The 65,747-nt window shown below is 40.9% G+C and overlaps 1 protein-coding gene across 1 annotated transcript; it reads right to left on the bottom strand.

The window, feature by feature from the left end:
- Window positions 1-16,771: 16,771 nt before the first annotated feature.
- LGALSL (galectin like) lies at window positions 16,772-34,622 on the bottom strand. Its single transcript, XM_075203902.1, has 5 exons — window positions 34,336-34,622; window positions 30,661-30,732; window positions 27,464-27,552; window positions 25,382-25,559; window positions 16,772-19,344 (listed from the first exon to the last, which is right to left on the bottom strand). Exons 1-5 carry the CDS (start codon window positions 34,366-34,368, stop codon window positions 19,201-19,203), a joined length of 516 nt encoding a protein of 171 aa, XP_075060003.1. The 5' UTR covers window positions 34,369-34,622; the 3' UTR covers window positions 16,772-19,200.
- Window positions 34,623-65,747: the final 31,125 nt, after the last annotated feature.

Here is a 65,747-nt window from a genome sequence, read left to right as displayed (position 1 = left end):
GGATAAGGCATTTGGTGGCATCTTGGGAGAGGAAGGGCCGGATGCGAGCGATGTTGCGCAGCTGGAAGCGGCAGGATTTAGCAAGAGAGAGTATGTGGGGGCCAAAGGAGAGAGAGGAGTCGAGGATGACACCAAGGCAGCGAAGTTGGGGGACAGGGGAGATAGAGGTGTTGTCGACAGTGATGGAGAGGTCAGAAGGGGATGGGGTATGAGAGGGAGGAAAAACTATGAGCTCAGTTTTGGCAAGGTTAAGTTTGAGGAATCGAGAGGACATCCAGGAGGAGATGGCAGAGAGGCAGGCGGACACCCTAGAGAGGAGGGAGGGAGAGAGATCAGGAGAGGAGAGGTATAGTTGAGTGTCGTCAGCGTAAAGGTGGTAGCTGAAGCCGAAGGAGCTGATGAGTTCACCCAGGGAGGAGGTGTATAGAGAGAAGAGTAAGGGTCCCAGAACAGAGCCCTGAGGGACCCCGACTGGAAGGGTGGATGGGGGGGAGAGAGACCCAGAGGTGGTGACAGAGAAGGAACGGTGAGTAAGGTAAGAGGTGAACCAGGACAGGACTGGGCCGGAGAGGCCGAAAGACTGGAGGGTGTGAAGGAGGAGGAGGTGGTCAACGGTGTCAAAGGCTGCAGAGAGGTCAAGGAGGATGAGAAGGGAGAAGTGGCCCCTGGCTTTTGCAGAGAGGAGGTCATTGGTGACTTTAGCCAGGGCAGTTTCAGTGGAGTGGAGGGGGCGGAAACCAGACTGGAGAGGATCAAGGAGGGAATATTCAGAAAGGTAGGAGGTGAGACGGCTGCAGACGAGCCTCTCAAGAATTTTGGAGGCAAAAGGGAGAAGAGATATGGGGCGATAGTTCGAGAGAGAAGTGGGGTCGAGATTAGGTTTCTTAAGAATGGGGGATACGAGAGCATGTTTGAAGGAGGAGGGGAAGATGCCAGTGGAGAGGGAGAGATTAAAGAGGTGAGCGAGGTGGGAGCAGGTGGTGGGGGAAAGGGAGCGAAGAAGGTGGGAGGGGATAGGATCCAGGGGGCAGGTAGTGGGGGGGGAGGATAAAATGAGAGAGTGGACTTCCTCGCCGGTGGTGGGACGGAAGGAGTGGAGGGGAAGGTGGTTGGGGGGGGAGGACAGAAGAGTGGGAGGGGTGGAAGAGAGAGTGGAGGAGGAGATTTCAAGTCGGATGGCCTCGATTTTAGAGGAGAAGAAGGAGGCGAAATCAGAGGCAGTCAGGGAGGAGGGGGTGGGGGGAGGGGAGGGGAGGGGGCCAGGAGAGTGCTGAAGGTGGCAAAGAGGCGGCGGGGGTTAGAGGACTGGGAAGAGATGAGGGATTTAAAGAAAGATTGTTTAGCGAGTGAGAGGGCAGAGCTGTAGGATGAAAGGATGAATTTAAAGTGGAGGAAGTCAGCCAGGGAGCGGGATTTTCTCCAGTGACGTTCGGCGGAACGGGAGCATTTTTGGAGGAAGCGGGTAAATTTGGAGTGCCAGGGTTGGGGTTTGGAGCAGCGGGGGTGGACGGAGTGGGCAGGGGCGACCGCGTCCAGAGCGGAGGTGAGGGTGTGATTGTAGAGGGAGACCGCCTGGTTGGGGCAGGCCTGGGAGGAAAGGGGAGAAAGGAGGGTATCGAGAGAGGAGGACAGAGAGGCAGGGTCAAGAGCATCGAGGTTGCGTATGGACAGAGTAGGTTTGGGCAGGGGGAGGGGAGCAGGAGAAGAGGAGAGAGAGAAGGAGAGGAGATGGTCGGATAGAGGAAAGGGAGAGATGGAGAAGTCGGAGAGATTACATAGGTAGGAGAAGACAAGATCAAGGGAGTGACCAAGGCAGTGGGTAGAGGAGGAGGTCCATTGGGTGAGACCAAGGGAGGAAGAGAGGGTGAGCAGTTTGCTGGAAGCAGGGTAGGTGGGGTTGTCGATGGGGATATTAAAGTCACCGAGAATGATCGAGGGGAGATCGGAGGAGAGATAGTGAGGAAGCCAGCTAGCAAAGTTGTCAAGGAAGAGGGAGGTGGGGCCAGGGGGGCGGTAGATGACAGTGACACGGAGATGGATGGGGTAGAAGAGGCGGATGGAGTGAGCTTCAAAAGAGGAGAAGGAGAGGGAGGGTTCAGGGGGAATGACACGAAAAGTACAGGTGGAGGAGAGGAGGAGGCCAACTCCACCGCCAGGGCGGGCACCAGGCCTGGCGGAGTGGGTGAAGGAGAGGCCACCATAGGAGAGGGCAGCGGGGGAAGTAGTATCAGAATCGGAGAGCCAGGTTTCAGTAACGGCAAGAAGGTTAAAGGAGTTGGATAGAAAGAGGTCGTGGATAGCAGTCAGCTTGTTGCGGACGGATCTGGCATTCCAGAGGGCACAGAAGAAAGGGGGAGAGGAGAGGGGGGAAATGGGGATGAGGTTAGCAAGATGAGCAGCGCGCGGGGGATGGCGGGGAGGAACGGGAGAGGTAGGGCGGGGGAGAATATGGGTATGGAGTGAGAGCGGGGAGGCATAGTAGGGAGAGAGAGTAACAGAACAGTGAGATAGTGGGGACAGTGAAAAACAGGTAAGAACAAAGGCAGGAAGACAATGAAAAGGTGGAAGATAATAACGAATTAGGGCGTGGAGGGCATGGAACAACAGTACAGTGAGATAAGGACAATGAAGACAGGTAAGAATGATAGCAGAACAGTAAGATAATAAGGACAGCGGATAACAGGTAAGAATAAGCAGGGAGACAATAGCAAGATGGAGGACAATAACCAATTAGGGCGTGGAAGGCAAAGAATAATAGAAGGAGAGGTAATAAGGACAATGGAAATAGGCAAGAATAATAACAGGTAAAACTAGTTGCTGGTAAATATAAAATCAGGAAAAACAAGATAAAGGCATATAAATAGTAGAATAATAACAGGTAAAAAGTAGAAACTTGTAAATGTACAATCAGGAAAAACAAAATAATGGCATACAAAATAATGTTTCATATGCAGTTGATGCAGTTAAGCCAGGGACTCAGCAGGAGAAGGGCCAACCGACAAGCCGGGCCGGCACACAGCAGACCAGCTGCTGCAGATAAGCCAGGGATTCAGCAGGAGAAGGGCCAATTGACAAGCCGGGTCGGCACACAGCAGATCAGCTGGTCTAGACAAGCCAGGGACCCAGCAGGAGAAGGGCCAACTGACAAGCCGGGCCGGCACACAGCAGACCAGTCGATGTAGACAAGCCAGGGACCCAGCAGGAGAAGGGCCAACCGACAAGCCGGGCCGGCACACAGCAGATCAGTTGATACAGATAAGCCAGGGACTCGGCAGAAGATTTATGTGTATTTTTGCATACAGCCAAATAAGTATTTCTGTCCTGACCTAAATACTCATTACGTTTTTTAACCCAGCTACTTGGTAATTACTTTGAAAGGATGCCTTGAAAAAATTATGGAGACTCTGAGGGTGCCGCGGACTGCAAAGGTTTGGGAACCAGTGACGTACAGTAATTGTCAGATGGGTTAAGCCATACTTCACTTTGATTCACCTATACAAACGGAATGCTTTAATGACGTGTGGCTTTTGTTAAGTAAACGCAGGCTCTGGCATGACTCACACATTACCAGACAACACTATGATTCTGATCTTTCTAGAAATAAAAGGTGTTTTGATGAGTTAATCTTAAGAATGTCACACATTCTTCTGTACATACTGCGATTGTGCTAATATACTGATCAATGCTGTTGCTATGTGTGTGAATACTCATTACTGAGTCATAGTTACATTTTCAAAGAAGTATTCCACCCCCTAGGCGTGCTGTTCTCCAGATAATAGAAAAGTCGAAGTCTCTCCCCTGGTATCCTTAAGCTGCGCACACACTACAGAAAATTACTGCAGAAGTGATTTCTGTAATAACTATACCAACGACTGAAAGTCCCGCTGAGCATGCATATTTATGTACACACCTACACGACTTATCTGTGCTCTTCATCATTCATAACCATCTGCTGAAAAGATCATGACTCTGCACACTCTATAGAGATCTGCCTATACTGCTGGTCTTGAGTGTATTTGCCCATCAACGTTCCATTATTAAAAGTGATTTTTAGTCAGTTTATAAAATCAAATCAAACAACATGATGTGCTTTGGTATGATAAAACATGATCTTGGGAGCGTACACACTAATACAATAACTGACCTATCAGTTGTTTATCGTGTGATTGGCATGATAATTGGTTGAAAAACCTGTGGTGTGTACCCAGCTTTACAGCTACCTCTATACAAACAATAAAAACAACAAGATTAATAATATAAAGACATGATTAAGATAAGCACAAAATAAAGACAAAAAGATAAAACAATGTTTATAATAAAAGTTATGGGAAAGTATGTACAAGCCAATAAAATCAAATCATCTAAAGTTGGAGAATTGCTGCAAATAACAGTAGTGAGTTCTGTTTCACCATTAGGGATTCTGTTAAGCGTTTGAATATGGTTGGTAGACAATTTAATCAATTTCAAATTAACTGATGACAGGGTCTGGAAATTTTATATATATATATATATATATATATTCATACATATATTCATACAGGTATATAGTGCAGAGGTTTCAATTCACCAGTCATACCTGCTAAATAAAAGCAATAAAAAATTATTATTAGATCAGTCTCCTACAAAAAACAATGTCTAACAACATTAAAGAGACTGGCATCATAAGTCAATGCCGAATAATGAATAATCACTTAACATTTAAATTATATAGTTATTGTAGTTAAACAAATCTAGCATGATCAATTTCCTTTTTGTTATATACTCTTATCCATGAAGCCATCTCTCATTTCTTTCAACGCAATTGGCAATAAATTTTCCTCAGATGTAATTCATGGAACATGTTACAATTGAGACAAAAGTAGACCTTTTAAGTGGTCTTGGATAAAAACGGTCCACTAATCTTTTCTATAAAGGCCTGAGTCTGACTTAACAATGTTTACATCTACAAAATGAATTATAGTGCAACTGATAAAGTAAGTCGAATGGTAGTTTCCAAAAATTATCAATGAATGCTTTGAGCTGCTGTTTATCTCCAGTCCATATCATGAGATGAAGAATACAGATCTGAGCAGAAAAACTAGGACAAAGTCCTTTGGTAGTAGGTCCTATCATTGGGGATATGTGTCATAAACTCTGCATTTTTGCTGATGATGTCTTACTGTTTGTGTCCCACCCCGAGACCTCATTACCAGTTATCCACCATATTCTTTAACAGTATTTTGAGGCATCTCTTTACAAACTCAATGTATCCAAAACTAAAGTTCTAGCCATCACCACTCCTGCTCATCAGGAAATTCTTAGGACAAAATTTAATTACAATTGGCAAACTTCTTCACTGAAGTACTTGGGTATACAAATTTGTCCACTTCCCTCTAACTCCCTGATAACTAGCTACTCTTTCCTTTTGGGCCACTTTATTCCACTGCCAAAAATGTGGGCTAACTATGAGGTTTAGTGGTTGGGCAGAGCTTCTTCCAAAACTTCTATACCTCTTTAGGTCTATCTCATACCGTTACTTTCACCAGCTACTGGCATAATTTTACAAAGTGTCCTTGGAGTTTATTTGGCGAGGTAAACCACCTTGAACATTGAATGGTAAAATGATGAGATCTATACTAAAAGGATGCTTGGCCTCTCCTAACCTGGAGTTATATCAATTGGCAAGCTTCTTAGACCAGCCCAGAGATTGGTTGGCCCCCACGCCAGCCTAGCCCTGGGTCTCAATTGAGAAACACTTCTCGTCTGATACCGCTGAAAGACCTTTTGTGGCTAGATGCTAAAACAAGGCCTTTAAAGGCCTCTACTCTGACAAGCATCCGTGATTCAATTAAGGCATGGGACACACTGGTAAAGTTATCCCTCCTCTAACCTGTTAATTAGGATTAATGAGATTCAACAATAACAATATAGATTAATTTAATAAGTAAGCCAATTAATTAGAATATAAACTGTTGAGTAGAGGTTATGTTATTAATTAATAAATACTAGTCTACATTTATGGACCTTTCTGGTTAAATATTTAAAATAGACACAATGGGAGTCCTCTGGAGGATGCATTTTGTATCCTATGTATTCGTAATAATTCTGTCACAAAAATTGTGTACTCCAGTGTATGTTCAATTACACATATCTCAAAACACATCCAGCTTTCCTTATGATTGCATAGAGATGCGGCTTGATAGTGTCATGTAACAAATGCAAAAGTCCCATTACCAAATATGTACACAATATAGCGTAATGAAGTATCATATACATCTTATATTGTATCCTAACATTGTGTTTTCTTTCCTCCACTGGGACAGCTTGTAAATTGTAAACACACGGAAATTTTGTGCTAGTTTATACGTAATTTCTGACTGACAAGTCAAAATAATTGTTCACGGGTGGAATGTTACCTCAGTACTGAGAACCCTGCTTAACAATTGGTTGAGCTTCAACCAATATGACCTTATCCCTGCAGAGTACCACCGAATATGTAAGAAAGTGTCTCTGCCCACAATCTCTGATGCAGGCTGGTTTCCATCTAGATACATGCACGAGAGTTTCATGGTGTGAAATGAAGCTAGGATGCATAGTAAAGAACAGTTTATTGGAGGCTGTTTTAGTCTTGTTTTTACATAGCTTTTGCCACACTACCTTCAAACAGTCTAATGCGACAGACTGTGGTAGGTGTTGCAGACCTTCTGCAGTGATTAACAATGGCTTACCTGAGGTGCAGAGTATAATGGGCGACTGATCTTCACCAGGTGAAACCACAATAGGTGATCGTACTGAGTCCCTCATCGGTCTGGCCCCCAAGCTCACCCTGATAGGCAGCAGCTGACTGGTAGGTGTATAATGAGACACAGATATGGTCAGGGACAGGCTTAAGGTCATGTTTACAAGTGCACAAAGGCAAGGTTTGACAAGCCAAGGTCAGTAACTGAGATTCAGAAGGCAAGAAGACAGCAGGCACAAGAATGGTCAGGTACATGCAGGTCAGAAAATAGTAATAACAATACTAAAAACAAAGTAAAGCACCAAAGCTCTACATGTTGTTAAGGCATTAAAGTGTGCACTGAGCTGGCCCTTTAAATCCTGGACCTGTTGACGTCAGTAGGTGCAGCGCTCCCATACAGGAAGAGGGGAGAGAGAAACAGTTGCTGAGTGTCTTGTGAGAGCAGGGTTCTCGGTATTAATGGCCAAAAAGTTTCATAGGCTGGACACTGATACGAGAAGGCAAGTTTATCTTCTGCTTTAAGTCCACCAGATCACTTGGGCCATGTTAATCAAGTCTCCATATCTATACACTGTTTCAGTTCAGGGATGACCATAATATAGATTCGTAAGACAGTAGGAACGCTCCAGTTGTCTCTCTCCTTCTCTCTCATCCCAGTGTCCGCTCACATATATAACTGAAGCTTAAAAGAGCAGCATTTTAGGAGAAAACATTGAAAAGTTTAAATGAATTAATGTGGTGGTCCTAAAGTGGTGGTAGGCTGGATTTTTGAAGTGACATTTTCACTAATTTCACAATGTGCAAATTCTTTAGATACAGCCATCCCACAAAAGTAGGTGTAGATTGATTTTCGAGGGGCAGTTCCAATAATCGGAATGTGGGACAAGTATGTGTCAGGTGATAATTGGGTGCATTTGTGTCCAGTTGAAAAGCAATGTAAATTTGCACATTCAAACAAGACCTTAAAATAATAGTCAATCTGGAATAATTTTGCTGGTACAATGCTTAATTTAAATGCTTGGCCATTAACTTGCCCTTAACAGGAAAATGTGTATTATTATTATTATAATACCAGCAAAAAAAGTCACCTGAAATAGTTCAGATTAGCAAACAAAACACGATTATGTAAAGCAGTGAGAATTTGAATATAATTTGACATGTGTAGTTCTTTCCAAGAACTGCAGAGGGAAGTGTTCTACCATATAGCCATATGAACTATATAGAACATTCAATAATACATATATGTCAGGGAATGCTTAAAACGCAATAGAAATTTGCTAGGCTTGTGTCAAGTGATTGTGTTGAGCAAAGGGGGGATAAAGTTCCTATGTCTGTTTGCACAGTGGCGTTATCTGGGGTGTTACATAAGCTACACACTGAGCTAGGGTTGTGACTTTGGAAGTTGCATTAAAATGACGAGAATACCAGGTTAATCTCTTAAATGATAAAAAATGGGAGTATATCAGTTTCTCCTGCTGTAAAAATTCTGTACATGTTCTGTAATGATTTATATGAATTATTAAACTTTGTGTCTGAAAATCACTTTTAAAACTCCAAATTAATATTAATGTAATATAATATTTCACTTCCAGAAAGGTCTGCTATAAAAATACTAAAATAAAATGCAGGTTTTTGGCAATGAAGGGTCTATGTTTCTCCTATACACACTTGTGCCTGCACTGAGAGGTACATTAACAGTTTAAAGGTCTATTATAATTATTATTATTATTATTATTATTATTATTAATAATAATAATAATAATAATAGTAATAATAATAAATCCCTCATCTATGACAAGATTTCGTCTCTGCGCATGTTGGTTCATATTTATTGCATACTTGCCTACTCTCCTGGAATTCTTGGGAGGCTCCCGAATTTCGGGGAGTCCTCCGGAAGAGTAGACAAGCCTCTTGGATTCACCGAAGTTCGCAGCATTGAATAGTGGGGGCAGGGCTTAATCATGTCATTAAGCCCCGCCCACGCTATTCAATTCCGTAAATTTATTGCATTTTATAGTGGGGGCGGGGCTATGGTGACGCAACAACATCACCACGCCTCACTCCTACCCCGTCACATGACCTCTCCCCCAATCTCCCGGGGGAGAAGTTTTGTAAAGTTGGCATGTATCATAGGCAAACTGAGGGGGGTTTCCTAGTGCCTGGAGACCGCCCTCCAAGCCTGGGGCACTGTATAATTGAGGTGGTTGGACCCTGCCCCTGCTTCACACGGCTCTGCTTAAAAAGAGAGAGCTGCATGCACCTAACAGTAGTGCATGCAGCATTGCCCATGTATATTATGGGGATAGGGAGAGTTGGAGAGCAGCCAAGTACTGTCTAAAATTATAGCCACGCCCCCATGCATGCTGGTCACGCCCACTGGTGGCGTGATGTGGAAACCCCCCCTCTGCAAATCCTGCGTTTGCCCCTGTGTATGATTTGTTTATTTTCATACATCTTTCTCATATGTTATTATTCAAAAGCAAAGAATACCGACTACAATCAATGAGAGGCACTCCAGAGGTTTTGTATAATATAAGCTCCTTTAGCCAATGGCTTTTTTCCTGCTGTATACTAATATTTAAACTTCTTTCCTCCTCTATACTAATGTTTAAACTTCTTTCCTGTTGTATACCAATATTTATCTACTTTCCTGTTGTATACCAATATTTATCTTCTTTCCTGTTGTATACCAATATTTATCTACTTTCCTGTTGTATACCAATATTTATCTACTTTCCTGTTGTATACCAATATTTATCTACTTTCCTCCTGTATACTAAAGTTTAAACTTGCTGTTATTCCCAGTTTGTGTGTCATTCACACTGTAAAGGGCAATATGAATAAACATATAGTTACATACACCAATGCTAAGGTAAATGCTAGCAATGCAAAACGTAGACAGCATCTGGAAAAGCTGTAGCCTTTCAACCCAAAACACGAATCCTTCCTATTCCTGTGCCTTTCGTCTAATGACCACATTTTGCCCACTTCCTCATGCTTCTTACTGATGTTCATACAGCGAAAAAAAACACATTTATTGTGATATTGTTTGCTTAAGCAATGTCTGTATTGTGTTAAGTGTTACGATCTGCTTGTCTGTGATGTCCACAGTTTTAAAGTAGGTGGCAATAGACCAACCTGTAGCAAATTAAATTGTGGGACTGTTCATGGCAGCAGGAGATAGGATGCTGATCTCGTGACTATGATCAGACTAGTGAGGACAGGTCTGCATGTTACAGGGGTAGTGCCAGGTGCGGGCTGGCACAGTTCAGCCCGAGGGGTGCACAGGCGGCCGCATCACATGACAGGCGATGCGGCCGCGTCATTGATGACGCGGCCGCATCGCCTGTCATGTGATGAGGCCATCTGTGCACTGATGCAGCCGCATCGCTTGCTTTGTGATGCGGCCGCAGGGAATATGAAAAAAAAAACATGCATCAACGGTGGGGGCGGCCCGAACAGGGGTCAGACTGAGCAGCCCGGGGGACCGATGCCCCCCTGCCCCCCGGGCCAGCCCGCCCCTGGGTAGTGCTATGATGTGAGAAGGTGAATGGAGGCAAGCAGGATGCCACAGACTGAGAGTTAGATAGTGGAAGGAGAAGTGTTCTCCAACAGCACAGAATAGTTGTGTGAGGTCCCTGTTACACTAATGCAAGACGATTGTGGGACACGCCTCAATATGAAATACAATTCACACATCCAACTTTTTACTTTTTTCTTTTTTTTTATAATTTAATAAAGTGTTAATAAATAAGGATTTTAATATGGTTTTCATCTTCTGATTCTCTTACGAGTCCGGTTGCTGTTTCTATAACCTGCGGATGTCATCCAGTCTTGAAAAAATCATCAGAGTGCTTAATTTTTTTCATTTGTCCACATTATTAGCCAGGCAAGTTATTTATACCTTGTGCAATAATAAAATTAGTTTGCAGTATTATACTACTGCTTTCCATATATATTCTACACTGATCTGCATTATTGCTGTTATACAACCATCACTAGGAGCAACGTGTCTTATATGATTTCCAGCCTATTCATTTGTAAAATGAATACGTGGCCACTGACTTTTTGTGTGTTGAGCACATCTATATTTACGTACTTCCCATATTGGCACCATCTATTTCAGTTTTTACACAGCAGATGAGTATAAACAGGATAACAAAGATCCGCCCTGATGATAAAGGAGTGACTTTAATTCTCCTCCCTCTGTGAAGACCTAATGGAGTTTAATTATCACTAATAATACATTTGATTAAATAACTGGGAGTTATCAATATCACCCACGGCTGCTATAATTGGCACTTTTCAGCCCTAATTTCTTTTCTCCTATTTGCGACATCTTTTCTCTGAGTCTAGCATCATATATTTTTCCCAATTTCCAGACATTGGGCCTGATTCATTAAGGATCTTAAATGAAGAGGATTCTTATTTCAGTCTCCTGGACAAAACCATGTTACAATGCAAGGGGTACAAATTAGTTTTCTGTTTTGCACATAAGTTAAATACTGTCTGTTTTTTCATGTAGCACACAAATATCAACTTTAAATTTCAGTGTACAAATAAGTTATTAAGTATTTGTGTGCTACATGAAAAAACAGTCAGTATTTAACTTATGTGCAAAACAGAACACTCATTTGCACCTCTTGCAATGTAACATGGTTTTGTCCAGGAGACTGAAATAAGAATCCTCTTCATTTAAGATCCTTAATGAATCAGGCCCATTGTTACTATTACTCACAACATGTAATCTGCAGCATTGACATGTTTCATCCTAGATTTGTACATGTAACATTGCTGCAATCCAGCCAAGAACAGATGCTGTAGGCTGAGCCACTGCAAATGGCCAAATCTTCCATTTAAATTTGCTTCCTTTTTTCTCTATTTTCTCATGAACAGCGTCTGTCTGTGAAATCTCAGAGAAACATTGCAGATCTTACAGAAGAGGATTGGGAGTTAAATGCTGTAGGTTATATGATGTATTACTCTCTGCACCAGTTCCCTTGTTGGTCATTTATAAACTTGTTTTACAAGTGTCTGACTGTAAACAGAACCCTTATCACAATGTGGTGCATACTAAATTCTTATTACCTATGATTTTAACCATCAGGTTTGTTTTATTAGCTATAATTGATGGCCTGGTTGAGAGGCAACACCCAACATACCTGTTCCAGTTTCTTTCTATCTATACCAGGATCTTCTATTAACTAGAAAAGCCCCTCCCAGCATTCAGTTGGAGAATGTCAAGCACATAGAAATGTGCTACAACATTGTAACACTACCTGCAGTTAACCAGGTAAAGCCGAACAGATTTGCCAAACCTGGCTCTGGTGCCTGGAGACTTGTGCTCATTCTACACCCTCTTAGTAGCACCTTGGGGTCATCTCTCTCCAGTGTTCCAGTACTTCTTCGGGCATCCCTCTAGTGGTGTAAGTGCTACACATGTCAAATAAGACAATGGAGGTGTTGCCCTTAGCAATCAATCAGATTCTAGATATAGTAACATAGTAACATAGTCCATCAAGTTCAACCTATTTTGGATCTCCTGCGATCCTGCACTTATATTTGAAATTGATCCAGAGTAAGCAAGCGCCAATCTCTATCAATTGTGAAAATCCCCCCAGACTCAATATTGCAGTCCTATTTTTAACCCTGTATCCACTACTATTCTTCATTTAATTTGTAATTAACGGTCGTATCCCCGGATACACTTTTCCGCTAAAAATTTGTCTAACCCTTTCTTAAACATATCTATTGACTCTGCCATCACAACCTTCCCTGGCAATGAATTCCATATCTTGACTGCCCTTACTGTAAAGAACCCCTTCCTTTGCTGGTTGTGAAATTTCCTCTCCTCTAACCTTAGGGGGTGACCTGTGTATAGTCCTTGGGGTAAAAAGTTCCCATGAAAGTTCTCTGTATTGACCCCTAATGTATTTGTACATAGTAATCATATCTCCCCTTAGACGCCTCTTTTCTAAAGTAAACATGCCTAAACTGGCTAACTTTTCCTCATAACCTAATGACTCCGTACCCTTTATCAATTTTGTCGCCCTTCTCTTAACCCTTTCTAGTTCCAAATTATCTTTTTTTATAGAGTGGTGCACAGAACTTTACTGCATATTCAAGATGAGTTCTTACCAACAATTTATACAGTGGCAAAATTACACTGTCTTCCCTTGCATCCATACCCCTTTTTATGCATGCCAATACTTTGTTTGCCCTTGCAGCTGCTGCTTGACATTAAGCACTATTGCTAAGTCTACTGTCTACGAGCACTCCCAAATCCTTTTCCATTATAGATTCTCCTAAATTAATTCCATTTAATTTATAGAGTGCCTCTGCAGAGAAGCTACATCTTGCTCTGATTTTATTACCTTACAGAGTTTATGTCATCTGCAAAAATAGAAACTTTACTCTCTAAACCATCACCCAGGTCATTAATAAATATATTACAAAGGAGTGGCCCCAGCACGGAACCTTGAGGTACTTCACTTAAGACTCTTGACCAATTAGAAAATGTTCCATTTATCACAACTCTCTGTTCCCTATTCTCTAACCAGTTTTCGAACCAAGTACAAATGTTGATTCGTAGACCCAGTTCCCTTGTTTTATATCATTTTTTAGAATGTAGTAGATAAAATAAATGTTGGTATGGCAACACCTCCACTTTTCCTTTCCAGAAGATTTAATAAATATACCCACATATGTCAATATTTTAGAAATGTTGGTGTGAACGGTTGCTACATTCTTACTATTAATAGTTTTGTATGTTTTAGGTGTCAAAATGTTACTTAAAAGCTACAAAAATAAAAAACTTAAAACTATTTAAATCAATGCAAAGCATATTAATAGCAGAAAAAATAAAAGTCTGGTTAAGGGTTAACATGTATAATATGGTTGTGACAGTGCATATGATTGAATTGAATATATCCTATCTACTAAATTATTGAATACTGACTTCTAACAAACCTTCTCTCTACATTGTGTAAAGAATCAATAAACTATTGTCTTTTGGACTGCATGATATGTGTGATCATGAGTAATTGGGGGAGTGTGATGGCCAGGGGTGTGTCCTGGCGGGATTGGGGGTGTGGCTTATTTTTTAAAGTTGGAATGTTGAGGTCTATATTTGTGTGATAGATTTTTCACAAAGAGCTGACATGTTGATTGCGGGAGTGATGCAGAGTGAGCACTATGCCAGTTTGCTTAGCGTATCTTGTGTGAAATCACTCTGCACATGCCCAGAAAAGAGGGCACATGCACATACGTCTATGAAGATTTGTGGCACTTATGCTGGGAGACGCAAATAGGCATTCTAATGTAGGCTGAGCACAGTAAAGGCCTGCTTGCGCAAACGCTTACAGATAGAGATGGGGTCACAGATGCATATTCGCCTTTCTAAGCCGTATTATTTGTGGGTGGTCAAGAGTAGGTGCACAAAGCGGATGATGATGATAACAGCAGCCAGCAATAGAGAACCGCGTGTGATTGGCACTGCTTTCCTCATTGCATGTCCATATATTATGTTTTTGTCTGTTTAAGCAATTTTATTTTGTCATGTGTATGAAACGGGGAGTTGTTTCTCCTGTATTAAAAGGCTTTTGAAGTTTTATTTATGACTTATAGCGAATAAGTGTATATGACCTATGCCAGGTGCATATGTTACTGATGACCTGCACTTATCTAGTGATACTTGCGGCTTTGTATGTGCCCGCAACTGGCGCTTTTTAATGGACCCAATTTGTGCCTGCTATTTGGGCGCAACTGTGGCCAACTCTGCATCATCGGTATTCACAGGTCTAATGAAATCAAAACATACAACAAAATATTATAGGAAGCCTGTACTGAAGGCCGTGTGAAAATGTCACCAACCACCGTTCCTTGGAATAATAAAAGATAGTATGAAAATAAACCATTGCTATTGCATTACACTTTATTAATTGCTCTATTACCTAATTTTCTGTTAGCCTTGAGCCCATTTTTCTCAGTTTCTGAATAGAAATGCACAGAATAAAAACCCATCTGCGACTATATTTTAAGTAAAAAAGATATATTAAAAGTACTAATAAAAATGTGTCCCTTTTTATTATCATTGTATTCAAATACAACGTTCTTTAGATATACAATTGTAATTATCAAGACGGGTACACTACATTATTCTTATAATTGGCCTGTAGTAGTAAATCTGTTATACTGTTGAAGAGGTAAGACCTAATCTGGCCATATGTACGATACAATCCAGTTGCTCGGTCTGAGCACCAAGCGACAGGATCAGAGTCCAGTTTGGAAACAACTGTAAGTTAGTGCGGTTGGAAAATGACTGCTCACACACAGGCCAATAGCATTTCTGATCACAGCCAGCAATACATATGTACTTGTGATAAAACATCATCTGTAAATATTGCACAATGTGACTTATGATAATTTTCAGCGCTTGTGTTGTTTGGGAGTTTCGTCTTGTTTACTTGACGTAGAAATGTGTAAAAAAACAACCAAAAGCTTTTTGCTAATTCTTTAATTGAGCATTAGGCACTTAATCTGAGATCCACCCTTTATAATTACCTACTAAGTGTTATTACATACTTGCAATGGTTATAGTAAACTTTCAGGAAGTGAACATATGAGCCGCTGCCTCAGAGTCGGCTCTTTATTATTTCCCACCTGAACTAATTTTTCGCAACTTAGGCCCATCATTTGAAGGCATTTCTTATGACTCTCAGGGAATCACCTACAAAAACAAAAAATGAGCAGCTCTCAGATCCGCAAAGGGCATTTATATCAATGAACTGATAAATACATAAAGTTAATAATACGTTCCTAAGACATATTCAAAGATTGGGCTTGATCCACTACCTATACTAATAACAGCTCAGTGATATTGTGAGCAATGCACATAAGCAGAATTAATAAAGCTTCCTATTTCAAATCAGCACTGAGCCGTGTGCTGCCAGTATTTTATGGTAAATCTCCCCCAAAGTGTTTGTGCCGATGAACATAAAAGTGGGATGGGCAGAGGCGGGACTAGCGAGCTGCGGGCCCTGATGCAGGTAGGTGGGGAGGAGGGAACCGGGGCCCCTGCATCTGCCATGCAGTGGGCCCCATTATCTCCATGGGCCCCGGGGCACTGCACCAATGGTAGTTCTGCCATTGGATGGGGGCATGCATGGGGCTGAAATAGGCACATTTGTGTAAAAAAACAAGACTTTCTTTCCAGTTACTTTTTGAAGGTATTCATATTATGCAACATCTGTCTGCCACCTTTTTCTGACTGGTGTGTGTCTGCCTATTATGTTCCTTAAAAAAATAGATTGTTATTCTGTGCATCAGTTAATGTGAGTTGAGCAAAGCAAAGCAAAATGGGCAGTGTCATACCTCCGGCGAGTACAGACCCTTTCTGACACCTGGAATTGCCATTTACATTGACATAAAAAAAGACTAATAGGGGCATATTCAATTGTCTGGATTCCCCACCGCGTTAAAACTACCACCGTTATTACGGTAATAGTTAGCTGGATTTCAGCTCGCCGCTCAGGGAGCTGCGAGCTGAAATCCAGCGAGAAAACTACCGCAATAACGTATTTTACGCGCACTATTACCGTAATAACGGTAATAGTGCGCAGAGCGCAAGATTTTCGGCGATTCCGCCGACAATTGAATATGCCCCATGAAATGCCTATTTCCAATGTACTCTGATTAAAATAGGCAAAATTAGTAATGGATAACAGGTTCTAAAATACGTCAATATGTTAAATAACAATAATAACAATATAAATTTGATTAGGTAAAATATTTAAGAAAACAGTGAATATTAAACAATAATTATGTAATGTAATAAAAGTAATCATTTGTATACTACAAGCAATTATATAACAATTGATAAGTATTTCTGCAGCAATATCACCACTACTATGAACTGGTATCATCTGAGAAAAGTATATACGAGAAAACACAATATTATTGCTATTAAAATATATAAAACTTTTATCACAGGTCCAGTTTGTTTTCTTGTCTTTTACAATATAAACGTATTAAATGTTCCACATGTTATCAGCCTCATTTTAAATTTTTTATTTTTTTAGAATAGATTTTAATCCCTGCGGACTCACGGTCTGAAGACATAACAAATTACAAAATGGCAACATTGTCCTAATACCTGTGCGTCAATACAAAATGTAAAAAGCATGAAACTCACATTCCATACCCAGAAATAACCTATCTAGCTAAGTATATCCAAAATATCTAAAATATTTTAAGTACATGAGATGTTTGATGAGCGATTCTATACTCAAAAGCACATTAGTACATTCAATGTGTTTAGCGTTTTATAAAAAAAAAAAAAGAAGAAAAAAATATTGCTTTTTGTTCTACTGCTACGTACAATCGATAAATAAGCAACAATGTAAGTTTCATAAAAGTGTGACAATATACTGTGCAAACAATCTACATTCTATGCAAATACCCTGACTATATATAAATATATTATTGTGCTATGCTAATTTACTTCAGTGCAGAAACAAAGTTTTCACACAATCCATTATCTTTATTTGAGTGGACGCTGATTTTTAGCACTTTCAAAAGTGTATATAAATTAATGTACTGATGTACCACTAACCAGAAATTGGTGAGATTTATGCCACTGAAAATAATGCATGGTAGCCAGAAATAATCCTTAGCTAATGTTAGCTCAGAAAACAATGGTGACACATGGAAGAAGGATGAATAAAATGAAGGCGGACAGTAGCTTTACTAGCCAATCAATAAAGGGGTTATGGCTTGCTTTTTAAAATAAAATGTACCCCAATTATTATTACGATTTATGCAAATGATCAGTGAAATACATGGTTATTAAAGTATTTTGCAGCATTAAGACTACATATTTAAATTTATTAAAATAGGTCTGAGTTGAAATTCTACAGGTTCTCTTTAAGAGAAAAGCAATATTATACAGACTTTAATGGGACATTACACCTAATTACCAAGTGGTTAAACTGTCTGTCAGCTACACACAGAGGAAGGACATTACTATTATTAATACTGGACCAGATTGCAATATGTCTGACTCCATTGTGCATAAGCAGCAGGTGCACGACAAAGGCTTGCTTGGCTTTACGAACAAAACTTTTTTTTTAGAAGTATAGTTTACTGCATGTTTAGATATTCTCTGTATAATTTAAATAATACCGGAGTTAGCAGCAAATACTAACACTCCTTAGAAGCTGCTTCTAGTCTGGCTGACTTCCCTTGGCCTAGGTGCGAGAATCATTGGTTCAGTACAATAAAAGTCCAGAGTATCCGGCAGTTTATCAAGGAAATGCACTGGACAGAGACAAAGGCTTCTCTGTTGTCTGCATATGACCAGATAACAGACTAGAGTTAAGAACTCTACAGATAGTAGGTGCTCTTTTAAGTATTGTTATTGCCAGTGGAGGCAGCCATTTGTTCGACTGAAACAATAATTATGACAATGCAGACAATCCACTTGGCGCCAATAAAAACACTTTGTGCCTTAATAGTTCATAGAGAACTGATAAGATGCAGTTTTATGACTGTTGGGTCTGACAACAGCTGATTTAAACCCTGTTATATCCCTATGACAGGGATTTCTGCACTTACTATGAAGTCGGCCTAACAAATGATTAAGCAATTCACAAAATGATGTCCTGACCCCTCAGCATGCCACATTAGGCAGAAGTGCTATGCAGCCATGAAAGAGAGTCCTGAATGCTTCCAAGCTCTTCCTCCAGTTCAATAAACTGAGAAGAGTGCAGTGATTGGTATCTGCAGCACCAATGCATCATGGGACTTAGACCTCTGCTTTGGTGATTACCCATTAGATAGCAGGAGTTCACATTCATGACTATGGGAAAAATATAGAGAGGCCAGTCATGGAAACCATGATAACAGCAATATGAAAGGACACATTTATCTCTGGGTGGAGAACACTGTTAAGAATGACATGTCAAAACACTGTCCCCATCTTCCAAACATTCAAATTTGCACTGCTGCACATTTTGAATAATATACTATATCTTCCTGCTAAGTAAGTACCTTCAGTTTGCTCTGCAAGAAAAACCCTACAAAACAATCCAAATATTACTGATATGTTCATTCTAGATTTTCTATGAACAGTGTTCCCTTTATTGATTGGCTTTTCGTTGGCATCCAGAATTGGTTACTGTGGCAATGATGTACAGATGATAAAATACCTGCCAATACCCTTTATTCAAGTAAAATTAAAAATGGCTAAAATAATGATAAAATGACTTTCTGCATTATGAAAGGGATAATCCAAGTCATTAGAAATTGATTTACAACCAGCCACTTCAAATATACCAAAAACAAAATGGCTGATGGCAATTCTACTGTCCAGCAATCCTGCAGAGATGATGCAAGGTCACTGCAGAGGGAGTAAGCGCTGTCTCCTCGCATGTCCTGAAGTGTGTCCACTAAGTCCACTGGTGACACTAAATTCTTTTTAGACATCAACCAAGTTTAGTAAGTTGGAGATCACCATTGATCTTAACAGTGTCAATAGCAGATAGTTGATCAAGACGATGGTAAAAGTCAAAAAGCTGGTGCCCATCGACAAATAGCCTGAAACGTGGATGCTCACAAAGTATCTCTACCTACAATAAAAATTAATACATAAATTAATACAACAAGGTGCTCTCTACTCAAAAACATATTTATTACTGTTTAATCACAACAAAGCTGTACAAAGCAGAGAATAACTTTCATGACAATATCAATTCGGGCCATATGCTAGAGTGGTTACTGCTTGTGCAATCACCACAGAAGTAAATGAGAATATATATATAACACAGTGTAGTTAGTAAGAACATTGCTTGTTCTGGGCCAGTGATTTGTGTTTTGTTAAGGTGGAGATGGAAAGAAATCAAGGAAATGTATAAAGTTCAAAGTCTTATTTAATGTTCAACAATCAGGTATGTTTTTCTTGCTTATAAAAGGAGGCATATGGATCCCAGACATGTGAAACTACTAATTTCCACAGACAGTCCAAGGTTTTAAAGATGTGTCCTTGGAAATGCATGTCCCTGATAATGTCCCAATTTTTCAGTATGGACAAACTGCAGGTTAGTAATTTTTGGCATGTTAGATACAGTGCCTACCATCTGTTCTTATTATCTATGCTTTATAAAATAAGACTTATTGTAGAACAGTATATTATAATCTTCATGATGTGTAAACATGACCATATGGGATTTTTAGTGCTCCAAGGTCCATGAAAACGTATATGATGTGTGTGATGTGGTTAGATGCAGTATTGTGTAAGCAATATAAACATTCTTTTTATAGTCTGTAAACTGACTGTATATAACATCCCTCCCAGCTGGGCAAGGTTAATCTTAAAGAGGGTAAAGTGAAAAAATAGAAATACATATTATTTGAAATATTTACTGCCAATTTTCCTTTGCGAAAAGACAATAACGGAATTCTGTTCTTGTTAAGCAAAAAATGGCTTACTATTTTTCTTAATTAACAGATTAAATAATGTATCTCAGCAAATGTTTTCCACTTAAAGACACTCATCACCTATACGCAGCCATTTTGTGGCTTGCACCAGTATTATTGAGAATGAGGCATATTGTGCTCCTGCGATATCACTATCTTATAGTGAACCGATAGGCTGTATTTCCGTGCTTCTCTTCTTCTGTGATGTCACTGATTCCTTTAGGAGTAGAATGTGTGGGTGACACTTTAATTAACAGTATTCTGAGAAAGGAGGCTAAAAGATAATGACAGCAGTGTCCTTCCATGGGATTACTGGGCTGCACGGTGGCTCAGTGGTTAGCACTTCTGCCTCTCAGCACTGGGGTCTTGAGTTCAATTCCGGACCATGGCCTTATCTGTGAGGAGTTTGTATGTTCTCCCTGTGTTTGCGTGGGTTTCCTCCGGGTGCTCCGGTTTCCTCCCAAACTCCAAAAACATACTGGTAGGTTAATTGGCTGCTCACAAATTGACCCTAGTCTGTGTGTGTGTGTGTGTGTGTGTGTGTGTGTGTGTGTGTGTGTGTTAGGGAATTTAGACTGTAAGCCCCAATGGGGCAGGGACTGATGTGAGTGAGTTCTCTGTACAGCGCTGCGGAATTAGTGGCGCTATATAAATAAATGGTGATGATGATGATTACTGACAGTCTGCTGTGTATAGAAATATATCTTCCTTCACAAGCGCAAAATTATATCAAATATTTGATAAGCTCCTAAAATAAATATGTCTGTGAATCTTATGTGTGTCTCTTTCATGTAAGTCCTTCCACGGTGAAGCGTCCTTCTTGTCAATGACTAAATAACAGGTGGGCGGAGTCCATGTTGCGCCCATATTATTAACAAGTACAAAGACAAAGGATTATATACATCATTGCTGGCTGCCTGGATAACTGACATTTGACATTGACACTGGATTCAAATTAATCAACCTTGTTTTAAAACAAACTTTATATTGTTGGCATTGGGGCACTAAATTTGAGTGCAGTTTGTATGTTCTCCCTGTGTTTGTGTGGATCTTCTTACAGTCCAAAGACATACTAATCAGTTAGTTGGCTACTAAATTGGCCCTAATGTGTTTGATTGTGGGCATATGACTGGTAAATTACAATATAAGCTTTTACAGGGCAGGTATTGCTCTGATTGAACATACATTTTCTATTGGATGTTATATGTGCATGCTATATAACTCATGTATGGATAATAAGGATAATGTGGATTGTTGTACACAGTTATAAAAACATCTTTAATGTTAGTAAGTACAAACTGAGTGAGCATTTCCTTTAAGGTGCAGGATGGGTTATCAGGTGGTAATAAGTGCAAACAGGGCCGAATAGGCAAACCTTTATCTGTAGCACCTTGGCACTGCCAATGTGAGATGTATTCACTGCAGAAAAAAAGGCCGTTAAAGCAATTTTATTTGGGTGCAATGTTACTACTACCATAATCGTTTCCACATGACTAGTGGAGTCTTGTTAACACATCCACAAAGCTTCAACCTGGCACTGAAAACAGATGCTGTTAAACTATTGATTACAAGACCAGTGTCCAAATAAGGATTATGAAAGTACAGTTATGCGAATAATTCAATTTTATTTGTATTTTTAGCAGTAACTGTGGTGTGTGGTTCATTCTATATGCAAGTGCTGTCATTTTATCTGGGCAATGTGCTATAAATATAACCGTTTATTACACAGGCATGATATAATTTGATGCGTGTGTGTGTGCCCTTAGACTTGCCTGATAGTATCCATCTACAATCAAATTTCTATAGACTACTCCCACTATTCACATCCCCAATTTGACTCCCTTCTCTCCACTGTGTATTGACAGTCACACAAATAAGTAGAGATGTGGACCATCTGTGGAGGATAGAAGGGGAGAGGTGAATAAATGACCGAATACTTTTCCAAACCTAAAACTGTTTCAGGTGTCACTATGGGCCTTATTCATCTAGGAACATAAATGCCGATACGTGACGTATTTTGCGTTAAATCCCTCTGCGTATGCTCAGAACCAGGATATACGCCATTGAATGCAGCCACAGCCAATTCATCTTCGAGAGCAAAGGACACTACAGCCTACGATTTAATGGGTGGATCGGGGAGTGGAAAGGGCGTATACGTGTAGTCAATGTACAGTAAGGGCGTAATAAGCTGGAGCGCATGCACCAGTGTCCGATTCAAGCTTTGGGCATCTCTAAGGTACGTGCTTTTCTGAAAGAATGCAGAGAAAAAGTATTCAATTAATGTCACCTGTTAATTATATAATCATTAATGAAAAAAACATTAAAAAAAGGTATTTTTTTTCCTCCCTTCCCCATGAAATACATTTATCAGGATGTTATAAATGTATTTCATGGGGAAGGGAGGAAAAAAAAATATTTTTTTAATGTTTTTTTTTCATTAATGATTATATTATTAACAGGTGACATTAATTGAATACTTTTTCTCTGCATTCTTTTGGTACTTTATATTCAATATATGTATTGGACGTATCCTGCAGTGTATTGTGTCTGTCAAAGCAGAGAGCACGTAGATCCGTATGCAACAAAAGACGTTTCTTCAGATCCACTTGTAGTTGAATATGAGTATTCCTGAATTCCGTGTGTTCTAACAAACAACACACAATAAGTTTGTTTTGTTTTGCGTGCCTTAATGAATCAGGCCCTGTATGTTTATCAACATACCAGATATTGTTTGTGATGCTGGTACAAAAATCTGAAAATGTAATTTCCTGAATTTTTGGCCTTATTGGAACCAGTTTGCACATGTGCGAATCAACTCCCAACATGTTCGGGATTAAATTGATAAATGTTAGTGTTTTTTCATTGCCATGTGTGAACCACAAACTTCAGACAGTATTGTTCGTAGTTCGATTTAATTTATTTTAAATTCTTTATTATTTAAATAGTGCTTAAAAAGAAAAAAAATTAAAAACACTAATTTAACCTGAACTACCCGAACCTTGAATGAAATCAAACACAAGCTCCCAGCGCAGAACTCAAGCCCCCAATTTCAAACCGCAAATTTGAATTGGGGTTTATTAGCGAATGTATCATGTTTGTGGCCATGGAACCGGTAAAATTCAATTTTCAATCAGATTTGACATCTCTAATGTACATAAAAATGCTAGAAAAAAGTCTAAAAGTAATGTCTCTTTCACTGGTCTCTATGATGCAAGACTGATCCTTATGTAAGTTTGTGAATACATTTCTAGATTTAAAGTAAAACAATTTATCAGGCATAATAATCTGACTGGTATATATCTGGTAATATACAAGTATTCATCATCATCATCATTTATTTATATAGCGCCACTAATTCTGCAGCGCTGTACAGAGAACTCATTCACATCAGTCCCTGCCCCATTGGAGCTTACAGTACTAAATTCCCTAATATAGACACACACTCACACACAGACAGACAGAGAGGGAGAGACTAGGGTCAATTTTGATAGCAGCCAATTAACCTACCAGTATGTTTTTGGAGTGTGGGAGGAAACCGAAGCACCCGGAGGAAACCCACGCAAACACAGGGAGAACATACAAACTCCACACAGATAAGGCCATGGTCGGGAATCGAACTCATGAACGCAGTGCTGCTAGGCAGAAGTGCTAACCACTAGGCCACTGTGCTGCCCTATTCCTAGTTAGGCCCATCAAAGGTCCATTCCATTCAAGTGTAACCACTTGTCCTTTGTTACAATCAGCTGTGTACCTTTAGAACTAAGAAAAATATGAACTATAAATAGGTATTATTATCATCATCATCAACATTTATTTATTGAGCGCCAGCAAATTCCGTAGCGCTTTACAATTGGGTTATTGTTAATGTTCAAACTACACAAGCAGGTTATGTGTTTTATTGGTCTGCCTTTTCCCCAACCTCTAAATTTCTTCTGTTTATATTTATCCCCTTATTCTGTCCTGTACTAGCAGTAACAGCATTGTACAGAATTCAGGCAATAATCTTATAATACTTGCATATCAAAAGAGCTTACTTCATTTATAAATAATATATTGCATAAAAATTAAACAATATACCATACAAAATATTCAGAAGTCAAAACAATTACCAATTTAAGTCCTATAATACACAATTAGGGTATAGAAGCCTGAATAAAGATTATCCTATGTGATCTGTTACAATGGCGGTAATCTACGATTAAATATAAGGACCAACCGCGTACTTCAATATCTGCATGAACCTCTGTTGTCACACTAGCGCCTACTTATTTCTGCATTCTTTAATTATTTTACTGTTGTCCAAAAAATCCCATATTTTTACATTTTTATTTTGTTTCCTCACCGTATCTACTTGTTGCCCAATAGGACATTTTTATGACTGTTTGAAAAATTGGGGGAAAAAAAAACTTCACTGAAGCTCTAGGGCCTGATTCATTAAGGATCTTAACTTGAGAAACTTCTTATTTCAGTCTCCTGGACAAAACCATGTTACAATGCAAGGGGTGCAAATTAGTATTCTGTTTTGCACATAAGTTAAATACTGCCTGTTTTTTCATGTAGCACACAAATACTTGATAGCTTATTTGTACACTGAAATTTAAAGTTGATATTTGTGTGCTACATGAAAAAACAGTCAGTATTTAACTTATGTGCAAAACAGAATACTAATTTGCACTCCTTGCATTATAACATGGTTTTGTCCAGGAGACTGAAATAAGAAGTTTCTCAAGTTAAGATCCTTAACGAATCAGGCCCATAGTACTCAACTGGGAAAATACAGCACTTAGGTTATAATGTGAAAATCAATGTATAAGTTTCTGCATCTATGGATGGCAAGTCCCCTCTTTATGTCACTTTGTGTCATGCAGCAGCCTCTAAAGCATCATTGTAAAGCTGTGATTACAACTCAGCTCTTTCAGCCTTATTAGATCAGTTCATGATTGATTCTTGCTGCTTAGAGATAAGCCTTGGGGAGTGTTTAGATTTAAATAGGTTGTTCTTGGCAAAATGTCTAAACTACTTAGGTGGTTTGTCTAAACAGTCTCCAAGCCTTATCACTGGGCCGACAGAATCCATATCTCATACTGAAGAGACGACTACTAGAATATACAGGTATTTCTGGAAAGCACAATGTATATTAAAACAAATAATAATATAACAAAACCATGCCATTCATATATATTTACTTACCCTGAATGGCTGATCGGCAATAAATGGAAAATAAGGAATTGCTGATTCCTCTTCTCCCCACTCGCCGGACACACAGGCGTTCCTGAGTAGCTGCTTATCAGCAAATTCCGCTTTAATCTCAATGCCCACATCGGCTGGTGGATGTTCTGACTCCCCGCATGTCAGTCTTATGTCAAAACTGAAAATATGAAAGACTTTCAGGTGCTGTACCACACGTAATACACAAACAGGGTTTTTATATAACTACAATTATCGTAGCTATAAAGAATTCAGACATTATTTCTTGCTACATCATGGAATTCAAATGGATTTAAATCTGCGCTTTATAGGAGCGTGGCATAAATAAAGCCAATGTTGAACTCATATAACATCTCAGCTACAGGTTAGCAAAAACCTACCACTGTGCGTCATTATCTCAAGAACACTATACCTACCATGAAACCTGTGGGAGCATAATACAAAGGGAATACTTCCCTGTTTAAGGAACTGAAAGGTTGATAAATGAGATGGCAAAACATATGGTGCAAAATATAATCAAATCTTGGAGGAAATCCTGTTGCAGTCTGCAAGGAACCTAGGGCCTGATTCATTAAGGATCTTAACTTAAGAAACTTCTTATTTAAGTCTCCTGGACAAAACCATGTTACAATGCAAGGGGTGCAAATTAGTATTCTGTTTTGCACATAAGTTAAATACTGCCTGTTTTTTCATGCAGCACACAAATACTTGATAGCTTATTTGTACACTGAAATTTAAAGTTGATATTTGTGTGCTACATGAAAAAACAGTCAGTATTTAACTTATGTGCAAAACAGAAAACTAATTTGCACCCCTTGCATTGTAACATGGTTTTGTCCAGGAGATTTAAATAAGAAGTTTCTTAAGTTAAGATCCTTAATGAATCAGACCCCTGTGCTTGGGAGAAGATTTATATTCCAGAAGGACAATGACCAAAAGCTACATTGCAGAGGTTTAAGTACAAAAAAATAGTCCTCAGGTGTCCCAGACAAAGCCCAGACCGCAGACGACATGATTTGGAAATCACTGTTCATCAGCATCCCCCATCTCTGATGAAACACAATTAATATTGCAAGAAAGAATGAACACAAATTGCAGTGTCGAAGCTAGTAAAGAGACATTGGGTTAGATTCACTAAACTGCAGGTGGAGATGTTGCCTATAGCAACCAATCAGATTCTAGTTATCATTTATTTAGTACATTCTACAAAATGACAGCTAGAATCTGATTGGTTGCTATAGGCAACATCTCCACTTTTTCAAACCCGCAGTTTAGTAAATATACCGCCTTATTTTTATACTTGGTAGAAGCTCTTTTAGCTCCTATTATAACTATGAGTATTTGGGTAAATTCATAAATAAATCCATTTTTATTGCATGATGTAAGAAAACAATATGCGAAAAATGGGGCTGAATATTTTTTCATTTTTACTGTATACCCAGCAAGCAAAGGATGAGATGTTTTACTGTAATATTAGTCCTGTTCCTTTTAGCAGGGGGGGAAGTCATGGAACAACATTTAAGGACAAGTGTGGTAGAGTTATGAAGGAAATTTAAGGGATGAGAGAAGAAATCCTGCAACCCTACAGGAGAATGAACCTGGAGTACCACATATTTTGGGAACTCCTCTACCAATACTGTTGAGTGCAGGGTAATCTAGATCTGCATGTGGTGATGGTGAAGGTCTGGACTAAGTCAAGGTTCCAAGTGCTGCAGCATCAACAATACAATCGTTGTAGTAAAGGAGAATAGGGATATCTTGTGGGAGACAAACTACGCACTGTAGCCTATGGTTCCTGCGCTGTCTTATCAACTACTATGCTGACACTGTAGTCCAGACTACTGCATCTACACTGCAGACAATGAATTCAACCAGGTCCTAGAGGTCAATGTGTTGCATACTGATTTAAACCTGAATGGTTGCCAAAGTTCCTGAACAACCTTATATTTATTATTCTCAACCTATCAGCAATATTAAGATGCTAGCTCTGCGCAGCAACGCTGGAAGTCACAAATCACAGACACAGCAGGGACAGAACAAATCAATAAGACATGGAGTCCATACCTTTCTGGGTTCATGCCAACGATTCCCATTATGAGGATCTTCTTTCCTGGTCTCATTCCACCTTTTATATGACCACAGAAAGGAACTGTCTGAAAGAATAATGGGTTCAGTTACATGAGGATGTAAAAACAAACAGACACCACATTATTAACAGGTTAGAAACCACACTGGTTAGTGCCCGAGGATATAAGCGATACTGTTGCAAAACTTTTACAAGCAAAGACTATTATGTAATGATTAGGGCAGTACGGTGGCTTTGTGGTTAGCACTTCTGCCTCACAGCACTGGGGTCAGGAGTTCGATTCCCGACCATGGCCTTATCTGTATGGAGTTTGTATGTTCTCCCTGTGTTTGCGTGGGTTTCCTCCAGGTGCTCTGGTTTTTTCCCACACTCCAAAAACATACTGGTAGGTTAATTGGTTGCTATCAAATTGACCCTAGTCTGTGTTTCTGTCTCTTTGTGTATGTTAGGGAATTTAGACTGTAAGCTCCAATGGGGCAGGGACTGATGTGAGTGCGTTCTCTGTACAGCGCTGCGGAATTAGTGGCGCTATATAAATAGATGATGATGATGATAACATGGAGGAGATCCCATGCACATCTCAATGGTGTTCTTTACATACTTTAGTGTATAGAACCAGTGAGGATACTAATACCAACGCTGAAAATATGTTTGTGTGGTATGGCTACAATGTATAGAAGGCAAGGACTTTACAGCATATCTGTATATGGCAGATGTTCTTACTTAATTGAAGACTGTATCGTTCTAAGAAAAAACGCTCATATAGTACAAAAATAACAGCTGCCAGCAAGCCAAATTTATTACATGTAGGTTTTTCTAGGTTTGGATACACTAGAAAGCTTGTTTGTTTGGTTCTGATGTAATAATAAATATCATAATAATAATAATACTACAGAGTGCTGTTAGTTTCACGAATAATTAACAATAACAGCACTTTAACTATAAACTTTTACCACCTACAACCGTCTACTCAATTTTACCAACCATCTCCCTAGCTGGAGCCCTGGGGGCTCGTGACTGCGGCTTGTGATGGGTCCTCTCGCTCACACACTCCTCTGGCATCATTTTAATTTATGCCCCAGGAAAACGGCTGTTTGGAACAGCCCCCAGGACTCCAGCAAAATAGAGAGTTACAATTGCCTCGTTAATGGTAGTGCAAGTTTAAAGTAATTTTTAAGTACGCCACAGTAAAAATAAAAACATGACGTTAACTCCGAAGGTAATTCTAATACTTGTGAATGTGGCAGTAAAGAGGTCAGTCTTTGGAATGCTCAGTAACCTATAATTATGAACCCATTCCATTACACAGGGATGCAAGGCTGGTGGAACACATTAAGAGAAGGGTGCCGCGCTTCCTGGGACCACCCGCGGGTGACGTTTCCCTTATTCCGAGTCCCTACTCTAAATCAAGCGGGTATCGGAAGTAGTATACTATCTGTACATGTGCAGTGAAGAGTAGGGGGCGCTACAGAGTCCAGCACTAACCCTGCTAGGTTCAGAGTAGCTGCCACTTCAACACTGAGTCTCTGGGGGAAAGGTAGGGGGTGACATGTCCCCCGACCTCCTCTAGGATGGCTGACCTGGGGCTGTTTTCTTTATAGCAGGGAGATCTCACACTTGTGGTCTTCCTGCTTTATTGGAAACCAGCCTTGGCTATCTAGCACTGGTACTAATTGAGAATTTGGGGAGGAGGCACGCTGTCTGTGTTTTATTTATGTGCATGATAATGCTTTTGTCTCATTAAAAGTATAGGACCTGACCCGATCTCTGAAAACTCTGAGGTGGTTCAGAATTAAAGTCTTTTGTGGAGGAGAACAGGAAGCCCTGAAAATTAACTCTTTCCACCCATTTATCCCATTACAATAACCCCAGGCCATGAAAATAAAATCTTGTTTCTGTACTGCTCTGCAAAACAAGGCGCACCCCTCTGCCCAAATCCTCCCCTTTGCATATGCAAACTTCTACTCCTACGCAAATGCTGCCATGTGGTTGTGAAAACCTATTTGCCGCAGCGATAATCTAAGTGCGATTGCTGAAACTGAGGTGCACGGCAGGTCCAAAGCTGCATTTGCACTGCAGTGCTGCCATGTTATACTTCATAGATGACTTCTAGTATCTTTCAGAAGAAAAAGCAGAACAACTTGAAAAGAGAGGCTTATATTCTCACTCAAATCACTGATACTGCATAACATAACCACAGTGACTCACTACCCCAGACACACAGAGACCTTCATCCTAGAACACAGATGCTAAATACGTATAACACATTATAAACTGCAATATCATTACTCTCTATCGGAAGATAAATATTTATATAGGAGAAGGGAACACAGTGGATTTAGATGGTCTCTTCCTTGAAATGTGATCTCAATAATATAGATAATAGCTTAACTTTTTTTATATACACTTGTATGGCTGCAGGACTTTGGTCATCTGTTTTCTCGCAGCATGAGCTGAATTGGAAAACACAGGCAGCCGTGTGACGGTCACAAAAGCCACGTCTTGCAAAATGCTAGAAAACGGTCATAGTAGTTCTGTTCCAGTGAAATTACTAGACACGTAGATAAAGCTGTATGTGGAAATTAATCCTCCTATAACAATATATACAGAAATCATGCCGCCAAAGACATCTCACAATCCTTGGGCAGCATGGTGGCTCAGTGGTTAGCACTTCTGCCTTAAAGCACTGGGGTCATGAGTTCAATTCCCAACCATGGCCTTATTTGTGAGGAGTTTGTATGTTCTCTCCGTGTTTGCGTGGGTTTCCTCCGGGTGCTCCGGTTTCCTCCCACACTCCAAAGATCATACTGATAGGTTAATTGACTGCTAACAAATTGACCCTAGTCTGCCTGTTTGTATGTGTGTAGGGAATTTAGACTGTAAGCCCCAATGGGGCAGGGACTGATGTGAGTAAGTTCTCTGTACAGCGCTGCGGAATTAGTGGCGCTATATAAATAAATGGTGATGATGATGAATCCTTTTTGCTTGTCTCTCTGTGGCAACTGACTGTAACACGGCACAGCTTCCACTAATCCTAAAGACACAGGAAAGATAGTGTTCGATATCCCAGTACACCTTACCATGAATATACCAGTCTTCTGCTGTGCTGCCTATCAGTAATAAAATAAACTGTTTGACTTTAGGAAATGACTGATAAATGAAATGATTATTTTACCAGTCGTGGAAAGTAGACTTCAGCTTGCACAGGTGATCCTAATGGACTGCTCAGACGCCTGTTGGCCAGCTGCTGTAAAGACAAAACATGACTCATGTCATTTAAGGTGATAGACATGTCCAAGCAGTGAAAGTTTATGTAGCAAGTGGCACTTTGGTGCTCACACCAACATAAGAGTACACCAGTTATTTTATCATGCTTTAGAGATTGTGAATAATTCCCCTTCCATATACAGCAAACCAAACAGACAACCTTCTGGAAAGATAACATTTCCACCTTTGCACCTGTTCTACGAGATCAGGGCACCTGTAATATGATCCCTGGTGAATTAGTGACATTGTACAAAACACTTATATAAAGGGCTTTATGTGACTTGCTAATCCTGAAATGAAGACTAACAGAAGCCACATAAAACGTCACTCGGACATCCATAGCAATTAACTCTTATAACGAGCAAGAATGTCCAGCAGTTGATGTTAAGCTGGGTACACACTACAGGTTTGTCATCCGATTATTGGGCCAATCACACGAAAGGAAATAAATAAAATGCATATTTTGCTCTACCTGCAAGTAAACTAAGAGCACTACAATGAAAGTTTCTTTTTGCCTTAAGCTAATGCTAGTTAATGCAAAGCAAACATTCTATTACTTTTCTTGAATATAAATCATAATTACTTTTCATTTGGTAAAAAAACCAATAATTCTCTTACCTTAAATTAACTTTACAAAATTGGTTGTAGTTTACATTTTAATGGTTTTACTCTGTACTGGTTTCTATGGATATTAATTGCTTTTTAATTTCTTATACCATTCAAGCTTATATGTTATATAGTTTTTCCCCAAGACATAAAATGTATAAGTCTAGTTCTCCAGAATATAAGGATACAACATATATGTACTTGTAATCAAGATCTTAGGGAGTTATATAGGGGCAGAAACAGGAATATATGTAAAACATATTTTTCACTTTTTTTTTGTTTGTTTTCTTTTTTTTAAAAAAAACAAAAAAAACTCTGGCAGACCTTTAAAAGTCATCAGACACTCAAATAAGTCAGCTTGGATCTAATAGTAATGTTGTGCAAAAGACAGCTGATTCAGGTATCCCATGCATGGTAGCTGGGATTTCCTTTGACCTGGTGACATCATTGGAATTCCTTTGACGATCCAGAAGCACTCCGGAGTGGTAGAAATAGCATTCAGTTATGAACACTCTCTATACACATTGCTGAACCATGAAACGCTTCCTGGTCCAGTTCCTGTACGTGAGCACTATTACAACTCAATCCCCCTATCAGCTTTATGACATTTAAAAGAAGAAACATCAACTGTGAATTTGGCCACGTTTCTATATGTCCTTTTACATGCAAGTTTTGCTGAATAAAAATGAGAAAAATAAATTTCTCTGTGTAACGTAGATCTGTAACCTACACACAGCTACAAATTGAACAGATATTTGAACAGGCAAAATATAAATAAACATGTTACATTTACAGTGTGATACAGTTAAGTTTTTATAGTAAATTTTGTCTCTGAAATACACATGGGTTTAGTTATTATTATTATTATTATTATCGTTTATTTGTTAGTTTTGATAACAAACCTTACTGAACTTACTGTGTAACAGTCTCTTAATATGAAGAACTAGCTATATGATGACCATCATTATATATCTAGCACTGCTCCCTCTCCCCATGTTGTGCAGGGCTTTAGTAAGAAGCCCTGCTGAGATATTACGTTAATACAGCAAAAGGGGCCTGTCTTCACCTGGACAATCGAGCATGCACGTTCAGCCTCAGTTGATCCGGCTGTAATGTCTCTATCTTCATGTTTATACATCAAAATTAGAGTGGTGGGAGAACACCCTCTATGACACAGGACTTCATCGATGGAGTTCTGCAGTGTATACTGGCAGCTACATGTTAATATATTCATTCATATTTAGTGTGTGGTTGTCATTACAAGGTAAATGACTCCATAACAGGTGCACTGCAGTGTAGCATTCGCCCTCCTCTCTGCTCCCTCTTTCATATATAAAAACAGAAGAGGGTCAGGCATTCCAACCTGGTCAAGTACATGCTCTGCTCTCCAATGGTAAATTGGTCACCTGTTGTTATGAGGTAACAAAGTTACACCATCATGGCAGTAGCCAGCTTTTACACCCAAAACAAAGTTATCAAAATGCACCGACCACAGTTATATTACATTACTAATGACACTTTCCGACCATCTGTGCCAACATGTACAAATTCCAGAAGTGACCCCGTATATTATGCCAAAAATAACCCCAATACAATATACCAATGAGAGTGTCCTGCCCCACACAATATACCATCACAGAGAACCTTTCCTGGGACCATTGTAGAATGGAAAGCCCATTCTCTGCGCCTAGTGTAAAGTAAAGGACTCATTTTCTGCTGGCTAGTGTACAACACAGACCCCTTTCTCTGGTGGCTAGTATACAATATAGCTTATTCCCTGGTGTCCAAGTGTACAATATTCCCTTGTAGCACTTGTACAATATATTGCCAAGTCCCTGGTGGCCAAATGTGCCCCACATAGCCTATTCCCCGGTAGCCCCTGTATAATATATAGTCTAGTCCACTATTTTGAGTCCTTAAAATAGTATATCAAATTTGTACTGGGGGTGAAATTTTATGTATTTTATCTATATTATGTTCAAACGTTTCTTTGATGTCTTTCACATTACTGCCATAAATATGACACAAATACATTCCCACTTGTACTAATCAGAGTAACTTAATTATTTATGTATTTCAGTTAGCTCAGCCCTGGGAAATAGATTGATTTAATCATTGCAGACGAATCAAGCAAGATAATATGAAACAAGTAACAAATACAGAACAAATACTGCTTAAAGTCAAAAACATGGACTTGTAAAATCAGTTCAATACAACATATAACTTTGCAGTAAATGTCTGGACTTGCTGGGAGAAAAGGCTTAGCTTCTTCGCTGTCATATAAATTTACAGAGATGACTTTTGTTCTGGTTAATAGCCTGTATTTAAGTATAGCATATAATTCTTTATTCTTTCTTGAGTATTTGATGAAAAATACATTCCCCTGAAACTAAAATGAATGTTTCTCTGATATGCCTTATTTTAGTATAGTATTTCATTTCTACATGTAAATAAAGTAAATTATGTAACCACCAATAAAACATGGGACTTGTCAGCAAAGCACAATTCCTGGGCACAGGATAGTAACACCCAAAGACCGCCGGTATTCTGTTATTTAATAGCATCTTGGCAGGTGGGCTCGATATGGAGATCGAGTAATGCCCAGGAGAACGCACAGATTCTCATTGTACATGTCTAGGATACATTCAGCTATTAACCTTCCTGGGGAGTTATTAAAACGAAACAAAATGTCTTGTGCATATTTCATTTCAGACAATATCATGGAGCTTCTGTAGAAACAAGTGTCAGCTGTCAGATTGCGACTGGCTGTCATGTATGTTAGACTGGGGAATGCTCACAGTGCTAACAGGTATTTGTGTAGACGTGGTGAAGGCTGGCAGTAACATGGGAGAAGATCAAAGGGGTCACAAGCACTGTGGAGCTGGCACGTAGGGTCCCTCCCCCTGCATCTTATTGCCGTGCCAGCCAGATCCTATCCCCATGTATCCATAAACATGTTGGGCATGAAATAACTTACCATCGTTTCCCATTCAACGAGGGACCCCGCCATCTTGCAGTGAAGTGTAGAGTTGTGCAGGCTGCAGGGGGTACTGGATCAGCTGGAGGAGGGAGGGTGGATGCGGCTGGGTATGGGAGGGCAGGTCTGAGCCTTGCTTAGCTAGGGATCAGACCACAAGGAAGCCGAGGCTGACCTGGCAGACTGGAAAATCTTCCCACCAGCCAAGGAGAGGGGGGCGGTGATGGCGGAGGAGGAGCTGTGCGGTGCAGAAGTGACTGGTGCTGGCGAGAGCTACAGTACAGGATAATGCGCGATGCAGGTTCGGGATGCGTGTGTGTGAACCTCTCTTTCTTACACATTTCCAGCCCTGCCCCGAGACGAAGGTGCTGCACCCACATCAGCCTGAAACAGGGTGGGTGTTCAGGTTGATTTAGGGCTGCTTGACTCAGACTGGGTGTCTAAACGATATGTGACATCTGTCAAAAATGGGATTTTCACTATGGAAAACATTGCATCATTGGTCAATACTAGTTACATCCAAAATTAATTATATGTCACATCATCCCTGCATCAATGCTAATATTACAATGTACACTATGTTGTTTGTGACCTGTTGCACCTATTTAGTATGTTATATTGTTATATAACCATGTCTATGTTATGGTTACCATATGTCCCAGTTTTGGAGGTTTTTGCATAATTATGTCCATTGTAAAATCTCCATCTGATCATATGCCATTGTGTCTGAAGTTATAGGGGCCTATTTTCTAAGGTCCCCTTAGCCTTAGGGTTTTAAAGTATGTTAGTTATTAATACTATATGACCACAGCAGAATCGGAGATATCTGCTGTGGTCCCACTGTTATCGTAGGCAAAAGCAGTCATCATCACCATTTATTTATATAGCGCCACTGATTCCGCAGCGCTGTACAGAGAACTCACTCACATCAGTCCCTGCCCCATTGGGGCTTACAGTCTAAATTCCCTAACACACAGACAGACAGAGAGACTAAGGTCAATTTGTTACCAGCCAATTAATCTACCAGTATGTTTTTGGAATGTGGGAGGAAACCGTAGCACCCGGAGGAAACCCAAGCAAACACGGGGAGAACATACAAACTCCACACAGATAAGGCCATGGTCAAACTCATGACCCCAGTGCTATAAGGCAGAAGTGCTAACCACTTAGCCACCGTGCTGCTCATAGGTTTCTAAGAGGACTGCAATTTTGCATGATTTAACAAGTTCTGAAAATCAAAAAATTTCAGAAATTGTCCAGTATAGCCATTGAAGCCTATAGGGAGAGCATTGCAGTACAAGGATCTTAGGTGATGCATGTGCAAAGCAACGTTGTCATAGTGACTGAAGAGGAGAGTCAGACAATGGGACTTTTAAGGTAAGTGAAATCACTGACGGGACAGCCTCCTATCGGAAGCACTCTCCCGGGATGATTTTTTAATAAATGGGGCCGAAAAATCATCTGTCATCGTAGCACTGACAGATGATAGTAAACAGGGCAAAACCCCGTTAATTAATAAATATGTCCAACAATGTACTTGTGACTCTTGTGCTTTATAAAGAAATGTGACAGAAATCGTTTATCTGTCTTTTTGCTAAGTTCAAACGCAATGAAACCGTTTAATCTTAGACCGGCTACATTACCACGCCATTTACCCTCCCTATGTCTTTTTCTTCTCTTTCTCTTTTCCTTCGTCCAATCCTCCTTCTCCTTAACTTTCCTTTACTTTTTTTTTTACTCCTTTGTCCTTTATCCCATTTTCTCATCTCTCTTAACTCAACCATACAACCTACCACACTCCTACTCCACTTCCCTGTCTCCCAGTAATACACTTAGGGCCTCATTTAGAGTCGGACGCAAAGTCCATTTGAGGCGCATCCTGCACATTTCCACTGACGGGGCATGCGCAGTAAGCAACAGTTCCCTGCAGTTCCGTCTGCTTTTCAGACGCAAGTGTACACTGCGACAGTATGAGGGAAAGGGCGGAACACGGAGTTATGTAGGCGTGACCGTGAATAATTCAGATACTATGGACGTCTACCCGCAAAACTACCCTAGTCGGATCAAGACGCAGGCGGAACACACGTCAAAAAAGACTGAAAAAGTGCGTCAGGAATTGGGTGGCGCAAGTAGCTAGCTGCAGGAACTGGTTGCAGCTTGGTAGGGTATTACGAGTGGGACGCAACTGGGGTTGCATGCCACTCGTAATACCCTACCAAGCTGCGGCACACTCCCACTCCTGCTCTTTCATGTAAGTGTTCGACGCACATTGCGTCCGACTCTAAATGAAGCCCTTAATTGTTAATTAAAGCAGCAATCCCAGGACAAAAAGGTGTGTTTTGTAACATAAATCCCTGTGGCAGTGTAGGTGATAAACATTTTTTTCCTTGGTTTGTTTCTTCAGGCTGCTATAAAGTTTTGTAGTTTACATGGTTTGCACAGTCGTGACTACCATGGCAACCATGACATATTATGTAGTGAGTCTGTATAGTACCACACAATATATTTTTTTATTTTATAATGCGCTAGTCCACTCCAGATAATCAGATACAGAACATTCTTGTAGCTGTCCCAGTGCTGGTTGCTCCCAACTGAGAACCGCATGGCTGGGGTAGCTAGCAGAGACACAGCATTACAGACAAGCCGATTGAACCTGCAAAGACAGAACATGATACATGAAGGACAAAGCTGAAGTTGATGGGTTGGAGAAAGTAGAATTGAGAGGGATGAAGCCGAAGCAAATAGGTTGCAGAATGTAGAATTTTGAGGGATGAAGCTGAAGTTCATAAACAGACAAGCAAAATAAGAGTCTTTGAAGCACCATCAAAGAAATTCAAACTTTGTTCTTATGCCTTACAAAGCTGGGAATACAGGTAAGGTCTCCCAGTCCTAATTGATGACCTTTAGCAAAGTGTTGATTGCAGTAAGTGAAAAAGAATGTGCATTTGTCCGTGTTGTCACTGCACTGTGCCATGTCGACTGTAGATTGTATTAGGATGGACCCAGGGCTGTAACTAGGGTGCAATGCTGAAGGCGGGAGCAGTTTATGAATATTTTAGATTAATTTGGTCAAAATTGATGGCTTAGGTGGCAGCATTTTTGGCTCTCGCCCCAGGTTCTAAAATTTGAAGTTACGGCTCTGGGAGGACCCACACATAAGCAGTTGTTAGTGTTGATGGTGCACTGCCACCAGTCCTCTCTATTTGGTATGGCAGTGGATACTTATAATACCCCCCTTATTGAGTAGGCTCCAGCTGCGACCCTCTAGGCTTGGCAGGATTTATCCTGAAGAAGTTAGCGAGCAGAATAGCTATGTGAACATCAGTCGACTCAATCCAAGAGCGGTTCCCAGGACCAAAGACCTTCCAGTGCACCAGGTATTGCACATCTCTTCTGGATCTATGGGAATCAATGATGTATTTCTGGTGGCCTTCAACTTACACTGTGGGAGGAACCATTTTTCATCCTTGAATGGGTCCATAACCAACGGTTTCAAAAGGGAGAAACGAAACACTTGAAGCTGTATGCTACCAGATTTATCTTCCTGCTGATTGAGTATGGATCAATGTATTTATACCCCAGTTTGACTGAGGGCATCCTCAGGGCAGTGTTGTATGTGGAGAGCCATTTACTGGCCACTTTGAATATTGGCCTCCTCTGGTCCACTAACATTTTTTGGTTAGCTACCACCATCTTCAGCCACTATAACAACCTCTTCTAAGTCCCTTGTCTGCAGAAGGAACCCCAGAAGAGACATGAGAAGTTTGGATGACGACTGGATGTAAACCATGGTTAATGTAGAAAGGGGCTACCCTTTTGGAGTCCTGCACCAGTTGTTCTTTGAGAACTCTGCCCACGCAAGCAACTGGGATCAGTCTTCCTAGGCATCCGTGATAAAGTACAGTAGAAACTGCTTGAGGGATTAGTTAGTATTCACTCCACTTCTCGTCGACCCAGATGGTAAGCGGAGTGAAAGTCCCAGCCCTTTGCAGAAGGCCCTCCAAATCTTAGCATAAACTGGACCTCTTAGAGACCACCTCCAAGTCTGTGCAGCTGTCTTTGGTGAAAATCTGGGAAAATCAGAGAGCCTATGGCAGTTTTTTCAAGGCTGTGAAGTGGACTTGCCCGGAGAAGTGATCCACTACCATCACTATGGTTATGCTACTATGGTGGGCGGGAAAGTCACTCGGATTCAATGGCATATAGGGCAACTGAGTGACCATGTTGCTGAATCCAGGCCTGTGTTGCAGAGGCATTGGCAGTGTGAGTCAAACATCAGCTTCAACATGGCCAAAAACTCCTTGCTGTTACCCATAAATGGATCATTCTTCTCATGGAGTGGTGTGGCCCAGGCTATAGCTTGGCCAGTCAGCTGAGAGATGACATGTGCCACTTGTCACTTTTTGTAGGGAACGGTGCTGTTTGTAGTCTGAACTATAGGCTAATGTGAGTCAAGAATTCCTTGCACCCTTCGGGGTTGCAATCTAAATGCAAGGGTGCAGCAATTTTAGGCTCCCAGAGAAAAACATGGACCACCTCAGCTTGGTCCAAGTTGAGGCACAAGTAAAATGACACAGTGCTGGTTGCTCCCAGGAGAGAACCACTTGGCTGGGGTAGCTGGCAGAAACACATAATGTCTGGCTCAGTGTTGTGTGTAACAAATCTTAAGTCCATGGATTGGAGAAGGCAGAATTGTGAGGGACCATGCCGAAGTCGATGGCTTATAGAGGATATAGATTTGTGAGGGCCGAAAACTGAAGCCAATATACATGCAAACAAAACAAAACATTTTGAAACAGCACCAGAGAAATGAAATCCCAGCTTTGCTCGTGCAAAGATTGGTAGGAATGAGGGCCTTATAAATGCTGCATAAATGTGAGGTCTCTTAATTCTAAAGGACTTGACCTTTAGCAAAGTGCTGATTGCAGGAGGTTAAAAAGATTGTCACTGCCACCTGTCGTCTGTAGCTGATGTTGCAGTGGATCCTCACAGCAGCACTTCACAGCTATGTACAGCTAAGCAATTAACTTTTCTGTCTGCACTTTTAGAAAATAACTTTTCTCCTTACATGGCAACCTGCTGCAGATAGTGAAAGTCAACACGATAGACAAATTTAGTATATATTTATTCCATACTTGCCAACTCTCCCGGAATGTCCGGGACACCCCTCCATTTTGCGAGAGTCTCCCGGATTCCCGGGCGAGTGTGGCAATCTCCCGAATTCTGCCCACTTCACTAGGAAGTGCCCCACTTCCTAGTAAAGTGGGCAGAATTAGATCCCAAACGCTGCGATTCCCGGTGAAGCGCAGCGTTTGGCTCCGCCCCCGCTGTCAAATGTTTGCGTCATGACGTAGCATTGGGCGGGGCCAAAATTACGCGATTTTGGCCGCCCCGCCCCCCTCACTCCCCCCTCCACTGGCTGGTTCCCGGGAGGGAGCTGAAGAAAGTCGGCAAGTATGATTTATTCTTCAGTTCAGTAATACACAGCATCCGTTTTTACTCTGTTCTAGCTCAGTTTAACTGATCTCCTGCTGCTCCAGCATGTTCTAGCTCCACCTCTGGCTTCCTATATAAGCATTGCCTGTTCCTGTCTTCCTTGCCTGATTACTGTGCTCCTGACAGTCATCTAGTTACTGCTGCTGTTGCTGCATCCCACTTCCAGTTATCCATTATTTGTCTAACGACCTTGGCTTGACCTCAACTACACATGAACCCTTTACGTTATTTGCTTCTCTGTGTACCGAACCTGGCTGGCTTTTACCATTGTTATATAAACTAACTTTTAGTGGCCTGCTTTCCTTCTTGCCACTGGACTCCAATCTAGTCTCCAGACCATGAAAATCCCCTTTTCTAGAAAAGTAGTTGTCAAGGCCAGGTTATAGTCATCCTCCCCAAATTTCAAAGCACACTTTCCCCCTATTGCCAGGGACCACAGATAAGCCCCCTTCACTAACACAAGCTGTGACATGAAACCTTTTTGACAACCAAACCTTAAGCCTAACTTCTGCAATATTTTTTTAACAGTATTCTTCTTATACCTTTGTCTCTCATTATGTTTTTCTTTTATTAAAAAATTATGTTATTATAGCCTTCAATTTTGTTAATTTATTAATTACCAATTATACAACTACAAACATAAATTGAAGCCTTTAAACACAACAGCCTATATCCATACCTGCCTAATAAACTCGGTGGGACATATCTGCCAGGAAAGTGTGGGGATGAACGCCTGCTGGCTATATCCCACCTATCACTGCACTGAACATGAAACCACTCACCCGCTTCCTCCACCCCCCACACACACATTCTTGTTAGCTGGGATTTCTCGAGTACCACAAGATTTCTCTTGCCAATTACAAGAGAAGTCTTGTGGGTTAGTCTCCTACACCAGTAAGACTTCTCCTGCATCAGTAAGGCAGGCTCCCCGCTATGGTCATGTTCTGCAGGGGTGGGCTGGGCCAGGGGGCCCCCCGTGCCGCTCTGTCTCACTGCTGTTAGGACCGGCCGGCCACGCCCTGAATGCTCTATTGCCTGATTATTAACGTCAGCGCACAGGCGGAAGAATCACATGAAACGCGATGCGTGTCATGTGATGTGGCCGCCTGTGCGCCCCCCGGGCTGAAATCTGCCAGCCCGCGCCTGATGTTCTGCCAACTGACTCCTGGCAGAATGCTTATAAAACATGAGTTTGTTTCACAGTTTCTCTTATCAGAGCACTGAGACTGCAATTGAGACCTCAGGCAATGTCTGAGGTACTTGGACTCAAGACTTATTTTGCATGATATGGCAAGTTTAATGCTTTTAGTTAAATATGAATATGATCAGTACACATTTATGCTCATGCTAATAACAAAAATATCCATTTATTATGTTTTTAGAACGTATAGGACTCATGAAATGCTGGTTTATGCAAATTAAAAAATTGTGTCTATTTGGCATGTATTGACATGGAAATGATATTCTTAAACATGTGTTTCCTATTTCCAGTTTCAGATTTCTAAATGCTAAATATTTTGTACTAAGAGCCAGGACCCACATAGAAATGGAAAATTAATCAACAAACTACACTAACAGACTAAGGTTTCCAGATTTAGAGTCATAAATAGTAGGACAAAGATTATTTTAGGGCACCAATGAAGACCACACTCTTGTCCCCTCACTGGTGGTACCGCAGTGGGTGGGGCCAGTACCGGGCCTGGAGATTAGGGGAGAGCTGGCAATGCTGGGATGGCACCACGCCCCCTCCTCCCAAAGTGTGAGTAGAGCTGGGGGTCCGGCAGACTAGAACGGACAGTCGGGCTCAAACTCAAATTTTGCCGTGGGGTACAGTGATACACTGTTCCACTCCTGTAACTTGGCTTATATAGAGAAAGAGAAATACTAGTTTGTGGTTGTCTATACAGCTAGAAGAAGAAGAAGAAAAGATTTTAATACATAATATCACTCATTACTTTTTTGTTGTTATAATCCAAGGTGCATGCTCTCAATCATACCCATTGCCCAGAAAGTGTAAAACACAAAAAAGTCCACTGTGATGCAGTGGTAAGGGTCTTCAGATGCACCTTCGCTGCAAAGTTAGGGATCTCCTTTACCTTGGGATCTGCTGAAGCCTTACCAATATTCTGCTCTCCCTATAAGAAGGAGCTTCCAAAATGGCAGAAAAGTAGTTACAGTGATGATGATGATGATAGTTACAGGGCCGCACCCCCTTCCCTAGAACCCTGTATCCATGCGCAATGATGTCACTGAGGGGGTGGTGCTAGGCTCCTGCACTGCAAAAAAATAAATCTGTAGCCAGTAAAAGTACCATGTCTCCCCAATTCACCTACACACCCTGGGGTATCCTTGTTTGAAAGAGGGGAGCTTTTCATGTAGCAGAAAAAAAACTATGGATAAGCTTTCAAAGAGCAAAAAAGGTCATGGCTTAATATTAATAAACAGCAAAGGAAGCCCCACACTTCTGCTATTTTGGAAAGAGGCGATTACTACTTCAAAATATATTATACAGAGCGATATTCTGAATAATCCAAGCTCCTGGCTGCTAAATCAGACTAAGTTACCAGCCAGTGAAAAAAACATGCCAACATAGCTACGCCATATGTATTTACAAGTGCCATATTTATTCTGAAGAGTCAAGGTACTTTCATTTCTGGTTGATGGCTCTATTAATTATCTCCAAAGATATAGTATTTACGATACCATTTCATGGTGCTTGTTCTGGATGCTATAACGTTTAGGCAACTTGATTCCCCAGCGAATAAAATAAAATAGCATGTGATAAATTCTACCATAGTATACTACTACATTCTCATTATAATTATACTGGTAAATAATAATTAATTAAACTAAACATTGTGCTCCTTTCAATTAAAAAAATATTTAAAAAATGCACTATAAAAATGCATTTTCATTGTATGTCTCTTTCTGCCTTTGTTTATGTTTACATTTGCCACCTATATGTGTCTGCGCTCCGTCTATACGATGTCAGTGCTTGCTCCTGTCAGTTGTGTCACATTCCTCAATGCAATAATGCATATGAACTTGTCTTGCTGGCTTTTTCTTACAAGGATGCTGACATAATGGTATCATCTAGAAAACACCTCACCTACATTCCCACCCTGCTGGTAATTAACTCTGAAATGCCTGTATAATTACGTGTTTAGCATAGCCCCTGTAGGCAGGGATGGTTAGCAGTACGCCTAGTTTCTGGCAAAGCCTGCTTCACTTCTCCAGCAGCAAATGGGTTAAATCTGTGCCTAGATCAGAGCGTTTTATAGCGTATGATAGGAGGTGTCAATTAATTGCAACAACTTGCTCGTTCTTCTTTTCTAGAAGCGAATAAAGTTATAGTGTGATTCACTCATTTACAGCCTAGATGTAATTTGCATAAGTAAATCATTGTTCAAGCAATGCCCAGACCAATTATGTTTTTAAAGTGATTTAATAATTGTACTTGTTTTTGGTTTTTAAAGTCATGACTGATGTCTTTGTAAAACCATTTCTAGCATTGTAGATTATGAAATGTGCAAAAACAAAAGGTGCTGTAATCTATATCAACTAATCACATTCTGTCATTTTATAGTACACTTTAGAAAATAAAAATAAATCTGTGAGTGGCTTGCTATGGGTTAGAACTCATACTTTGCACACATTTTCATAAATGTTTATCTTTGTTTCTTGACTTAACTGGTTGCAGGTTTTAAGGGACCTTTTGTTGTTAAAATATGCATGTCTATGAGTGTAGACAGGGCCATGCCTGCCATGATTTAAGGTGGGTACCATGTTTCAGGCAAAGTAGCACTTGTCAGACCACATTACTGCCTCTCAGCTGAGCAACCTCAGTGGCAGGTGGTGGACTGTCAGCAACGGTGTACAGTTAATAGTTCATTCTGCTTACCGGACCTTCACTTAAACTGAAGGAGATGGCCTAAAATTGCTTGGACTGTTAGTGCCCAAGAATTATGAGCCCACTTCTGAAGCATAAATGTTGGTTATTCTTTGTCAGTCAGTCCTCAGCCAAGCCTGAGGGAGAATGGAGGTGTAGTCACTGGGGGAGATGGTTAAATATATCTGCCTCAGGTATTTATAGAAACCTGCCTGGTTGTAGAATATGCCTATCACTCCTCATCAGCTGGATATTGGTATGTGTATGGGTGGTGTAATGTTGCTCTGCAGTTTCGCTTTTGTTGAACTCTGTTAAACTCCTCTGGTATTTATTATAGCCACTTTATTGCTTAACTGATGTAAATATAACATTCACAATCTGTTTATTATTATTTTGAGTAGTGCAAGTGCATTACTTTCTAAACATCCCATTGATTAAACAGGAAATAAATGTAGACAGTCCTGTTGGGCAACAGTATTAGGGGCATATTCAATTGTTCTTTTTCCACGCCGCGGAAAAACTAGTACAGTTAATACGGTAATATGTAGCTGGATTTCAGCTCGCGGCTCAGGGAGCTGCGAGCTGAAATCCAGCGAGTAAATTACCGTATTAACTGTTTTTCCGCGCACGATTACCGTAATAATGGTAATTGTGCGCGGACCGCGAGATTTTCGGTGTTTCCGCGAAGAATTGAATATGCCAATGTGACCAATTTGGACTAACGCAAAGATGGCAAAATTGGAAGAGACCCAACCTTTTGGGCTCTTGTGATGATCGTAGGATCACTTTCAGCATGGCTGTGGTAATAGCAGTCACCTACTGTTGTCATCCAACCACATTTACCAATATGCCTGATACTTAGCGTATGAGCTTTGATCATGCTATGAGTGGGAATCTCTCGACCACACAAGCTGCGGGCCAATTGTCTGGTATTGGCTGTTATATTGTGGCATAAAAATGGCAAAAAATTTAATCTTAGCAACTGCATTCTTTCATTAATAAGTTTTTTCAAGAGAGAAATTTTGTTACAATCATTGCACAATAAATTAGGGCAACTGGAGAGTGATACAAGCTGGGCATATATACTGTACCCACATAATGTAAGCACTTCCTGTACTATAATGTGTCTGTGTAAGTGCTTGAAGCTCTGGTTCCTGCCAACTGTGGACTTTGTAGATGCAATTTCATACTCCAGAGGTGCTTCTGTATCTTGGATAGTCAACAGAGTGCAGTCATGAGTTCCTGAAATCCTGCTACCTGTGTGCAATCCTGAGTTCCTGGCACCCTATAACTACTGTGTAATCCTGAGCTCCTGACACCCTGTTACCAATGTGCTATCCTATGTTCCTGACATTCTTTTATCTGTGTGCAATCCAATCACTCTAATAACTATTTGCAATCCTGAGTTCCTGATGCTCTACCACCCATGTGCAACAGTGGTAGACTCAGGAGTTCCACTGTATCCGATCGTGTCTACACCAAGTGCATGGTTTCCTTGACAACCTCTGGCTGAGGTGCTGGACCTTCATTAGCATTGTGAAGGCTGGACTAATGAATGCTTTGTATTGGTTCTGGTGGTTTTATTAGGCTCTCAGTGGCATTCCTTTATCGCTGGTTATAGTGTTCGTTACACTGGTGTTCATGCTCTGTATTATTCTAGACTTCTCATGTTTTTACCCTGCTAGTTGAACAATGACATTGTCTGCTGCCTGCACCAACCTCTGCTTGTTTAACATTTTACTTTTGAATTCCGCCTGCACTGACCTCAGCATATTATAGAATATTCTGGTCTGCTGCCTGCCAAGACTTCAGTTTGTCTCAGTTGCTCTAGTTTGCCACTTGCATTGACTTCAGATTGTTACAGTTATTCTTGCCTGCTGTTTTCAATTACTTCAATATGCTCTGGTTTTCCATTTACACTGATTTTCAGATTGTTAGTTATTCTTCCATGATGTTCTCACTGACCAACTTGTTACAGGAATTCTGGCACTTGCACTGGTTATTACAATTCTTTCTGCCTGTTACTGCTCAATGATTCCTGGGTCACACAGTGTTCCATACCTCCGAACATACTCCTGCCAATGAAGGTAAGAAAGAAGGCTATGGGAGAGTAAGGGGCGGGAAATGGGGACCAGGGGGAGCCCGGCTCAGTAATACGTCCCTGTTTGGATCGCTTAATTCCAACTTATAAACTTACTTTCAGAAAGATAAGTGGGAGACCCCTTTAACAGAAATTTTGTTCAGCTCATGAAAGCCGCTCAATTCTTCCAAATTCAATAAAGCAGATATTGAATCCTATTCCCTCTAATTGTGCAAATCAAAGTAGCCTACATCAGGATTCTGAATCTTGTGGAAGTAATCACTGTGATTTATAGATTTCCAGTGTCAAAACTAAGGCTGACCTAGGAAAGAAGGTACTTGTTTGTTCTACTTAAGTTATTTTTCTACCCATGTTTTACATATGTAGTACATCAAAGTACATGTGTCCCTGTGTCATCTACTTTGCTGGAGAGATATCAGAGTATTATTGTATTCAATAATCTCTTTCATAAAAAGGATTACACTAAAGCCATACAAATGCACAGGGGCGGATTGGCCATTGACCTTACCGAATTCCCGACAGGCCAATGGCCCCCCATAAAGGGGGCGCTTGGGGGCAGAGCAGGATGATCCGGTCCAAAATGCAACCATTTGGGCGAGATCTTTGTAGACTGCACCGTGCGATGTGAACAATTGGTGTGTGTGTCTGTGTGTGTCCCTGCCCCAGCTCCTCCCCTTCCTCCCAGCGGCCCCCTCCATTGGCTGAGACTTTCCAATACACGGTTCCAGCAGTAGCAACAAGGAAGCATGCAGTATTCAAGGTGAGTAGAAAACAGAGCAGGAGGAAAGGGGCTTCTGTAAAAATAGAGGGAGGGGGAGAAGGGTCTGTAAAAAAATGGAGGGGGGGGTGTAAAAATGGAGAGTCAGGAGAGGGGGGCAGTAAAAAATAGAAAGAGAGGGAGAAGAGGCTAAAAAAACTGAGGAGGAGTAAAGGGGATCTGTAAAAAATGGAGGGGCGCTGTAAAAAATAGAGGGAGGGGAAGGAGAGGAGGCTGTAAATAATAGAAAGAGAGGGATGGTGGGATGTAAAAACAGAGGTGAGGAGAGGGGGGCTGTAAAAAATAGAGGGAAGGGGAGAGGAGTCTGTAAAAATGGAGGGAGAGGAGAGGGGGCCTGTCAAAAATAGAGGGAGGTCGAGAAGTGGCTGTAAAAACAGAGGGGAGGAGAGGGGGGCTGTAAAAAAATAGAGGGAGGGGGAGAGGAGTCTGTAAAAACGTGGGAAGGAGGGGACCTATAAAAAAAAATGGAGGGATAGAGGGGGCTCTAAAAATGGAGGGGGGCTGTAAAAAAAAGGGGGAGGGTCTGGGTGTTGGAATGAAGAGGAATTTATTTGGTGTACAATATACAGTACATTAATAAAAACATAATAAGGAGGCCTAATTATTAAATGCGGGTGCTATTAAATTTAATGTCAGAGCTGTACGGGGGAAAATAAGCATATTTATGATTTATGTGAATGCTATTCAACTGTGGAAGGAAAAATAGATAATGATTTAATGTAGGGCTGGTTGGGGTTAGGGTAGCCTAGTATTTAGTAATTACTTGAGTTTCTAGGTGAATAATAACTGCGTTGTCTCCAAACAGGGCCCCAACATTCCAGGATCCAGCAATTCAGCAACTGATTTTAAGACACCAGCAGGAGCACCAGATAGGAATTTCCCTCTGGCAGTGCATTACCGCAAGTGAGCGGGAAAGGGGGGTTGGCAGTGCTCTCTTTCCCAAGCACTAAAATGTTTAGTTACAGCTCTGTGCCTATGTTGCCCCTGTTGGGTATTCACGCCTTTCCTTCCTATTTTTCTGCTGGAGTCTCGTAGACAGAACCAGAGCAGTTAATCAAAAGTGATGTGGACGAAACGCCACATAACTGAACTGAACCTAAGGATGTCAGGTAAGAACAGTTTTCTGATTTTAAGCATTTTTGCTGAGTGTCTTAATAGTAAACTTTTTGCTATGTTATAAATCTTATTCATTGTGCTCAAAACCTTATTAGTGCATGTGCTAATGGGGTTCTGAGACACTGCTGGCCCGGGATTCTTTCTTGCAGATTTTGCATGCACTAGGAGGGACATTTATTAAAGGGTGAAAAGCCCTTTAATAAATCAATAGGTCTTTTCATTTTTTTCAAAGGGCTAATGCTGCTATTACCGGTGGTAAACCCTGCCAGTGGAAAGATTACCTTTGCGTATGGAAGCCTAGTTAACAAGTATCTCGGTGGTACTGGTACCACCGCAATACCTGTTCTGTTATCGCCATCTCAGGGGTTGTCCGGGCTTACCACCATTGTGGCTAAGGCTAAGGGTGTGCTAACTACACCTACTTTGTTGGCCCCACCCACAGTTGTTGTTCTTTACATAGTTCACATTGAGTCAAAAAAGTGCTAATGGGTCATTAAAATGTGGTTATGTAAATGAGCTGAATGTATTTTTAGTTACACAATGAGCCTTATTTACAAACATTGGTGCTAAAGTGCAGTCACCTATAGCACCCAACGAGCAAGTAAGCTTTTATTGGCCTAGGGCAGCGATGGCCAATAGGCGGCCTTAGGGAATCAACACCTAAAAAATGCACATAATTATTTATACTGAGGAATCATCTTACAATGTAATTAAATAAAACATTAGCCTGTAAAGTACTGAGATTCCTTCTTACACCGAACGATTCATTAGTAGTGCAGTCAGTAGTGGAGCTCACTCCTCACTTTGGGTAAACATTGCAGACCCATGTTCAGCTCTATAAATGCCAACATTATAAAGGCCTGCACATATGGTATTTATATATTTGCACATATGGTAGTTATGAAATAATACACTGTCAAAGAGAGACAAGTCTGTGAAAGAGTGGATGTGTCTATGTCCAGAATGTTTACCCACCCGTGGAAGCAGGGGAGGGCTAGCAAATTTTAGCCTGGGGGGCAAGACTTGACTCAGCAGCCTATTTTAAAGGGAAAAAAATGCAGGTGACCCAGCCCAAAGTTGCCCACTATGGTATTGACCCGTGTGGAATATACCCCTCAGCCCAGCCAGCCGCTGCCTGGAAGACCTAGAAAGTTTAAATTTAGCACCCTAGTAGCTGTTCACAATGGACATAAAAAAATTGAAACACATTGATTGGAGCCAAGGTTCCAGTCTACAGAGCATTCATTCTTTCACTGTTAGGTAACACACGAATTTTGAGAAAAAAATAATTATCTGACCCACGTAGTTATTATCATCATTTATTTATATAGCGCCAGCAAATTGTGTAGCGCTTTACAATTGGGGACAAATGCAGTAATAAAACAATACTGGGCAATACTGACGGACAGAGGTAAGAAAGTCCTGTACGCCAGCATACAATCTATGCATCTAATCATCATCATCACCATTTATTTATATAGCGCCACTGATTTCGCAGCGCTGTACACAGAACTCATTCACATCAGTCCCTGCCCCGTTGGAGCTTACAGTCTAAATTCCCTAACACACACACACAGACAGACTAGGGTCTATTTTGATAGCAGCCAATTAACCTACTAGTATGTTTTTTTAGAGTGGGAGGAAACCAGAGCACCCGGAGGAAACCCACAACACAGGGAGAACATACAAATTCCTCACAGATAAAGCCATGGTCGGAAATTGAACTAATGCGCTGTGAGGCAGAAGTGCTAACCACTTAGCCACTGTGCTGCCCACAAATACTTCAAAAAGACACCTACAATTATGTGAAAATGGTTACAACAGGTAACAGGGGCACTATAGTCACAAAATATTTTAAAATAATGAATTATAGCAATTTCACAGCTACTTCTACTACTGCATAATCTCTTGCACTACTATATGTAGTCTATTTGGAAGCAACACATGTAACATATGCTATTGTCACACAGTCACAGACAGTAATAGCTAGCAGCTAGGTTTCATATCAGTTAATAAGTTAATCAACTTCATCCAGCAATAGCTTGATACAAATATCTCCTTAGATCTTCATATAAAATTAAAGGAGAAGAATTTTACCTTTTGCTTTTCAAGGTAGAATCTATATGAGAAGATAAAATAGAGGTGCCCAGAGGTGAAAATGTATTTGTGTCCTTGTTTCCCCGGCACACAACGGGTCTAATGTAGAGATGGGCGCAATTTAGGTGAAAAATGCTGACATAAATTGTGTTAGAAAAAAAAGACGCATTGTACATAGTATGTTAAGCCGAGGCGTCTGATGATGCATCCAGAATCTAAAACATGCAATGCAACTTATTTTTTAGAACAGTAAAATATCTAAATTTTGAGTTCCAAACATGACGGTGAAACCATGCCATGTGTTATATCATCAATATTCTAAATCCACTGGTAGAACCAGCAACCTCACCCCTGAATTATTAGACTTTCTCCTTTCCCCAAACCACTCTTCTATTGTTTACAAAGAGGTCCAGCAACAGATCAATGGTCTGGATATTTTTGTCTGCTGTGAGACTATTGCGTGTGCCCACCACCCTTCCTGTGTTGCTTTGCTATGTTTCCTCAAATTACTATAAGGCTTTATACTGTCTCTCTGATAAACTGTTTGATGTGCACTTTGAATGATTCCATCTTCCTCCTATTTGCCAAGTGTTTTGAGTTACAGCTATAACTAAGATACATTTGTTTTACTGTAAAGCAAACGCAACCATCTGCTGTGTAATTTATTAGCAAATGTTCCATTTGTTTTATAAATTTTCAGTATATAATTATTTTTTACTTTTGCTGTAAAACAACTTTTACATTGTAATGCATACTTGCCAGCATTTAAAAACAATTTGAAAACAAAACTGCTTAAACATTGTCTATGCCTTCAGGGGCAGGTGTAGGACTTTCAGAGGCCAAACTTTACATTTGGCCTAACACCAAAATATTTATAGTCTATACACATGCATTCTAGAATGATCATGAATACTGCATTTAGAACAATTCCCCTGCAGACAATAAATAGATAGTCACATACTAGGTAGATGAAAGAATAAAGACTTGCTAAAGTTTTTTGAATGCTATTGTGAAACTCAGCTGGTGGTTTTCCTAATCACAAATCAATTTCTCCTCAAGTATGGTGCTTTCAGAGGCGGTAGTAGTACAAGAAGGTAACAGCAGACATACAGAGAGAGGTATTGCCTATATAGTGTAATAACTATAAAAGAATTTATTAACACACTCCAAAATAAAAAAAATACACATGCAGGAATAAAAGATGAAAACAGCTTCTATGTTAGAGATGGTAGATAAAAATATGGGTCCATAGTCAGATTCTTACCATTACCACTGATGAATCAGACACGCAAAGATCCCAGGGGGTAAATGTATCAAGCTGAGAGTTTTCCAGCGGGTTTGAAAAACCAATCACATTTCAGCTTTCATTTATTTAGTACATTCTACAAAATGATAGATAGAATATGATTGGTTTCTATAGGCAACATCTCCACTTTTGAAACCCGCCGGAAAACTCTCAGCTTGATACATCTACCCGCAGGAGTTCACAGCTGAACAAATTCATTGGGACTCATGTAGAGATGGAAGTAAGGGTCTTTTTTAGATAAACTACACAGTTTGAGACTGCGTAGGTGCAAAAATAAATGTTAGCTGTAGATTAAGGTACATCTTCCACTTTTGTTTAGAGAGGCGGACAGGGGAAGGGAAGGGAAGGGGCAAGCAAACATAGAGCAAGTACAGTAAGGGTATGCTCACATGAATGCCAATCAGTCTGACCTGGATAGAGATGCATATCAGGAGCCTGTCAGGAGGTGTATCTCTGTCATCTGCTAGAGGGCTAGTGCAAGACATGCATTAATGAAGGTGACATGAACATGGCACACAGACCTGGACGCATCTTCAGGTGCATTAACTATTATACTCTACCATGCAACATGCGTCGTTTTTTCTAACACAAATTATGTCTGAATTTTTCATGTAAATTGCATTTCTACAGCAGGCCCATTGTGTGCAGGGGAAGGGATGACTCAAATATACTTCCCCCTATTGGCATCAATATTTTATCTCTATTTTACTCATATAGGGGTCTGTTTATTAAAGTACGACAGTTTTCTCCATAAAATGCCAATCACGCACTTTCTGAAGGGTTTACGGCAGGAGAAATCAAAGAATTCCATAACCCACTTAACATTTCTTAATAGATTAATATGGAGACTGCAGAGTTTTGCAGTTCATTAAGCTTTGAAAAGCTCTGCTTTTCGCAGTAAGGTAATGATATTTCAGGATGGCGTTACTTGTCATTTTCTGTTGGATCCAGCTAAAGCCTCTCTGGCTTCACTGGATCCCTCACCCGTGGAAGTGCTGTGCGCATGTGGGGGAGTTCTCTGGGGCTCCCAGAGCAGCCCAGGACGTTAAACTACAGCGGTGCTTCATTATACTTGGCTGTGATTTGCAGTGGTGCATAGTGATTGTCGCCGAACTGTTTTAATAAATAGACCCCATAGATTCTAACTTGAAAAGCAACTGGCTTTCATAGAAGGCTATCGCCCTGACGAATAGGGAATTAAGGACTTCTGCTTTTACTTTATGTGAAGATTTAAGGACATATTTATATCAAACTATTACTGGCTGAAGTTGCAAAACTTGTTAACTGATCTCAAATGTAACTGTTAGCTATTGGTGTCTGTGACAATAGACTATGTTACATATGTTGCTCTGAAATAGACTACAAATAACACTGCCCTTCTTAGAGAAGGTAGTCATAGTGATTATGCAGTACTAGAAATAGCCGTGAAATAGCCATGATTGACTAAAAGACTCCTGTTTTTTTATGTATTTTTATGATTTTTATTACGTGACACACAATGAACACACAACAAATAGGCATCACGAAAGCTGCATTAAAAATATAAATGCCTTCTTAGAGCAGTGTCAGATAGGTGTTTTAGTATACTGCCATTTCCTGGCCGGAAAAAGGCAGCATTGTAAAGTGAATACACAGTCAGCATAACATTTAATGTTTTTATACCATATCAATTCCTCTGTCAAAAGCTTTTCAGAATTGCTATTGTGTGACAGTGTAGCCTGAATTCCTTATTCACTTTGATGTTATGCTAAGCATAATCTTGCTCTAGAGCAGTGTTTCTCAAATCCAGTACTCAGGACCCCTAACAGAGCATGTTTTCCAAGTGACATTATTATACCCCCTGTGAATCGGTTACAATGCATCATAAATGAATACACCTGTGCTAAAGCAAGGAGATATGGAAAACATGCACTGTTAGGTGTCCTGAGGACCAGGATTAAGGAACACTGCTCTAGAACACCACTGTTTCCATGTGGCTTTCTATAATACCCATCTGACACTGCTCTCAGAAGGCTTGATTCATTAAGGCACGCAAAGCGAACGCAAATCGGGCATACACACGTCCGTATTCCGCAAGCAGAGGATCTGAATAAACATCTCTTATTGATTACGGGTCTAGGTACGCTCTGCTGTGACAGACAATACACTGCAGGATACCTTTAATGCATATCTGGAATATAAAGTCACAAAAGAATGCACAGAAAACACAAAAAATACTCAATTAATGTCACCTGTTAATAATAATATAGTCATTAATGATAAAACGTTCAAAAAGGTTTTTTTCTCCCCCCTTCCCATAAAATACATTTATTAGGATATTATTAATGTCTACTGTACTTAAAATGCATTTTTCCAGTTGCTCTTGAATGCAAAATACATGTTCTAGGATGCATACAGGACCATTATCCCTAGCACTCGGCAATTACACCTAACCTGTAGGTGGATGTTGCTGCTTCACTGGCATATAGTCCGGTTCTGGGCATGTGCACAGCGATTGTACACCAAATACGGCACATATCTGCATTTACATTTCTTAACTGATCAGACCCGGAGTGTGGGAGTAGTAGACGGTGTACGATGGCTGATAAACACAATTTAGATTTTTAAACACGTGTTTTACTATATTTTTGTGCTTGGCGAAGCATGGATTTAGATCAGGGCTTTAGTGAGATTTGACCCTGTCCTAGGAAATGAGAGTGAATATGCCCTAAATTAGTCATTCTGGACACCACATACTTATGTTCCTATATCCAACCCCCTTTCACCAATATTTTAATGGGGACACATCTGTGATTAGTAAAGACAAAGTAATCAACAAAAAAAATAAATGGAAATAAGTAAATAAAATGAACATAAACAACCTCATTTTCAGCCCTAGCTCAACTGTAAATTGCAGTGTAAAAATAAAGCTGTCCAATATTTGTGTGTTCCCTGGAAAAGCAGCCAATATTTTCCCTGTAGGCAAAAATAAATAAATGCATTAGCACCTTTTGCATTGCATTCTTTCCCTTTGAATAGCGGTCTTGCATTATGGTTGCCCTTTAATTTTAGCGATTTGCGGCACCCAGGCGCCCTCCTCAGTCGCACTTCACCTCCCCTCCGAAAGAGGGTAACAGATGAAGTGGCCAAGCTTGACTATGATTGTGTCCAGAAAATCCACAGTTCTAAACACAAGTGGAAATGTAATACTGCATGAAAGTATTCTGTCCAGTCTTGTATTTTAGGAGTGTTCCTCTCCATTAGTAAAAAAATTAAAGAGAATAGAGCTCAGTGGGGAAAAATAACTTTGCTACCTTAATAGAAACATCTCAGAGTTAAGCATGGGGTGGTTCTCTTCAGTATATTTTACAATGGGAACGAGATGTCAGCTGATTCTCATGGAGCATGCCAATATTCTGAAGATTCTGAGGTTTTATTTTCTCATCGCTTTAGTTAACAAGCTAAGAAAAGATGTTGGCATTCAGACTAGGAATCAGTGAACATTTATATCCACTAGTTTCCCAAGATTATAAAGGCAAATGCTCCAAAAAAAGGAAAACAGCAAGTTCTCAATTATTAAAGTGCTACTAAGGGGGAAATGTATTAATGTTTGATTTTGTGTGCAGTTTTAAAACCCCCCACATTGCATGTGGTTTTTAGCTCCATACAACAAGATGTATTAGCTTGCGGTTTGGAGGCTAAAAACTCAAACCAAATGTGATGTGTGAAGATTTGACAGCTCAAAACCGCGTTTGTGTCACATCCTGCTCCAGCATTCCTGTACTCCATGAGGAGCAGCTTGATAGTCTGCCCAGTAATCCCAGGGAGACTAGGATTCAGATCCCTAGAACTTGTGGCTGAGCGTCTGGGACCAGCAAGAGACTGGTGCATAATCTACAACTTGGCCAGAGAACGTAATATCGTAAGTCTATGGAACCGACAGCTTGGCCAGGATTTCCATACTAACTGTTTGGTCGAAGAGTCAATATCACATCAAACCGGAGGATGGAAGGACATCTTTGCTCTGGCAACTGTACCAGCACCAGTCTTTGGAGACAATTTGACCCGGTAATTATCTGCAACTTGGCAGGGTAAAATATACAGCATGGCCGGACACTATGCGACTGCTATTGGAATATAAAATTGCAAGTTGGCCAGACGTATAGAACTCGCAGTTTATTGGTGTACCATCGTTGGAGTTGCTATAGAAATAGCATTAGGACCATTTTTTAAATAATAATTGGCCTGGCTATAGTACCTAAGACTAATAATGTATTGCTGGATTACTTTAATATTGATCTATTGTGTTCATCACAACAGTTTGGCTGGACAAATGATTTACTTGCAGCATATTGATGTACCCTCCTAGTGGTTGCCAGAGAAACTGCATCAGGACCACATTTCTAGCTACAACTTGGCCTGACAGTTTTACAACTTGGACAAATAAAGAAAATGGAAGTTGCTCAAATCAATTTATAGGTTATATCAGGTGCATGAAAGGGTGGGGTTATCCTTAAAGGAACAAACACAGACAAATACCCCCAGCACACTGCTATAGCCAGCAACAGATCTGCTATTTCTACTGTAGATAAAAATGCAAAAGTCTTAGTTACACACATTTGCAAATGTATGTTGAAGCCAGTGGCGGATCCAGGGGGGGGGGGGGGGCTTGCTGCCGACAATTGCACACTGTGCAGGTCCGTTCAGCAGTGACAGTATGCTGCCCGGCTGCTCTGATTGTGTTTTAAACACAATCAGAGCAGCGGGACAGCACACTTTCACTGCTGAACGGACCTGCACATACTGTGCAGCCGCCGGCAGCCTTAGAACACAGAAATGGTGCGGGGCCTAAATCGCCCCCCCCCCCCTAAAATCGCCCGGGGTAGGACAAATGTCTGGGTCCGCCCCTCGTTGAAGCCACCCACCACTTCACTGTGCTTTTGCTAATAGGGTGGTCCTACTCTAAACAATGAGTTTCTTTATTTGTCTGAGAGGCATGTTGATGTCAGTAGCTGAGGGGGATGGCTGACATTGGATTGCTATTTGGAGGCTTCTGGGGTACCTCTTTGGTAAGTTAGCTCTCAATTTAAAAACACATATGTATGGCCCAAATATATGGGACTCTCATTGTTTAAAGTAGGACCACCCTATTAGCAAAAGCACGGTGAAGTGGTGTGTGGCTTCAACATACATTTGCAAATGTGTGCAACTAAGACTTTTGCATTTTTATCTACAGTAGAAATAGCAGATTTGTTGCTGGCTATAGCAGTGTGCTGGGGGTATTTGTCTGAGTTTTACAACTTGGCCCAGCTAAATATATATATAGATAGATAGATAGATAGATAGATAGATAGATAGATAGATAGATAGATAGATATATTGAACTTATAGTGGTTGCCAGTATATAGACCCTGGGATGCTGTGGGTAGGACCGGCTGAACGTGGTAAGCGGGGCAAGCAAGGCGGGGGGTGCCAAGCCTGAAAGGCTCTCCCATCCGCCCACCATCCTTGCATGTCCGAGGGCACAAATAAGACAAAAAAAAACCCTCTATGCGGCGGTGCCAGACCCCCTCCTCCATTCGCACTGACTGTTGGGTGTGACGTCATCACGTTCAACATTTTCAGTGATGAACTGTGCAAAGAGGAACCATAAGCCAAAAGAAAGAAGACAGAAGAGAAGAAAACAGAAGAAAGCCATAGAAAGGTAAGTAAAGGAATAGAGGAGCACAGTGTGATGATGAAGGGGCAGTGCGATAAAGATAGCACCATGGCACAGTGTGATAAAGGGGAAACTAACAGGGAGGAGCAAAAGCATGATGAAGGGCACAATGTGATGTTGAAGAGGGCACAGTGTGATAAAGATGGCACAGTGTGATGAAGGGGAAACTGATGGAGGGCACAGTGTGATGATGAAGGGGCAGTGTGATGTTGAAGGGAACACTGATGGAGGGCACAGTGTGATGTTAAAGGGGGCACAATGTGATCATAAGTGGGCATAGTGATGATGAAGGGGCACAGTGTGATCATGGGCACAGTGTGATGATGAAGGAGCACAGTGTGATGATGAAAGGGCACAGTGTGATCATAAGGGGGCACAGTGTTATGTTGAAGGGGTACAGTGTGGTGATGATGATGGGGCCCAGTGGGATCATAAGGGGGCACAGTGTGATGTTGAAGGGAGGTACAGTGTGATGAAGAAGGGGGAAGAGGGTGAAGGAGAGGGCACAGTGTGATGATGAAGGAGGTAAAGTGTGATGGAGAGGGCACAATGTGATGAAGGAGGGGTCACTGTGATGAAAGAGGAGGTACAGCCAAATTAATAAATGTAAAACGAACAAAGAATACATATTCTTACTTTATATTATTCATATAGCAATTAATGTTTGCTCAGTAATGTAATGTATTTATTTGTTATTACTCTCTTTATTAAAGTTTATTATATTAACAAATAATTTATAAAAGAGGAGGACACAAATTTATTTTTTGCAGGGAAGCACCAGACACGCTAGCACCTGAGCTGGTTGTGGGGGATTCTGGGTGCTGGTGATTGATCTAAATATTATTTAATTGTGTTATACAACTATTGTTTTACTGTTGTACTCTGTAATAAAGATACTGTCGTATCTTATAATACTCCTTGCCTGTGAGATCCAAAGAACCCCAAGTTACCATAGCTACACTATAAGTTTATGTTCTAATGCCCTGGGGGTAAATGTATGAACGTGCGGGTTCTTCAACACCCGCGTGTTCAGTGTGTTCGGCGATTAAATTTCAAGCTGCGCTGCATTGTAAAGGGAAACTTCCCTTTACAACGCAGCGCTGCTTGAAATTTAATCGCCGAACACGCTGAACAGGCGGGTGTTGAAGAACCCGCACGTTCATACATTTACCCCCTGGTGTCCTGAAAATGGGAGTTTTCTCCAGATTTAGGGATTTTCCATATTTAGCAAAACGTCCTGAAGATTTGCCAGCAGTAGCCTTCGCTGGGGACCTCATGCAATGTATGGGGGAACCTATTTAACATCTCAGGATGGCGTTATCCAGGTGTCACTGATGGACAAAATGTTTTATTCGTAAAATAAAGCATTGTTTCCTTTTTTTTAAAAGTTATTTTTTAAAAATGTCTCTACTTTTAAGGAACAACCTCATATGGTGGAGAAGCACATCAAGGAAAAGCTATTGGTGCTTTTGAATCAAGAAGATCAGATACAGTCCGACCGATCTTTCTGATCTTTATTATAAAGTTTTGTAGATAAAGGGGCCCAGACGCACGTGTTAGCAGATGGGAGCAGTGTATTGAGCTAGAGTGGATCCGAAGAAGGATGCAGCAAGGTGTTTAATTACAGTTACAGCAGACCTCCAAGCCGGTGAGCAGGGGGTACGATCTAAAATAAATCTTTTTATTCTGCTCTCTGTATTTATACAACATATGTGTATAATTGATTTGTGTCTACAATCTTGATAAATATATGACCGGGTCTAATCTATTTTCTGACAATTGTTTTATACACCTGTTTTGCATTATAACAATGGACATATGAAAGTCAAACATGACTCTACACTTTATACAAATGACAAACGTCACTGCTGACTTTCATTGTGAATCCTTAATAATGAAAGATTTTCGTACACCAGCAGAGTTTATCCAAGGATAAGTCTGTTTATGTCATTTGGTCTATGAATTTTGATAAGCCATAATTTGTGGAGAGTTTTTATTTATTAATATTTATTGGATGTAGAGATATATTGACATATGAATAAGAAATTAGCATATAGTATTTAGTGATTTTTAAATTAATGTCATTTTTAATAAAGGGTAAGTTGTTATCTATCATAGTATTTATGTCTATGTCGATTCATATAACATTTAAGTGGAAGACAATTATTTGTTGCACTTTGGATCTGTGGCGGATTCAGTTTTGGGGTATATTAAGCAGTCATTGAAGGCCTCCCACCTAGAAAACATTAGTAAAAATATAATTTTTGAATGAGTGGGTAAGGGGCCCAGTGGAGGTTAAGCCATACTTGCCTACTTATCAAACTTCTTCTCTGGGAGATCCTGGAAGAGGAGTCATGTAGGAGGGGGCGTCACCTCTCCGTATCTCCGTCCCCTGCTAGGAAATGGCTAAATTCACAGCATTTCATAACAGGGGGTGGGGCTAAATGATGCAAAATTGCGTCATTAAGCCCCACCTCTACCACATCCGGGAAGTTGCCTATTCTTCCAGGAGCCTCCAGGAATTTCCGGTAGAGTAGGCAACTATGAGTTATGCGCATGTAAACGGATGTAAAAATCAAAATCAAATGAGATAGTACATATCTGATTTTTACATGTGATTAATTTGTGTTGTGCTCCAACTCATTGTTTTGAATGCTTCTTACTCCATTTCAGAATGTTTGATACACAACCAAGCAGTTGAAAATAACAACCCATTTTAAATGCAATAATGATGCTGTTAAGAACATTTACATAAGACAAATGTTGTTTTGCCCCAGACACGTTTAAAAATTACATTTGTAAAAGCATCTAAACCCTTATAAACCATATTTAAAAAAACTCCATAAATACAATGCATTTTATATGTTTGTTTATATGTTAAAAAAAACCCATTACTAACACCAGAGTGTACTAAGGAGGTTATCCATGAAGCAAAACAAATGCAATGGAAAGTAAACGGTTAGTTTTGGTCCTGCCCAGGGCCGGATTAACCCGTGGTCTAACTGGGCTATAGCCCAGGGGCCTCGGGCATCCAGGGGGCCCTTCAAAGTCCTCAGCAGCATTATTGATCGGTCTGGAGCGCTGAGTCCTGGGGGGGGGCGCAGCGCGGAACACTGACAAGCTGTTGGTTTTTTTTTTGGTTTTTTTTTTCTTCAAGTGCCTCTAATGGGGCCGCCCCTGGCCTCAAGGGGGCGGTCCCGCATGTTCCTGTGCCCAATCACGCAGCTAACAGCATCCAACGCTGTTAGCTGCCCTATCAGTGTATTGCTTAGTGTGGTCACGTGAGATCTCACATCTCACGTGACCACACTAATCACACAGAGCGCGCCTGCAGCTAACAGCGTTGGATGCTGTTAGCTGCGTGTGAAGATGACAGAAGCGCCAGCGTCTGGTCAGAGAAGAACAGAAGAGAGCAAGGTATGTGCTTGTTAAATGTCAGTGGGGTGACACATCGGATGTGGAGGGGGGGGAGATGACTGGGGGGGAATCTTATAAATTGGATATGGGGGGATTAATGATCTGCTAGTATGGATTGGATAGGGGGGATTAATGGAGTGAAAATGGGGAGGTAAGGAACTGGCTAGAGGGGGGCTTATGAATTGGATGGGGGAGTTAATGAAATGGCTAGAGGGGGGGATTAATGAAGTGAAAATGGGGATTAATGAACTGGCTAGAGGGGGGGGGCTTATGAATTGGATGGGGGAGTTAATGAAATGGCTAGAGGGGGGGGATTAATGAAGTGAAAATGGGGATTAATGAACTGGCTAGAGGGGGGGGGCTTATGAATTGGATAGGGGGGCATATCAATTGGATGGGGGGTGTTAATGAAATTGCTAGAGGGAGGTGATTAATGAAGTGAAAATGGGGAGGTAATGAACTGGCTAGAGGGGGGGTTAATTAATTGGATAGGGGAGATTAATGAAAAAGCAATGGGGAGGTAATGAACTGGCTACGGGGGGGGGTTAGTGAATTGGATAGGGGGGTCATAAACTGTCTGGTGCGGGTTGATAATAATGACAGGGGGGATGAATTGGTGGGGAGGTGATGAAATAGCTTGTAGAGGGCAGGATTTCTGTATTGTGTGGCGGTGATGTTGATGCTGACTGTGGTTTCAGCGGTCACTAGAATACTAAATACTAGATAGACAGGGCTGGTAGATGTTACTATAGGAGTGTAAATAATTTTCATATATTTTATTGTCTGTCTGTACTAGGGGGTTGTTTTGTATCATTAAGGGTCTGTTAAAATTTTGCACTATAATACAATTTTTGCAATATTTTATGGAATTTTTTTTAAATACAGGACTCCCAAGTTTCCAGAAGCCAACGGACAACACTCCAAGAACATGCAAAAGAGAACACCAGGTAGTCTACATTGCAAGATCAAGTAAGAGAGGAAGTGCATAATGAAGTGTGTTTAATGTATTAATGTTTTACAATTTTATTTACAGATATATATCTATATATACAAAAATTTTATTTACACACACATTGGGGGGGGGGGTACTAGTGTAGTAGCCTGGGGCGGCTGTGACCCTTAATCAGGCCCTGCCTCCGTCCCCGGCGCCGGTAAGTGCTTGGGGGGGCCTCACGGGGGGCAGCGGGCGGCTCACATTGGGGGCCTCACGGAGGAATGGAGGGCCCTTTAGCCCAGGGGCCTCCATTCCCTTAATCCGGCCCTGGTCCTGCCATGTGGCTTGTGTGTGCAGGTGCACCTAGATATCTGCCAAAGCAAGTGGACAGTTTGCACCGGCAGAGGATGGGTCATAGTGAGAGTGTACCCTGCAAGTACAGCGTAGTCGCACCTTCGCTCCTAGTTTTGTGCAGCAATATAAGATTTAATTTAGAAAAATGAGATTAATAAATTAAGATTAATATTGTAGGCATAGAGTGTGCATATGTAGAGGTATTCCTCGCTGTGTAGTGGGTGTTCTTTGCTGTGCTGTGGGGCACACAACCATTATAACTCGGCAAAAGAACTTGAATTTTGAGAATATAATGCAATGCACTGGTAAGGAAGGGTGTAGGTGTAGTAATTAGTTGGAAATAATTCTGTCAATCAAATTTACACTATAAACAGGATAGGATACACACCCATCATCCAGCCTTAAGAATGGGTCATAGCTCAACAATTCTAATCCACACAACATTACGTAACTCCAAAAGAGAAACAGAAAAACTTGACAATAATTAGATTTCCCAAGTATTATTATGTTTTTTTATTTATATAGCAACAATCATAACATTTAATCCTATACAGAAAATATGTAATCATTCACATCAATTGGAGCCAACACTTGAAATTCCCTACCACACACACTAGGGCTCTGTTACGCCTGAGGATCTGTCTGTACCCAGTCCCAGACTGGGTTGTTTCTCTGGCGCTGGATTGGTGACTACGTGCACAAAGCTGGGTGGCCTGATAATGTCCCTCTGCATGTAGTGAATGGACTGGTGCAGATGGTGATTACACTAGCAGGGGAGAGCAAACAGGAACTGGATTGCTGGACCGGACTGGAACCAGTATGCTGGACCAGACTGTAAACGGAATGTTGTAACCGGAATGCTGGAACCGGAATGTTGTGACCGTAATGCTGTAACCGGAATGCTGAAAGAGGATTGCTGGAACCGGAATGCTGTAACTGGAATGCTGGAAGAGGATTGCTGGAACCGGAATGCTGTAACTGGAATGCTGGAAAAGGATTGCTGGAACCGGAATGCTGGAAGAGGATTGCTGGAACCGGAATGGAACCGGAATGCTGGAAGAGGATTGCTGTAACCGGAATGCTGTGACCGGAATGCTGTAACCGGAATGGAACCAGAGTGGATGGAACCAGATTGCTGGAATCGGACTGGAGCCAGAATGCAAACGGCACTGTCAGAGCTGGATAAATAACAAGACTGTAGCGAGATAGATAGTAAGACTGCAAACTGCTGGGATCAAGGTTGCAGAATGAAACTTCTTCAGTACCATGGGTTTCAACAAGGATATGTGGAAGTAATTTGGGATTCGTAGATATGGAGGAAGTTTGAGTTTGTAAGCTACTGGGTTGATGACTTGCTCTATGGGAAATGGACCAATGTAGCAAGGGGAAAATTTCATTGAAGATACCTTAAGCCTCAGGTTGCGAGTGGAGAGCCAGACACTATCCCCTGGTTTGAGACTGGGTATTACTCGACATTTGTAATGAGCAATTTTTTGAAATTGGAGGAAACCTTTAACAGGGAAGAACAGACTTCCTTCCATATTTTAAAGAACTAACATAAGGTGATATCAGCAGCAGGTACAATGGCAGAAGGAAGAGGCTGGATCTCAGGTATTCTGGGCTGAAGACCATAGACTGTAAAAAAGGGTGTAGACCCAGAGGAGAAGTGGTACTGATTATTGTGGGAGAATTATGCCCAGGATAAGAGTTCTTTCCAGTTGTCTTGTGAAGATGAGATAAATATGCAAAGAAAAGTTTCTAAATCCTGATTCACCCTTTAATTTTGGCCATTTGTTTGGGGGTGATAGGCAGACGAGAACTTGAGCTTCACTTGAAGAGCTGAACACAAAGATCGCCAGAACTTGGCGACGAACTGGACGCCATGATCGGAGATTAGTTCTGAAGGCAAGCCATGAAGCTTGAAAATCTCCTGAATAAACAATTGAGCCAGCTTTGGAGCGGTGGGTAGCCCAGTGAGTGGGACAAAAATGTGCCATCTTGGAGAACCTGTCAACTACAACCCAGATGGTGCTGAACCCATTAGAAACTGGTAGGTCAGTAATGAAGTCCATAGACAGATGAGTCCAAGGTTGGCTGAGGAATTGACAATGGTTGAAGTTGGTCGGCAGGTGTCTGGCGAGATATTTTATGTTGGGCACACCTGGAACAGGAAGCAATGAATTCTTGGATGTCCTGCTTGAGAGTAGGCCACCAATAGGATCTTTGGAGAAATTTGAAAGTCTTCTGAACTCCAAAATGTCCGGAAAATCAGGAAGCATGAGCCCATTGAAGCGATTTCTTGCGAAGTGCTGGAGCTGCAAAATTTTTTCCCAGAGGCGGGGTAGGAACAATATTGGGGGTAGAAAAGGACACAGGATCGATGATGGGACTTTTTTGGGTGAGGCAAAGATCCTCATCTTAAAACATGGTACGAGAAAGAGCATCGGCCTTACAATTCTGGGATCCTGGCCGGTAGGTTACTTTGAAGTCAAACCTGGAAAAGAACAAGGCCCATCTAGCTTGTCTTGGATTGAGACACTGTGCTGACTTTAGGTACAGAAGGTTTTTATGATCTGTGATGACAGAGATGGGATATTTGGCACCTTCCAACAAATGTCTCCATTCTTCCAAAGCCAACTTAATGGCTAATAATTCTTGATCTCCTATAGAGTAGTTTTTCTCTGCTGTCAGAAATTTGCAAGAAAAATAGCCACAGGGATGAAGATATCCATCTTCAAAACGTTGAGATAAAACAGTACCTACACCTACCACAGAGGCATCCACTTCCAGGATGAAAGATCGGGATAAATCAGGCTGGCGAAGAACTGGAGCGGAAACGAAGAGTTGTTTAATGCAATGGAATGCTTCTTTAGCTTCTTCAGACCAATTGGAGGGATCAGTCCCCTTATTGGTAAGGACTGTGATAGAAGCCACATGAGTGGAGACATTTTTAATGAATTTTCTGTAATAGTTTGCGAAACCCAGAAAGCGTTGGACCGCCTTGAGTGTGGGTGGAAGAGGCCAGTTGAGAATCGCCTTGAGCTTCTCTGGGTCCATCTGAAAATCAGTACCAGAAATAATATAACCTAACAAGGAGATGGATGGAACTTCAAAAGCGCATTTCTCCAATTTACAAAAGAGCCGGTTTGTGCAGAATCGTGAAAGAACCTCCTTGAAACGGGCACAATGTGATTCCTGATTATTGGAGAAGATAAGAATGTTGTCCAGGTAGATGACTACTGTTTTGTAGAGGAGGTCATGGAAAATTTTATTGACATAATGCTGGAATACCACTGGGACATTACTCAATCCGAATGGCATGACTAAGTACTCGTAGTGACCATCACAAGTGTCAAAAGTGGTCTTCCATTCGTCCCCTGCACAAATTCGAATTAAATTGTAAGCCCCTCTTAAATCTGATTTGGTCAAGATGGTGTCTTCTCTGACACGATCAAACAATTCCGTGATTAGGGGCAAAGGATAACGATTTTTGATGGTAATATCGTTCAAACCTCTGTAGTCAGTGCAGGGGTGGAGACTGCCATCTTTTTTCTTCACAAAAAAGAAACCTGTTCCGGCAGGTGAGGAAGATGGATGGATAAACCCCTTCTCAAGGTTTTCCTGGATGTATTCAGACATTGATTTAGTCTCAAGGAGAGAGAGTGGGTAGGTACGTCCCATAGGGGATATCTTCTCTGGCATCAAATCGATTGGACAATCCCACTCTCTAATTGGTGGTAAAGAGTCAGCACCAGCTTTACTGAAGAAATTGTAGAAGTCTCTGAAAGGTAAAGGTGGAAGCTCTTGACCAGAGGAGACTGTGGTCCGAAGAAGTATGACACACTGGAGGCAGGAGTCCTTACAGATATACCCCTAGGATGTAATCTGAGACGTAGATAAATCAATCTGGGGGTTATATAACCGAAACCAAGGTAAACCTAGGACTCTTTTTGATTCTTGAAGGAACTGCTTGATTTGTCCTTGTGTGGTTTCCTGACTCATGAGCCAATTCACCAGGCTTTGCATTGAACCCGCTCCTTGGTGCAGATCACCAGCAGAATTCATTAGGCCAGTGCAATCTGTCACGCCTGAGGATCTGTCTGTACCCAGACTGGGTGGTGTCTCTGGAGTTGGGCTGGTGACTAAATACACAAAGCTGGGTGGCCTGATTATGTATGCATAAAAATGAAAGGACTGGTAAAGGTGGTGATAGATTAGCAGAGGAA

The sequence above is a fragment of the Mixophyes fleayi genome, chromosome 3, assembly GCF_038048845.1.
Source record: "Mixophyes fleayi isolate aMixFle1 chromosome 3, aMixFle1.hap1, whole genome shotgun sequence".
In the NCBI taxonomy this organism is placed as follows: Eukaryota; Metazoa; Chordata; class Amphibia; order Anura; family Limnodynastidae; genus Mixophyes; species Mixophyes fleayi.
This window is presented reverse-complemented; position numbering and strand designations above follow the sequence as displayed.

Excerpts from the sequence above, each read along its gene's own strand:
- LGALSL (XM_075203902.1), bottom strand. The coding sequence starts at position 34,368 with ATGGCGGGGTCCCTCGTTGAATGGGAAACGATG. Across the intron at positions 27,553-30,660 it reads AAGTCTACTTTCCACGACTG|ACAGTTCCTTTCTGTGGTCA; the intron begins GTAAAATAATCA and ends TTATTCTTTCAG. Across the intron at positions 25,560-27,463 it reads GTTGGCATGAACCCAGAAAG|TTTTGACATAAGACTGACAT; the intron begins GTATGGACTCCA and ends TCATATTTTCAG.